Source organism: Tursiops truncatus, chromosome 19, assembly GCF_011762595.2.
Source record: "Tursiops truncatus isolate mTurTru1 chromosome 19, mTurTru1.mat.Y, whole genome shotgun sequence".
Lineage (NCBI taxonomy): Eukaryota > Metazoa > Chordata > Mammalia > Artiodactyla > Delphinidae > Tursiops > Tursiops truncatus.
Genome location: NC_047052.1, coordinates 57,881,285 through 57,944,157, shown reverse-complemented (window position 1 = coordinate 57,944,157; position 62,873 = coordinate 57,881,285). Strand labels below are relative to the sequence as shown.

At 43.6% G+C, this 62,873-nt stretch overlaps 1 protein-coding gene and 1 non-coding gene across 2 annotated transcripts; one reads left to right on the top strand and one right to left on the bottom strand.

Annotated features, from left to right (window-relative positions):
* The first annotated feature begins 8,288 nt into the window (after window positions 1–8,288).
* On the top strand, window positions 8,289–37,514 carry C19H19orf18 (chromosome 19 C19orf18 homolog). The gene is made up of 12 exons (XM_073795677.1): window positions 8,289–8,297; window positions 10,031–10,160; window positions 10,244–10,374; window positions 11,299–11,340; window positions 14,067–14,376; window positions 14,569–14,671; window positions 17,682–17,848; window positions 18,826–19,570; window positions 20,245–20,534; window positions 25,981–26,110; window positions 26,784–26,852; window positions 37,272–37,514. The coding sequence occupies exons 1-8, from the start codon at window positions 8,289–8,291 to the stop codon at window positions 18,942–18,944; spliced, it is 1,011 nt and encodes a 336-aa protein (XP_073651778.1). The 3' UTR covers window positions 18,945–19,570; window positions 20,245–20,534; window positions 25,981–26,110; window positions 26,784–26,852; window positions 37,272–37,514.
* TRNAC-GCA (transfer RNA cysteine (anticodon GCA)) lies at window positions 13,901–13,973 on the bottom strand. Its single transcript has one exon. It is a non-coding gene; the product is annotated as a tRNA-Cys (tRNA).
* Window positions 37,515–62,873: the final 25,359 nt, after the last annotated feature.

Sequence of the window (62,873 nt, the reverse complement as noted above, 5' to 3'; positions counted from 1 at the left end):
TCTTCTTCATTTGTTGCTTCTAGATTGTTTCCCCTCCCTTCTCTCTAAAACTGAGTTCTGACTCTTGGGACACCAAACTGTCATATCACTCCTGCTTCCCTCTGTTGCAGTCACCTTATGAATGGTTCACTCTTCCCATCCGTAAAGATTTCAGCTCTTGCTGTATTGCATCTAAAACCACCCCCATCGTAATACTTCCTGATTTTATTGTCCAGTAGATGATCTTCCTGTGTCCTGACCTCACAGTTCTTTGACCTGTCTGCTCACGGTTTTGTCACCCACCCTGCAACAGACAGTCACTCCCATTGTCATCCCTAGGACCATTCCATTACCAGTGACTGGAACCTCCCCACCATCGGTTTCAAGTGTCTTTTCTTAAGCTAGTTGGCTGTTTAGTACCAAGATTCCAACATTCCCTTCACTGAATCTTCCCTTACGCTTGTTCCCAGCAGAAGACTTCGCTTCCTGTTTCCCTGAGTGATAGAAGCCAGCAGAGGCCTTGCATGACATCTGTCCACCTTCTCTGCCCACTTTCCATAATTTCCGTGCCTTCCCACTTGTGCGTGTATATGAACTGACTGGGTTGGCACCAGAGCCTGTCCCATGTCCACTACTCCAAGACATCGCTCCAGCAAGTTTCCCGTATCTCTTGTATCCTCAGGTTTTCTGTATATACTGGATTATCCCCATGGACATGTAAACATACTTAAAAAAAACAAAACAAAAAATCCTCTGGCTCCTGAATCACTTTCTGCTTTGTTTCAGAAAGCAAAATATCTCAAAAGTTGTCTGTTCTTGCAGTCTTCACTTCCCTTCCATTCTTTCTTTCTTTTTTAAAAAAAAATTATTATTTTTGGTTGCATCGGGTCTTAGTTGGGGCACACGGGATCTTTTGTAGTGGCATATGGGCTTCTCTCTAGTTGTGGCACGCAGGCTTAGTTGCCTGGCAACATGTGGAATCTTAGTTCCCCGGCCAGGGATCGAACCTGCGTCCCCTGCATCGGAAGGTGGTTTCTTAACCACTGGACCACCAGGGAAGACTCCTTTCCATTCTTTCTTGGACCCACTCCAAAACCTGCGTTGCTGCAAGATGACCTCCACATTGCTAAATCCAGTGGTCAGTTCTGTTTTCTTCCTTGACGTTATCAGCAGCATCTTAGATTCTTAGATAATAGATCATTTCCTCCTTGAAACACGTTCACCTGGCCTTTGGGACTTGCCTCCCGCCTCTCTCATTTCAGGCCCCATTTGCTGTTCCTTCTCCACCTCCTTTACCTCTTACTGTCAGACTGCCCACTTCCCATCTGCTCACAGTGCCTAGATCTCATCCAGTCTGGAAGCCCTGTAAACACAACTGGTATGCTGATGACTCTCCCTTTAAGGCCACAGTTTGATGAGTTTTGAAAAATGTCAACACCCTTGCAACCACCACTACAACAAAAATAGAGAATATTTGCCCTTCTCCAAAAAGTTCCCTCATGTCTTTTCATAGTTAATCTCCACCCTACCCCAAGACCTGGGCAACCACATGTCTGCTTTGTCAGTACATATTAGAATTGTCTTTTAGGGTTTTATAAAGATAGAATCATACAGTATTCATATGCTACGTTTGTATGCAGATTCTTTTGCTCAGCATGTTTTGGAGGCTCATCCACGTTGTAGCATTTATCAGTGGTCTACTTTCTTTGCCGAGTAGCTTTCCATTATGCGGATGTGCCACAGGTAGTAGTCATCCTGTTCACCTAGATGGACATTGACTTGTTTCCAGTTCTGGGCTAGTGTAAATACAGCCGCTATGGGCATTCTTCTTCAGGGCTTTTTTGTGTATGCAGGTTTTCATTTACCTTGGGTAAAGACCTAGGAGTGGAACAGCTGAGTTGTATGGTAAGTAAATGTTTAACTTCATAAGACACTTCTATGGGCCTTTTAATCTGATGTCTTTATTACGTTTTACATTCTGGGAAATTTATCTCTTATTTTTTAATATTTCATTTTTGCCATTTAAAAAGTTTCTCTTTTTAGGACTCCTATTATTTAGATGTCAGCATATCTGTGTCGTTCATATCTGTTACCTGCTCTTTTATGTCCTCTAGTTCCTTCTCCTTTCTTCCTTTTGTCTGGACATTTCCTCAGCTTGCTAATTTGTTTCTCAGCTGTCCATTTTGCTGCTCATTTCCTCTATTGTGTCTTCATTTCAACCACTATTTTACATTTCTAATATTTCTACTTGGTTCTCTTTTATGTGTTCTTATTCTCATTTCCTATTGTTAGTATCATGCCATATCTCTTTAAATGTACTTAATTGACTAAGTTAAAATTTTGGTCCATCTGTTCTAATATACGTGCTTCTGGTGGAATCTGTAATCCAGTGTGGTGTTTTTCTTTTTGAAATAGTTATGCTCAGAAAATTGCTTACTGCCTGGCCAGTGAGCACATTTATTTCTCTTAGGGAAGCAGCTACTCCATCAGTTTTTATGCATACATGAGACAGGATCAGATCCTGGTCCCTGTAAACCCCACTGAATTCAGGGGTGGGAGGATGGATACTAGGATGGAGAGGTGAAGGCATCAGAAAGCCAATCACTGACTTCTTACCTCACAAGATAACTGAAATGTGATTCACCAGCCCAGGGCTCTGTGGAGGCAGGGTGGAGAAACATGTGCCTGATGTGATGTAGTCTCTGCCTGTCTCTCAGCTACTCCAAAGCCCTGCCTTGATTCCACTCCTCGGGAAGCCTGAACCAGAGGCTGTGTCACTGCAGCTGTGGGTGATGCCGGACCATCCAGTCAACGAATTCTCCTCACTTTCCACCTCACTGCCCTGTTTACTTGCTTCATCGCACACGTCACTACAGAACATCACCTGGTCTATTTTTTTCCTTCCTTACTGTCCACACCATCTCCCGAAACCACACATTAGGCTGTGATCTCCATGGGGGAGGGCACCTCGTTGGTCCTGGTCGTGCTGTGTCCCTAGTGTCCAGTGGTTCTGTGAGTGCTTGGAACACACCAGCAGGTTGTTGCTTGTGCTTCCCAGCAGCCCGACCTCATCAGGTGGGGTGGCCATGAGTTCTCATCATCCTGGGTCTCCTGACCAGGGAGAGGAGACTGGGGGTGACTGTGGAGTGGTGCCCACAGGGAGAAGGGCTTCGCAATCATAGACAGATGGTCAAGAACACCTGTATGTGGGAGAAGGACTAGTCAGAAGGCTTGGCCATAAAATGGGGGGTGGGGGTGGATATCAAAGACACCACAAATCAGACTCACCTTGTGGGCAGAGGAGAGAAGTGGCCAGGAATGTGGGCGGTCCTGCTCTCCAGCAACACAGAGTCTTCGAGTCACGAGGGTCAGGGCTCATCCCAGCCTTCCCTGCAGATGCTGTTCTGTCTGCACAGGCAACACCCTCCCTTGTGTCGTCACAGAGACAAAATCGCTCTGCAGATGGAGTGAGCAGCACTTATGGGCAGCAATGTTCTCAAGGTGGGTCCTCGTGGTGGGAGGAACTGCTGAAGAGTCTAGACAAGTATTTATGCCCTGAGGATGGAGGGTCCCCAGGTGGAGAACTGGGGGCCCGAATCACAGGGAACCCGATCAGATTTTCCAGCAGAAAGTCACTAAGTTTGGCCTTGCTCCCCAAACTCCTGATCCTAAAAGTCACTTGGGGGCTTATTAAAAATATAGACCTCCTGGCCCCAACCCCGATCCGCTAGACCCAGTGCTCTGGAGATTCTTGTCATGCTGGGAGCAGACATCCAATGGGACCTGATATGGAAGAAAGCCAGCTTGGATTGGGATCATTATGGGTCCACCTTGGGCAGAACCCAAGCAAGGTGTGAGGGACTCTAACCCGGCCCCATGCAATGATGACACCATAGGAAAAGTTGGTAGCCCAGGCTTCATGTGGCCTAGAGGGGCAACCCCAAGATCCTCTTCAAAGGGTTCTGGGATAAAGGAGGGGTGAAACCTGGAGGTGAGGGGTGACAATGTTGAACCTTTCCTCCAGGCTCCTGGAAAACAGACAGTTGGATCCCTCCAACCTTTTGTGTTCCAGGAAACGGCTTACTGTGAAGGACAGATGGGACTCTTTACCCCTCTTTCACATAGGACAAGGCTAGAGCCAGACTCTCCAAATTTCCATTCACTCTCATAAATGATTAGCTAGACTGATCAATCAGAACAAAAGTCTGTTGAGTTGACTTCACCAAACTTTAGTTCAGCTTCTTCACTCCCCAAAGACCCTTGAACTCTGACTTACTCCTAAGGTTAAATAAGTATTCGAATGCAGGAAAGTGGCCCCTCTCTAGAACCAGCTGACAGCAAGACATCTCCTGCTGCAGTCCGATCTTCCACTCCCCGCACCCGGTTCTTTCTAGCCTTGTTCACTCCTCCCTATGAAAGAAAGTTCCTTTCTGTGCAACCTTGGAGATGCTTGCAGATCTTACTGTCAAGAGTGTTCTCCCTACTGCAACAGTCCCCCTCTCCTTACTGGAATCGTCTTTCTGAACGTAGTCTCTCCTTGCCTAAGCTTGATTTTGTTTTCTGTTTGGCAGAAGTTGGCTCCAGGCCCTGCTTCTGGGTCTGGTCAGAACCCACAGCAGGAAGGATGACCTCCCACAAGGCCTTGGTGAGCTGCCCAGACACGCACGAAGGCTGGGTTTCTGTATGGGAACCACTGAGCAACTTTAACCAGGAAGGACAGAAAATGCTTTTGTTTTTAAAGAGGTCCTAGTGGCTGCTGTGTGGATAATGACCTGATGGAGGCAACCGTTACCAAGGAAGGCAAGCGCGGAGGCTACTGTGTTCGTTCCGGCAAGAGATGGAAACTTGGACCAACGTGGTGCTGCAGTGCGCAGAGAAGTGATGAAACGCTTCACCGTACAGATTCAAACCGCTCAGTGAACTTCAGAGCAAGATAAACACAAAGAAACCACATTATTAAAAAGTACTGAAGCCCAAGAGAAAAGGTCATGGTCATGGTGGAGAAGCTTGGATCGGATTTACCTTCTTTCCGGTAATAATTAAAAACTCCTAACCTTGAGCAAAAAGCTTAAGGCAACTGGAGAACAACCGTAGCAGGAAGAGACTGTGGTGGAGCCCATCCTCAGTTACCTAGGAGACGCGGCTGGGCTGCACAGCCTTCTGGGAATTGTGGTCCATAGGCCGGGTCCTGGCCTCCTCGGGCCTGTGAGGCTCAGACTACAACTCCCAGAGGGCACCGTGGCGTGCCTCCGACTAATGAGAGCACTCAGGCCGCTGAGAGACAGCGGCCTGTGCAGGCTTCTGGGAGTTGTAGTCCATGGGCTGCACTTAAGATCACCCAAAGTCGGGCTTCCCTGGTGGCGCAGTGGTTGAGAGTCCGCCTGCTGATGTAGGGCACGCGGGTTAGTGCCCCGGTCCGGGAGGATCCCACATGCCGCGGAGCGGCTGGGCCCGTGAGCCATGGCCGCTGAGCCTGCGCGTCCGGAGCCTGTGCTCCACAACGGGAGAGGTCACAGCCGTGGGAGGCCCGCGTACCGCAAAAAACAAACAAAAAAAACAAAGATCACCCAAACTCAAAGGCTTTTCTCATTTTTTAAAAATAATAGCTTTGACAGGGAGGGACAAGACAGGGGTAGGTGATTAAGAGGTACAAACTACCATGTATAAAATAAATGAGTTACAAGTATGTGTTGTACATAACAAGGGATATGCCAATATTTTATAGTAACTTTAAATGGAGTATAATCTATAAAAATTTTGAATCACTGTGTTGTACACCTGAAACTAATATTATGATCAACTACACCTTATTTTAAAAAGAGCTTTGAAGCTTTGAAAAGAAATGAGTTGCCAAGCCATGAAAAGACATGGAGAAACATACTACTAAAGAATATATTAAATAAGTATTAATAAGTGAAAGGAGCCAATTTGAGTATGTATTCAAGGCTACATACTGTATGAGTCCAACATATGACATTCTGGAAAAGGGAAAACTATGGGGATAGTGAAAATATCAGTGGTTGCCAGAGGGTTGGGGGAGGAGAGAGGGATGAATAGGTGGAGCATAGTGGATTTTTACAGCAGGGCAACTGTGCTGTATGACATTTTATAAGATTGGATACATGTCATGCTACCTTTGTCAGAACCCACAGAATGTGTAATGCCGGGAGTCAACCTCAACATAAACTAGGGACTTCGATTATGATGTGACAATGTAGGTTCATCAGCTGTAACAAATGTACCTCTCTGGTGTGGGATGTCAATCATGGAGAAGGCTGTGTGTGTGTGTGTGTGTGTGTGTGTGTGTGTGTGTATGAGGGGGCAGGGGGTACGTGGGAACTCTGTTGTGAACATAAAGCTACTCTAAAAAAGGAAGTCTTTTGAAAAAGCAATAGCTTTCTTGAGGTATTCACATACCATAACATTAACCTTTTTAAAGTGGTTTTTAGTATATTCACAATATTGTTCATTCCTCACAATTATCTAAATCCAGAACATTTCATCACTCCAAAAGGAAACCCCATTAGCAATTACTCTACTCCCTATTCATTCCTCCCCCCAGCCCTTGGCAACCAGTAATCTACATTCTGTCTGTATGGATTTTCCTATTTTGGACCTTTCATATAGATGGAATGATATAATGTGGCCTTTTGTTTCTGGATCCTTTCACTTAGCGTAATGTTTTCATAGTTAATCAGTGTTGTAGCATAAATCAGTACTTTTCCCCTTTTCTTGGATGAATAATATTCCATCATGTGGATATACCCTTTTTGTTTATCCATTCATCAGTTGATGGACATTTGGGTTTATAATAACTTTTTGGTTATTATAAATAATGTTATGAACACTGTTTTATGTTCTTTTAGGTGATGGTCAGTCAGGTGCAGCCATAAGAGGAGACACAGGAGAGTAGCAGGAAGAAACAAAGTTTATTATACTCACAGGTCCAAGAAAGACGGAGGTACGGCATGCCACGAAGGTCCACACATGCTGTAAGCCAGGGAGCGGGCTCAACCAAGCAGGTGGGGAGCAGAGAGTGAAGACTAGCCCACAGGCAAGTGCTTTTATTAAGGGTGTGGGTAGAATACACAGGGATAGGCATGAGGTATGTCATTGGTGCTTTTGAATGTTACTAGGTCATGTTCAGGGGAGAGCAAAGAGGAAGCCCCTTGTAGCAGGGGCCAGCCTTATCACTTGATAAGCCTGGTCACCTGGGAGGGGTGCTCACAGCCTGTTTGCGGGTATGTTGAGGCAGCAGGAAAATACAAAATTTAAAATTTTACAATACGATGAAATAGGTGAAAGGGGTAAAAAGGTACAAAGATCCATTTATAAAATAAGTCATGGGGATGTAATGTACAGCATCACAACTGTAGTTAATAATGCTGTATTGCATATTGAAAGTTATTAAGAAAGTAAATGTTTTTATTTGTCTTTATTTTTTATTGAAATATAGATAATTTACAATGTTGCGTTAATTACTGCTGTACAGCAAGGTAACTCAGTTATACATATATATACATTCGTTTTTTATATATTCTTTTCCATTATGATTTATCACAGGATATTGAATAGAGTTCCCTGTGCTATACAGTAGGACCTTGTTGTTTATCCAGTCTCTGTATAAAAGCTTACATCTGCGAGCCCCAACCTCCCATTCCATCCCTCCCCCAACCCCCTCGCCCTTGGCAACCACCAGTCTGTTAAGAGTAGATCTTTTTTTTAAAAAAAATATTTATTTACTTATTTATTTTTGGCTGTGTCTGGTCTTAGTTGCAGTGTGTGGGCTCTTCATTGTGGCGTGCGGGCTCTCTAGTTGTGATGCAAGAGCTTAGTTGCCCCTCGGCGTGTGGGATTTAGTTCCCCAACCAGGGGTCGAACCGGCGTCCCATACATTACAAGACATTCTTAACCACTGGACCACCAGGGAAGTCCCAAGAGAGTAGATCTTAAAAGTCCTAATCACAAGAAAAATTTTGTAATTATATATGTTGTAATATGTATATGTGACAGATGTTAACTAGACTTATGATCATTTCACAATACATACAAATATCGAATCATTATGTTGCACACCTGAAACTAATATAATGTTAATGTCAGTTACACAATTGAAGTTACACTTCAATAAAAAAAAACTACAATACAATCCACACTGTAGTGCTCCAACATCATTAACAATATTATTTGGGGTGAATAACACTTGCCACCTGGGTTGTGGAGATGCTAAACTGACTGGGACGGCTGGACATGGCCACTGACGGCAAATTTTGGTAAAGGTGACAATGAGGAATTGTCCTATAAGGCATATGACGAAGGTTGGGAACACAGTTTTGCAACCGGACACACTACTTTGGAAGAAAGCCAAGAGAACAGGTCAGGCACCTCTGGATTTAAGGGAATCTGTTGAAAGGTTTTGGTGACATTATGAAAGATCTTATCTCTTGGCCTAATCCTCATAGCTTGACCTTGTATTCGCTACACATCTGTCAGCATTATTAACTCACAGTGGTATTCTGATGCTTGTAGGATTCATCCAGCTGGGCTGGGTGCACAGACTGTAAGAACCAAGTCTAGGAAGAGCCAGGTGTTCACAGACCTATCGGAGAGGATTGGGCAAGGCAGTAGTGACCATTGGGAAGTTGATATCCCAGACCAGCCCCAAAGACAGCGGTGTCCATGGGGAGCTTGAGAGACCTAAATCCAGTCTAAAGGTCACAGTACCGAGAGGGAGCCCCAAACTAAGTTCAAAGAGACACAGCAGATGAACTCATCCAGACAGGCTTGATTGGGGGTGACTCTGAGACTGCAGGATTTAGAGAGAGAGCGTGGGGCGCTTGTTCTTACCTGGTTCATCCCCGGGCATGGCAGGAAGGGAGGAAGGCAGATTGGGTTGTTGTAAGAGCAGAGCAAGAAACTTCATGGTCCACAGAGGGCGTATATCTGGAGGCCTGCCTTGTCATCTCCTGACATTCAGGAAGGACAGCTGCCCTTTGGGGCACAGCACACGAGGAACCAGCTCCTAACCCCAGGGGACTTTACAAGCCTCGAACGGTCTCTGGTCTGTTCACTTATTCTAATTGGTAGGAGGAATGAAAACCTGTTTTCTGTATTGTGGGAACTACCAGATGGGCAAGGGGCACGTCCAGGGGACAACCTTCTTCCATGCCATCTAGTTTTCTATCCCATTTCCACATTTTCAGATGATTCATTTAATCTCCTTTAAAGAAACTTCTGGAGATGGCCACTTGGGTCTAGGTTTCTGAACAGCACCCCCAGAGGCTGGAGGAGTACTGAATTGCTTTATTGAAAATATTATACTCTCCTATTTTACAACCAGAACACTCTTTTTGAGCTTTGCATGGACTCTTTTATTGAGCCATCGCTGTAACCCTGTGAAGTAGGTTCCTGTTCTATTCTTCTGCTGAGGAAACTGAAGCTCAGAGGGGTAAGTAACTTGATCAAGCTCAAACATCTAGGAAGCCAGAGATGAGGGTTAGAATTCAGGCATTTGAACACAGAGCCCTGCTGTTTTCTCTGTTGGCTTCTTATGATGTGTCACATTGAATTATTATTATTTTTTAAATATTTATTTATTTATTTAGCTGTGTCGGGTCTTAGTTATGGCGTGCATGTGGGATCTAGCTCCACCACCAGGGATCGAACCCGGGCCCCCTGCACTGGAAGCATGGAGCCTTAGCCACTGGACTGCCAGGGAAGACCTCACATGGGATTATAATTGATTTCTATCTGCCTCCTCACTAATCTGACGTTCTCTGAGGGCAGGGACCTGTTCTTATTCACATCTGTACCCAAGAGCTTAGCATCCCTCCCAGCGCACTCACTCATTCTGTTAGGCTCACCACTGGCTGACCTGATTCCGTGAAAGAATTCCATGTGGCAACGTGAGCTGACTTCACACTGGTGGTTCCCAGTCAGAACGCAAACATTCTGTAGTGAGAAGAGCTCCTTAGTTCCTCAGAGAAATATAGGACAGATGCTAGCCTACAACTAAATACTTCCTTTCACCCATACGATAACAAACTAGCAGTTTTGGAACGATGGACAGGTTCAAAGTTCTTTCGCCATTTTATTTTTGTTTGTAATGGAATTCCCACTTCATTTGTGCTTGCCTTATGCAGATGAGTTCAAACCAGCTGGACAAACAACACGCTTAATGGGTAGCTTCAAGCATGATTTCACTTGTTTTAGAGGAAGTAAAAAGGAGTAATTATATTTCACTGCTACAACTTTTCTTTTCCAGGTTATATGCAGTCACAAAGACCCACAAATGTCACCCAAAAGCCCACACTGTACGCTAAGGAATTTCAATTATCTCACGTTCAAGGAGCTTTCTCAAAACACAGAGGTGAGTCATTGTTAGTATTCGTTCAGTGAAATGAGAATGTATTCTGGGGTCCTCTTATGTGCTATATCAATGTGTCTCTTCTTTTTTTTTTTAAGATTAAAAAATTTTTAAATTTAGTTTTGGTTACATGGGTCTTCTTTGCAGTGCGTGGGCTTCTCATTGCAGTGGCTTCTCTTGCTGCAGAGCACGGGCTCTAGGCACACGGGCTTCAGTAGTTGCAGCACGTGGGCTCAGTAGTTGTGGCTCATGGGCTCTAGAGTGCAGGCTCAGTAGTTGTGGTTTGCGGGCTCTAGAGTGCGGGCTCAGTAGCTATAGCGCACGGGCTTAGTTGCTCCACGGTATGTGAGATCTTCCAGGACCAGGGCTTGAACCTGTGTTCCCTGCATTGGCAGGCAGATTCTTAACCACTGCACCATCAGGGAAGCCCAATGTGTCTCTTCTTGTATATTTGTTAGTAGCATGGTCCATAAAATAATAAAACTAGATAAGCATTGCTTGGAAATTATATCCTATACTCTTCACTCTCCGTAAGCTGGGTGACAGAAGGGCTGTGACTATTGGGCCCTCCCTGGCCCCGGCTCTCTGACCTGATGAGAGCACAGCCCTCTTCAGCTCTGTGCTAAGTTTCTCCAGGTCCTCAGCTTGGGAGGAGGTTTCCCAGCTTGCGTGACTGCAAAAGCAGATCAGGACCCACATGCAATATGTTCTTAATGGTCCAGATTCATCAAAGGAAACACTAGATGCAAGCAGAGCAGCATGCTTTTGCAAATTAAGCCACGCATTTCTATCAATACTAGGCATTGGAATAAATTTATTGAGAACATTTACCATCTTAGCTATTTGGAAACTACGGTTTAGGCCCCCTCATCTAATACCAAGTTACATCTTAATTTTCCTAAGTGCATCTTAAACCTGTCTCTTCTTTCTGATCCCCTTCAACGTCCGTATAGCTCCAGCACGTACTACACCCATGCCATTCCCAGGGCGTGCTGGTAAGTCAAGGCATCTGGGAGGGTGGGTGGGATCCATGGACGTTCACACAGCTGCTGTGCTGTGTGGATCCAGAGGGCACCCCGCGCTGCTTGTCACTAACCTGTACAGCCCCTTTGTGCAAATTAGAAAAAGCCGTCCCCCGCCCCATGGTTGGATTAGTAATGATGTTGCTTGGGGCAGATTAGAAAATAGCACAGAGGTCAAAGCATCAGGAAATACAGGAAAAAAAAATCCACAATTAATCCATCCCTCCATCCATCCCAAAGACGCTATTACCCTCCCTAAAGCCCAGCTATAATATTTCACTTCCCAGTTCACCACCCCCCACCCCCTCGCCAGCACCAAAGCCCAGAAAAGAAGTTCAGGCCAAGGTATCAGAAGGCCCACATTCTAGTCCTTACTTTGACACTAACTTGTCTTGTGAGATGGCAATAGAGGTTCACTGAGACCTCTGCCACGCCTGAGCTTTGGGTCCCAAGTGTAGCTTCTGATACAGAGAGAGACAGAATTGTCTAGTCAGGTCACTGGAAGACTCCCATTTTCTCCTGTAACCTTCAGCTCTTGGTTATATAGAAAGATGTCTACCTCATAATAGGGAAAATACACATTGAAAATAAACTAGAATTCCAGTTTTCAGGTATCATGTTGAAAATAGGCAAAATACTTCACAACAAACTCTCCTGGCAAAAGAGTAGAGAAAGATAATCTCATATCTTGTTTGTAGGCTAGGAATGAGTACAACTTCTACAGAGCACAATTGGCAATTCTTATGAAAAGAATGCATTCACTTTTTGACCCAGAGTGTTGAAATATACCTGGGATTTGTTTTAATCAGGAATGGTAATACACGCAGACACAGAAATGGTTGTCATGAAGGAAGACCTTTATACACACGGAATCCTAGAAACAGAAGGCATGGCACAGCATGCCAGGCCATGTGGGAAAGGACCAGAGTGGGTTAGGAGGCAGGAGGAGGAGAGGGGAGAGAATGACCCAGAGCTTCTATTGGGGGTTTTGAGGGAAGAAATGGGTGAGGTGGGGTAGGTACATGGAGTAAGCTTAGTGTTGCATAGTTTGAATAATTTTGGTGGGCTCTGGGCTATACGAGTGGTTCTCAGGTGTCCAGTACCTGGCCCTGGGGTGATTCAGGGCAGAGGGAGTATTGGCCTGGTGTGTGAGGGTTTGATGGTTGGTTTGAATATCAAAGACACCACAGGGGAGTCGCTTGCTGTCTCTGGGAAGTAGCCAGCCCTGAGAGGTGGAGCCTTCCCAGGATGAAGGCCCCAAAGGGTAGACCATCAAGGATATAGAAAATAAGAAAATAGAGTCAATATACCCCGCAATTCCATTTCTGAGAATTTTATTTAAAATATGCTATTCCAGGGAATTCCCTGGCAGTCCAGTGGTTAGGACTTATTCACTGCCAGGGCCTGGGTTCAATCCCTCGTCAAGGAATTAAGATCCCACAAACCACGTGGTGTGGCAAAAAAAAAAAAAAAAAAAAGAAAGTAAGCTACTCCATTTCCTTAGTTCATTTACCCTCCCCTTTTTCTTGGTGACTTTCTCGTCTATTTTTCTCATCCCACAAATACTCCCAACATATCTACCCCAAGCTCGCTCTTAGGGGATGACCTTGTTTCCTCCATCACTGACAAAACACAAGCACTTGACAGAGTGTCTGCATCCCCTGATCCAGCACAGTTGTACTTTCTCATTTTTCCTCCTGTCTAGGCCAAGGCTGACCCCTCACCTATGCACCAGCTAACATCCTCTCAGACCAACTGGGGACACCCCAGGCAATTCTCTCTCCCTTTCCAGGAACATCACAGTATTTAAAAGTATCATCCCCGTTCTTATATGAACATGCTGTCGGTTTTCCCATATTAAAAAACAAAACTCATCTCTTGATCCCTCAGCCTCCTCTGGGAGCTGCCCCCATTTCTCTTCCCTCCATGACAGCAAAACTCTTCAGGAAGTTTCCAAAACTTGCTCTCTCCAATTCCTTTCCCCCTGTTCTCTCTCAGACCTGTTTCACTCATGCACATCGATAACATCTCCTTTGACTAGGTCTCCAATGACCTTCCCATTGCCAAGTCCAGCAACCAATTTTCAGGAGTCATTGTATTGAAACAGACTGTAACCCATACCCCCCCACCCCTAATATTTCATTAAGAAAATCTGAAAACACAGAAAATTTGAGAGAATCATAGAATGAACATCTATGTAAGCCACACCTAAGGTCTACAATTAAGCGTTTAATCTGCAAGCATTTTTACAGTCCAGGTTCTTTTTGTCATGTCAGGCTGACTTCACATTGAGGTATGAATCTCAAAATACTTCTCAGCTCAGTCGTTGAACCAGTGAAGGGACAGAAAGTGAGGGAAGGCCACGTTTGCAACAAGGAGTAGCACTTCAATTTGTCAGATTTTTACAAGTGGTATTTTTTTTTTGTTTTTTTTAAAAATATTTATTTATTTTGTCTGTGCTGTGTCTTAGTTGCGGAACGTGGGATCTTAGTTGCGGCATGCAAACTCTTTAGCTGCAGCATTTGGGATCTATTTCCCTGACCAGGGATTGAACCTGGGCCCCCTGCATTGCAAGCGTGGAGTCTTACCTACTGGACCACCAGGGAAGTCCCTACAAGTGGTTGAGTAATGTACTTAGTCAATTGCTCTTTTGTTCAGTTTGTACCAACAATAGCTCTGTTTATTTATTTTTATTTCAGATAATGGGAGAAGTGGTACACCTGGTCTACAAAAAGCATCCAAGGTTTTGTAGCACATTCAGTGGGCCTAAATACAAACCCCAATACAGTTTTGCGGAATTAGATTCTGAATTGCCCTACAATATTCCTTTTGAAACAGCACTACACAACCTAAGACCATCTGGGCAACACTTGGGTTGCAAAACTAAGGCCACTCTCCTTTCAGCTACATCAACGGCTGGTTCTGCTGTACTGAGTCAGGGATCCAGTCTCATAAGAGAGGGCTTTGACCAAAGACAGGAAGCAGATGGAAAAAGGAATCAGAGATTGGGTGAGAATTCAAATTATATTTGTTCACACAGGCTGTACAATCTAACCTCTGTGGTTTTTTTTTTTTAGTTAAGAATACTATTTTTAAGGTTATTTCTGATTTTGTCTGCCAAAACAATATGATTAACAAATATATTAACTGATAGTCACACCTAAAATGAGATTTTATGAGAACTTTTTTTTCCATTTTTAGCACTGATTCCTCATAGACCTGCTATTGTTCAAGTAATTACAATTGCGTGTATAGCCTTCAGTATTGCCCTGTTATGTGGGATCACTATTTCCTACATGATATAGTAAGTCTATGGTAAATAACTTTTACCATCCTTAAGTAAGACATAACAAGTTAACTAGGTTATTATTTTGTGATAGTAATGATGATGATGGTGATAATTCTTATAATCCTTAAATTATTATGGTCATTATACATTTTCAGACACTGTTTTTCAGAATATGGGCTATATTCATGTTGGGTCATGATATAAATGAAAAAATTTAAACTGGATAAAAAGAATTTTTAAAGTAAAAATAGAAATTAATTTTTAAAAAAGCAAGGAAACAAACAAAAAAGAAACAGGACAGAATACAATTTAGTAGAATAGAAAGTATTAAAGTAAATGTTGGGCTTCCCTGGTGGCTCACTGGTTAAGAATCCACCTGCCAGTGCAGGGGACACGAGTTCCAGCCCCGACCCGGGAAGATCCCACATGCCACAGAGCAACTAAACCCGTGCACCACAACTACTGAGCCCACGCACCACAACTACTGAAGCCTGTGCACCTAGAGCCCGTGCTCTGCAACAAGAGAAGCCACCACAATGAGAAAGCCCACGCACCGCAACAAAGAGTAGCCCCCCCACCCCAACTAGAGAAAGCCCACGCAGCAACGAAGAGCCAAAGTAGTCAACAACAACAACAACAAAAAGTAAATGCTGATTTTCAACCTTTTCAGACTCAAGATTGTGAGGTAAATCTTATCTCTTACTGTGGATCATGATCAAAAATGTTTGAAAGCCACAGTCAGAGATGCTGTCATCCTCCCAAAATGTGGCTTTCTAGAGTGAACTTGATACTTTGGAGGGAATCTTAATAGTGCAAAGCAGAAAAGAGTGACCACTCTCTCTTTCACTAGAAACTTATTATTAATGCAATAGTAGGGGTAATAGTAGCATTTAAGGAAGACACTTCATCTTGTTCGCACAAATAAAGCTTGTGGTCAAGCTCAGGTTATGTGATCATTTTGAAATTAGTGTCAGACGAAAGCGAGCCGCACCGTGACATCATGCTACTCTGATCAGGAAAAACACATTGATTCCTATTCTAGGATTTAGTTCCAGGACTCCATTATATCCCATCAGAAACAGCTTGAGGAAGTACTAAATTATTTACTCTATCAGAATTAAGTGTGTACATGGGAAATGTATTGCCATGTATGGGATATTTTTTAAGGTAGCCATTTTAGAACCACTTGGAATATGTCAAATGAAGGCAAAATTAAAGGTAAAATTGAAGAAATTTTGCTAAGGAGAGAGTGTCCCCAGTATGTTTGGTTCTGGGTTATCTATGACTCAATTTATGTAACTAGAATTTCAGTTTATTTCATTAGTCTAGACAAAGATGTTAACATATGAAGATTGCTAAAGTAACTCACTACAACGTATCCTCCTGGAATTTCAGTGTCCAATTAAATTACTGAGCTAATGTCAACATTTACAGCTTTTACATTTGTGTTACCCCCAGTGACATTTTAGAACCTGAGGCAAAAGGAAAAATATGTGCCCCAAAGTTCATGTTTTTACATAAATTTTAGTGGTTAATTTTTTCCAGAAGTACATTTTTGAAAATATATTGGTGAGTTTGATTTCACTTAAACCAGGAAAGTAAAGTTATAATAAATTTTGTTTCTGGTAAAGATAAAGTATTTAAACTTAAAATAATGCTGTGAGTTATGATACAGCACTTTTCAATTTTTAAAATATATTTCAACTACTTTAATGTTTTGGAAAAGAAGAACCGTAAAATAATACATAAAAACATGTATATAGGGACTCACATTTTCCCTTTTGACTCAGTCTCCCATATCGTTCATCACAGCACTAATGGATCCTGTCTTTAAAATTTTGATATTTTGTTTATTATGGATTTTTCCCATTCATTTCTTTTTCTCTTTTTTTTTGGCCATACCATAAGGTTTGCAGGATCTTAATTCCCCGACCAGGGATTGAACCTGGGCCCTAGGCAGTGGAAGCACTGAGTCCTAACCACTGGACCGCCAGGGAATCCCCTCATTTCAATTTTTTACAATATTAAGTCAAAATATTTATCCCCATTACTGAGTTTTTTGGCACCCCCTTAAACTGTGCACCTAAAGCGAGCACCTCACTCTCCTCACCCAAAATCTGGTCCTGTTCCAGCTTCCTGATTATCTGTAACAGTGTTTACAATCAGGCCATTTCTTCCTGCTACAGAGCATGATTCTGGAATGTTCCCCCTACACCCCTTCCTCCATCACAGTCCCTTAGAACACAAATAAGTTAACCCTAAAATGGTTTGTTATTACATGAGTCAAACACAATTAGGAAGGTAAGTATGTTAGGAGAAAGTAGAACACTCTATTACCCATTTTCACTTCACACAGAAATATCTGTTCAATGATCCACTTCCAAGTTTGGGCCTAGGGTGGGTGAGCGAGGCACTCACCTCAGGTGCAAAATTTAAGGGGGTGCAATCGTCAAGAAACTCAGTAGTCAAGAAAAATAATAATTTATTGCAATATTTTTAAGTCTAAATTAATGCCCTCAAAAATCCATGATGAACAAAATATCAACATTTTAAATACATGATCAGTGATGATGTCGGGCCAAAGCATATTGGAGACTAAGCAAAAGGAAAAATCAGCGGTACCTATGCTACCTTTATTTAAAATGTTGACATTGTGTTCCTCATGGATTTGTTGGCATTAATTTTTCTTTTGTAAAATATTGCATTAAGATGTTATTGAACTTGATCATGGAGGTTTGTGCCCAGCCCGAGTGCCCCATTCCTGTCACCTGGCTCCAAATCACTCGCCCCTTTTCTGCGTGTCAGCCCCAATCTGAGTTCTATAACTCTATAGAACTATAGAATTCTATAATTCTAATTATATTTCTATAATTAATTATAGTTCTATAATTATTTGGGTTCAAGTCTATTTCTGCTTCCTCCCCCATGTACTAGTGACCCCTTTGCTGTCAGAAAGTCACAAGATTAAGACAGGATGATTTAGTGGGAAAATTGTGCTTTTAAATGTACCTATTTTGTCCTCCAGTGGACTGGTACAGGCTGAGGAAAAACAACAACTTGCGTCACTCTATAAAAATGTCAAGATACCATTATTAGGAGATGAAGAGGAGGGCTCTGAGGATGAGGGCCAGGATGAGTCCACGCACCTCCTTCCAGAGAGTGAGAAGGAACCGGAAAAGTTCATTCATTCAGGTAGAGGGTCAACCAGCTTTTCTTGTCAGATCCAAAATCCAAGGGAAGCTGAGCTGACAATGATGGTTGGGTTTTCCACGGCAAAGCTAATGAATATTTACAGCCACATATGCAGGAATGAGCCATTCGTATCAAATTACACAGAGGGGCAAACAGCTGTGTTGTTGTTTGATTCCTTTTGCAAGGCAATTCCGAGGACTGAAAAGAGAGTTCAGGAAACAAGACTTTTCCTGGACTCAACATTTCCCTTAAACATACTTATCAATGTCGTGTTGTTGCCGAGTTTTGACCACAGACAGGCAGATGCCCTCCTGCGCTGTCTGCCTCAGTTTGATGTGGAAATGGGATGCAGGCCCACAAAAAGAGGTTACTACCCCCAGGTCAGAGACGCCCCAGTGAGAATTGCCCACTACCCCTGCAAATCCTTGTGAGGATAGAACAACATATACGCTCATAGAAACCTGATTTTGTAGAAGTTCTGAGATTCTTCAGTACTTGCTTAAAATTTCTAGAGCAAAACGACGTAGATTGCAGTGTCTGATTCAATACTATTAAGCATGCACTGCATGGATCTCCTCTCTAACCACCCCAGAGATAGTCAGAGAGAGGCTGAGAGGCCAAGAGTAGAAGAGATAATTGATGCTTACTGAGGCAGACCGCCCTTGTACTCTTAGAAAATATTTTTTAATGTCTTTTCATTGCATTGAGTTATAACTTTTCTAAATGTTTAAAAATTGAAGTATAGTTTATTTACAATATTATACATTTTAAAAACTGGATATTTATAAAGCTTGAATACAGAAAGTGGGAAAAGCATTTCGAAATGCAATTTTCACCATCCTTATCAGACAAATGACATTCATGAAAGCCTGAAAATTCCATTGTTTGTTCCTTTATTTTTCCATATATTTCCTCACTTCTTTTGTCTCTAATTCCTGATTTATTAGTATCTAAATAATGTTATGTCTACATTTTAGTCGTTAGATCAAAAAGAAGAAAACATATGGAAAAGAAGAGATTGAACACAGAGCAAAAGTTGGTAAAGGAAGTGGAAATAAAGGATGCTATGCATACCGCAAATCCGGGGTGTCTGTGAAAAGAAATGAAAGAGAGGCAGGACATGCTAGCCAGTGTGGGGAAACAGTGACAGATGACAGAGTGTGAGCATGACTTGCTCCTGGAGAACCTTGTGCAAGAGCACTCTAAAGGAAGAACACCAGACGTAAAAACAGGAAATAAATTCATATGATATAGCAATCTTGCTTCCTAGTTCTTAGAGTTTATGAATAAATACAACGTAATTGGAAAAGGAAAAAATCCAACTTCGTAAGTGTGAAAGAGAAATTGTCAGGATTTTCTTTTCTCACTCCTAACCAGTAGTTTCTTCGGGTAAGTCTCTCAGACCAGGTGAGGAAACCACTTTCATGAAACAAAGCTTCCCCAGTGACATTATCTGTTAATTCCAGTAGCTCGCTTCCATTTTACGTATAACAAGACTGAGAATGTCAAAATGAATATGACAGCAGACAGTAACCTTTGTTTTTAGGGATCTGGGACCTGGTGCAGGAAATAGGTCTGCAGGCAAAGAGCTATAAAGCATTGCCAGGTGTACTGAGTGCTGTAAACTGGGAGTCACCGAGAGCTGTGGAAACACAAAAGGGGCAGGATTTAATCTGAGCGGTGTTATTGGTGTGGAAAACAGTCTGATGGTTCCTCGAAAAGGTAAACATAGAGTCACTACCTGACCCAGCAATTCCAGTCCTGGGTATATATCCAAAAGAATTGAAAATATATGTACCTGCACACAAGAGAAACCCTCACACAAACGTTCATAGCAGCATTATTCATAAGAGCAAAAAGGTGGAAACACCGCATATGTCCATCAACCGATAAACAAATTAACAAGATGTGGTCTCTCCATAGAGTGGGATGTTATTAAGCAAGGAGAAAGATAGAAGTACTGATACATGGTACAACATAGATGATCCTTGAAAACATTATGCTAAGTAAAAGCGGTTAGAAACAAAAGGTCCACACATCGTATGATTCCATTTATACAAAATACCTACAATAGGCAAATCCATAGAGGGTCAAAGTAGATAAGTGGTTCTGGGTGCCGGAGGAGGGGAGAAAAGGGAAAGATGGTTGGTGGGTAGGAGGATTCTCTTGGGGGCAATGAAAATGTTGAAAAAAAAGATTAGTGTAACTTGAGGAGGCTGGTACCGAACCCAAGTTCAGCTGCTCACCACTCAAAAGACCAATACTCAAGAGACAAGTGTTATACTTGATGTACAACATTGTTTTAATTCCTGCTGTACAGCAAAGTGACTCAGTTATACATATATATATACACTCTTTTTCTCTCTTTCTTTTTTTTTTTTGGCCGCACCTTGCAGGATCTTAGTTTGCCGACCAGGGATTGAACCGGGGCTACCGCAGCAAAAGCGCTGAATCCTAACCACTGGACCGCCAGGGAAATCCCTGGACTGCTTTTATCAAGTATCAAGCACGTGAGAAGAGCATGAATCTTCTCAGGCAGATGTGTCTTAGCAAGAATCACTGAGGCAGGCAGAGTTCTAAGATGGCCCCAAGACTCCTGCCCTCTGGTGTACACAGCTGTGTAGTTCCCTTCTCTTGAGTGTGGGTCTTTGAATATGACGGATGTCACTCTTGTGATTATGAAAAGGTGATGGGATTGTCGCTCTCTTAATTGTTACATTAAGCCACCTGTCCAAGTCTTCAGGGACTGGCTCCATGCAGGGAAAGACATTTACTAATCAACCCAGTGTGAAGGCTTCAGGCTTTCTCAGTTTTTTTCCAGACATGCATCTTCCCTGGTGTGTGTGTGTGGTGTGTGTGTGTGTGTGTGTGTGTGTGTGTGTGTGTGTGTGTGTGTTTCACCAGTTCTATCATATACAGTATGCTGCATTTATTTTTATTTTTTTAAAGTAGGATTAAAAGCCTTGTAGTCTTTTTTTTTTTTAATTTGTGGCTGCATTGGGTCTTCGCTGCTGCGTGCGGGCCCTCTCCAGTTGAGGCTAGCCTGGGCCTTACACTGCGGTGGCCTCTCCCTGCTGCGGAGCATGGGTTCCAGGCACATGGGCCCAGCAGTTGTGGCTCACGGGCTCCAGAGCACAGGCTCAGTAGCTGTGACACTTGGGCCCAGCTGCTCTAAGGCATGTGGGATCCTCCCGGACCTGTGTCCCCTGCATTGGCAGGTGGACTCCCAACCCCTGTGCCACCAGGGAAGTCCCTATGCTGCATTTAAATGTCTTGATTTCCCTAATAGTCTCACTCCCCACCCTTGCTCCGATTTTTCTCAGGGCTTTAAACATTCTACTGCATTCCTCTGCCTTAGTCTTTTTGTTGCCCGGCACTGTAGGACTGCAATCTCCCTGCAGCTGCCACAAGGTTTGGAATCTACCAGTGCCCTTGCTGGCAACTAATATTTGTGTATAGTTTGAAGAGGAGGTCTAAATTCATATTTTACCATTTGTGTACTTCAGTGCTGCAGACCTTATTTATTTATTTATTTATTTGGTCACGCCACTCGGCATGTGGAATCTTAGTTCCCTAACCAGGGATCGAACCCGCACTCCCTGCATTGGAAGCATGGAGTCTTAACCACTGGACTGCCAGGGAAGTCCCCAGACCATATTTATTTATTTATTTAAATTAATTAATTTATTTATTTTTGGCTGCGTTGGGTCTTCGTTGCTGCACAAACTTTCTCTAGTTGCGGTGAGTGGGGGCTACTCTTTTTTTTTCTTTTTTGCTGTATGTGGGCCTCTCAGTGCCGTGGCCTCTCCCGCAGCTAAGCACAGGCTCCGGACGCGCAGGCCCAACGGCCATGGCTCACGGGCCCAGCCGTTCCGTGGCATGTGGGATCCTCCCGGACCGAGGCACGAACCCGTGTCCCCTGCATCGGCAGGCGGACTCTCAACCACTGCGCCACCAGGGAAGCCCGGGGGGGGGGGGTGCTACTCTTGGTTGAGGTGCGCAGGCTTCTCATTGCGGTGGCTTCTCTTGTTGCGGAGCATGGGCTCTAGGTGTGTGGGCTTCAGTAGTTGTGGCACGCAGGCTCAGTAGTTGTGGCTCACGGGCTCTAGAGCACAGGCTCAGTAGTTGTGGCGCACAGGCTTAGTTGCTCCGTGGCATGTGGGATCTTCGCGGACCAGGGCTCGTACCCATCTCCCCTGCATTGGCAGATGGATTCTTAACCACTGTGGCACCGGGGAAGTCCCTCTGTTTGTTTTTTACTGTATATTTATATCTCAATTTGTTTCAGAGCAATTACTTCAAACGTACATAGTTAATTTATTTTTGTCTATGATCATTGCCGTATGATTGTTAAAGATAATTTCTTGAATTCCTAAACATGGTTTAATTTTTATAATTTTGACGCTTGAATTGCTTATGATAATTTTTATGAGTTTCCTATACCCGGGGACACAACTTTTGTGACTCTATGGAATGACAGGTTCATTTATATCTGTAGCCTTTAGGGGCGTCTGAAAGAATTTGTTTAGCCTCTCAGAGCACGCTGAGCTTCCCGGGAGTACAAACTAATACGTCTCCAAACACCTGCGCCATCAGTTGCAGAAAGGGCTCCCCAGAAATCTGAGTATGGCCTTTTCAAGAAGGAGCGAAGTCCCTCCTCTGCCCGAGAACCCAGACGCACAATTTCCCAGCGCCCCTGGCAGCGGAGCTCTGCCTTTTTTTTTTTTTTTCTGCCTTCTTTACTAGAGGTCGGCGGGGAGTATCCTCACACGCGGCCTGTGGTTCTGCGGGAACTACATTACCCAGAATGCTCCACGACGGGCGGCAGCGCCACTCAGCCAATCAAAGTCTCATAAAAGGGGCGTTTCCGTATCAGGTGCAATTCATAAGGGAGAGACTTCTGGTTTCCTTCTCGTGGCGGCCATTTTAACTGCTCTGGGTCTGTTCTGGCTCCGGACTGCTGGGTCTGGACCGACGTGACGGCCAACAAGGTCCGAGAAGAGGCCTTGTTCCCCCAGGACAAAAGCGGGTCTGAGGCTCGGCGACGCCGCCCCGATGCCCCGCTCCAGGCCTGGGAGAGGGACTACCGATCTGGGTCCCGCTCTGCCCACAGACCCCAATGGCAGCGGTGGTGCTGAGGGACCCGCCTCAGGTAGATGCCTGTCCTCCGGACCCTCACCGCGCTCACTCCAGCAGACACTAAAGCCCCCAGTGCGGGGCGCCTGCTCTTGTGCTCGCAACCCTAACCCCAGCAGACAATAAAGCTCCCAGTGTGGGGCTTCTGCTCTCGTGCTCCCAGCCCAGGACCCTCTGTCCAGGATGGTGAGGCGGCCGTGGGTGTGATGCCAAAAGCTTGGCCTCTGTGCACAGGTGCCGAATCGAATCTCAGAGACAGTTTTCGGTGAAGAAGAAAATAATAGTTTTATTGCTTTGCCAGGCGAGGGGGGACACAGTGGGCTCGTGCCCCGAAAACCTGTTGTCCCAACACCGGGGGAATTTGGCGAGGAGTTTTACAGCAACAGTTGAAGAACGCGGTTGTTGATTAGGATCAGGGTGTGAGCAGGGTTTGCATTCCTTTAATCTGGCCTCAGGTGGTGTCCTGATCTCTGAAGAGTGCTTCATCAAGTAGTTAGCATCTTCTATTTGTTGGGGGTTTTAGTTCAGTAGAGCTCAAGGATATTGTTATGAATATCCCTTGACCTACAAACAAGAAAAGCAAGACACAGAAAGGCTTCCGTACCCAGGAGCCCCTCAGGGTCCTGCTAGGTTTCTGGTGGGGCCCTGTTTCTGACAGTGTGGTGGCAAGTGGGGGAGGGTGACAGGCACAGGGACACCTTGTAAAAGGGGAACTGATCACTGAGGCTCAGAGATTAAGTAGCTATCCCAGACTTCAGGGCCAGGCAGGGGTACATGGAAGCCTGAGCCCATCAAACCCCTCCATAGACTCATCACTTGTTCCACATTTCCATGGCTGCTTATGGAACCAACACAGTCAAGCGGAAGATGTCCCGTTCCCTCGCTGGGCCTGACACTGAATCACATGTCTGGATTGTGGTGTCTTGGGACCCTTAAGTGCTATTTCCCCAGTCCTTGAGTCCCACCTGGGGTGGTGGAAAAGGAATTGGGGAGGCTCTCAGAGACAGTGTTGTCTGGCAGGTGGCCAAGGCTCCCAAGAAAAGACGACATGAGATGGATGCACAGTCATAGTAGCAATTGAAGTGAGATGACAGTCAAGCCAGAACTGGTGCTTATTTACCACTCTGTACACACCAGGATTTTGTGAGGACTTTGGTGGAACTTGTTTCTCTCTTTTTTTAAAAAAATTAATTTATTTATGTGTTTATTGGCTGAGTAGGGTCTTTGTTGCTGCGCGCAGGCTTTCTCTAGTTGGGGCAAGCAGGCGCTGAGCGGGGGCTACTGTTCGTTGCAGTGCGCGGGCTTCTGATTACGGTGGCTTCTCTTGTTGCGGAGCATGGGCTCTAGGCGCGCGGGTTTCAGTAGTTGCAGCATGCGGGCTCAGTACTTGTGGCACACGGGCTTAGTTGCTCCGCGGCATGTGGGATCTTTCTGGACCAGGGATCGAACCCGTGTCCCCTGCTTTGGCAGGCAGATTCTTAACCACTGTGCCACCAGGGAAGCCCATGTAGCTTGTTTATCATTCAGCCTGGAGGATAAGGTCAAGAGCAAATGTAGTCATCTGTGAGAGTCACTAGGCTTGGGGTAGGCCACCTGTGGGCTGTTCTTTGAACGAGGGGTAGGTGGACAGAGGAAGGTTGTAGTGGTAGGGGGCAGCAAGTGAAGCACACAAGTAGAGGAGAGCCATGTGTGTCTGAGATACACGTGTGATTCTGTGTGACTAAGTCAGAGGCAAGGAACTGAGCCAGGCAGGGAGATCTTCATAGAAAGTTTTGGGGCTGTGACTGCTAGTGGAAGCCATGGGATGTCTGGCATCATACTGGATTGTGTTTAACTATGTCAAGCATAATCTTTATGTAATCTGTCAGATTGCAGCATAAGCCCGTTATGGGTAGCCTTAACATGGGTGGTAGAAAATGGGATGGCTCAAATGTCCTCAGTGCAAGTTGCCCTCCCCACTCTGCTCCTACCAGATACCCCCTTTTTAGCAAGGAGACCAGAGCAGTTCCTGTTCATCCCTTTGTAGCAGGTTTCAGTTCCTACCAATCCATGGAATTTTGCACAAAGCCAATCACACCCTCCCATGGGAACCAAGGAACACTTCTCCCTCTTGATACTACAAAGCTTATGTCCCACAGCCCCCAGTGTACAGCCTCTCTTCTGGAGTACAACCTCCATGTGGCCCTGTGTAGTGTGGTGTGTCCTCCTCTCTCAGGCTGTGAGTATATGTGATTTATAAACTGCTGTCTCATATGTTCAGTGTCAAATGTCACATGTTTGGCTGTCTCCATAACTATACACTGGGAATTCCACCCTCAACAGTGGGTTGAAGAGGTGTTGATTAAGACACGAGTAATGTAGGGAGACCAAAGACATGCCTATGGTGTGGGCCCTAAGGTGGTGGTGGCCATGGGCATGTGGCTGTGGAATCTAGGGATGTGAGGGATGTGCATTCTAAAGAGTGGTGTGAACTTAGGGAGTATACCTGAAGGTTCCAGGATCTGGTATTGAGACTTTGGTAATACCAGGGTAATATGAGCCTCTGGATCCTCTATGCCAGGCCCATGGCTTAGATATTGTTGACCCTTCAACAACAAGGGGTTAGGAGCACCAACCCTCTGCACACTCGAAAATCTGCATAAAAGTTTACAGGTAGGCCCTCTGTATCTGTAGTTCCACAACTGCTGATTCATCCTACCTATACACAGATCATGAGTACTGTAGTATTTATTTATTGAAAAAAATCCAAGTATGAGTGGACTCTTGTGGTTCAAACCTGTGTTGTTCAAGGGTCAACTGTATGTTTCTCCACCTGCCTCCTGGACCCAGGGATTAATGGGCACATGAAGACACAATGGCATCAGTGGTGCCAAGGCCTAGTTTCTCAAAACGCTGAGTTAAGGAGCTTGGGAGGAGGGTGGGCATGGAATAGATGTTGGGGGAAGGGATTGTGACTCAGAAGTGGACTGCTTTTGGTTCTTCTGTCATCATCTTAGCAGGGCAATGTGACCTTTGAGGATGTGGCCATGTACTTCTCTTTGGAGGAACGGAATCTCCTTGACGAGCCTCACAGATGCCTGTACCAAGATGTGATACTGGAGAATTTGGCACTTGTAACCTCCCTGGGTAAGACCCTCAAACCTACCCCTGTGCCCAGAGATAGCCTCTGCCCTTTCTCTTTCCCCAGGACCAGCTATGTCATTCTCAAATCAGGACTGTGGGCACTGCTTCCTCAGTTTCCTGAATAGGTGCTGTGGTTGGTAGGACTGCCCTCTCCTCTCTTTGAGCAGGTCCTACACCTGCTTTCCTGCAGACTCCCAGGGAAGGATGCAGGGTCCAGAGTCTTGTACTTATCCTGCATCCTACCTTACTTGCCTTCTCCCGGGCCAGGTGACTTTGTCCAGATCCAAGGAACGTGTGTGACCCAGGTCTAACTTACTTCCTCTAGTTGACATTTCCTCATGCCTGCCTGTGCCAGCAATTACCATCACTGACATAGTCACTACTTATGTGGATCATGTTCTGTTCTTGTAAGAGCCTCCCCCAAAGTTCTCTTTGTAATAGTTTTCTTTCCTGTGGGCTATCAGTATTCTGGGCCAATCCTGAATGCCTTCTGTCCTGTCTTTCCCTTAACACTTCCATCACCCAGGTCCCATGTAGTTGCTCATCTTGGGGGTGGGGTGGAGAGCCCTGGGTGGTTCACAGAATGGAAATAAATTGTCGTAGTCAGTTCATGCTGCTATAACAAACTAACATGGTTGGGTGTTTAAACAAACATTTATTTCTCACTCTTCTGCAGTCTGGGAAGTTGAAGATTAAGGCACTGGCCTTGTGGAAAGAGCCTTCTCTTTTTCTACGAAAAGAATAGGTATGTACTGTCTACTGCCCTAGGATGGTTTGCCTCTCTTTGACAACTTATCAGGATTTGGACAACATTCCATGAGGACATAAAACAAAAAAGTCCTCTCCTGGAGCCTCTGGTGAACAGTTGGGTCTTGCTTTACAGTGTGGTTCCATTCACAGCCTCCATCCTCCACACAATCCTACTTCTAAACATGGCCTCTCTCAGCAAAGAAGCCAAGCATAGATTATGGGAAAAATTGTTAATAACCAGGAAACTGGGTCTCACTGAGGAGAAGCAGCTTGTCCAAGGAACTATGGCCTCAACACCCACAAATCCCATTAGGGACTTCAGGGTTCCAAATCCTGCCTTAGCACTTGCAACTTGGAGTGCTTAAATGAGTAACAAACCTCATTCTCCTTTAGATCTGTAGGGCACAGTGATTTTCACATTCTAGGAACTATATCCTGACACTGTAAATTTTTAAACCTGCAGTTTAGGAGACAGTTTAAAAGGTAGAAAGGGAGCTAAAGGGCAGAAATTATGATTGCATAATACATTACATTACTGTGTTGCTCAGTAGCTTACCAAACCCTTTTACCCACATGTTTATCCCTGTCTGTCTTAGTACATTCAGGCTGCTGTAACAAAATACCACAGACTGGGTAGCTTATAAACAACAGAAATTGATTTCTCACAGTTCTGTGGGCTGGAAAGTCCAAGATCAAGGCACCAGCATGAGGTTCTGGTGAGGGCCCTATTACTTGTTCATAGCTGCCACCTTCTCTTTATGTCCTTATATGTTGGAAGGGGCTAGAGAGCATTCTGGGGTCTCATTTATAAGGGCACTAATCCCATTTATTATGGCCCCACCTTCATGACCTAATCACCTGCCAAAGACCCCCACTTCCTAATACCATCACATTGAGGATTAGGATTTCAACATATGAATTTTGCGGGGACACAAGCATTCAATCTATAGCATTCTACCCTTGGCTCCCAAAATTCATGTTCTCTCACATACAAAATAAATTTATCCATTCCAACAGCCCCCAAAATCTTTTTTTTAAACATCTTTATTGAAGTATAATTGCTTTACAATGTTGTGTTAGTTTCTACTGTACAACAAAGTGAATCGGCTATATGTATACATATATCCCCATATGCCCTCCTTCTTGCATCTCCCTCCCACCCTCCATATCCCACCCCTCTAGGTGGTCACAAAGCACCAAGTTGATCTCCCTGTGCTATGCGGCTGCATCCCACTAGCTATCTGTTTTACGTTTGGTAGTGTATATATGTCAAAACCACTCTCTCACATTGTCCCAGCTTACCCTACCCCATCCATGTGTCCTCAAGTCCATTCTCTACGTTTGTATCTTTATTCCTGTCCTGCCCCTAGGTTCTTCAGAAACTTTTTTGTTTTTTGTTTTTAGATTTCATATATATGTGTTAGCATATGGTATTTGTTTCTCTCTTTCTAACTTATTTCCCTCTGTGTGACAGACTCTAGGTCCATCCACCTCACTACAAATAACTCAATTTCGTTTCTTTTTATGACTGAGTAATATTCCATTGTATATATGTGCCACATCTTCTTTATCCATTCATCTGTTGATGGACATTTAGGTTGCATCTATGTCCTGGCTATTGTAAATAGAGCTGCAATGAACATTGTGGTACATGACTCTTTTTGAATTATGGTTTTCTCAGGGTATATGCCCAGTAGTGGGATTGCTGGGTCATATGGTAGTTCTATTTTTAGTTTTTTAAGGAACCTCCATACTATTCCCCATAATGGCTGTATCAGTTTACATTCCCACCAACAGTTCAGGAGGGTTCCCTTTTCTCCACACCCTCTCCAGCATTTATTGTTTGTAGATTTTTTGATGATGGCCATTCTGACCAGTGTGCAGTGATACCTCATTGTAGTTTTGATTTGCATTTCTCTAATGATTAGTGATGTTGAGCATCCTTTCATGTATTTGTTGGCAATCTGTATATCTCCTTTGGAGAAATGTCTATTTAGCTCTTCTGCCCATTTTTGGGTTGGGTTGTTTGTTTTTTTGCTATGAGCTGCATGAGCTGCTTGTATATTTTGGAGATTAATCCTTTGTCAATTGCTTCATTTGCAAATATTTTCTCCTATTCTGAGGGTTGTCTTTTCACCTTGTATATGGTTTCCTTTGCTGTGCAAAAGCTTTTAAGTTTCATTAGGTCCCATTTTTTTATTTTTGTTTTTATTTCCATTTCTCTAGGAGGTGGGTCCAAAAGGATCTTGCTGTGATTTATGTCATAGAGTGTTCTGCCTATGATTTCTCTAAGAGTTTTATAGTGTCTGGCCTTACATTTAGGTCTTTAATCCATTTTGAGTTTATTTTTGTGTATGGTGTTAGGAAGTGTTCTGATTTTATTCTTTTACATGTAACTGTCCAGTTTTCCTAGTACCACTTATTGAAGAGGTTGTCTTTTCTCTATTGTATATTCTTGCCTCCTTTATCAAAGATAAGGTGTCCATATGTGTGTGGGTTTATCTCTGGGCTTTCTATCCTGTTCCACTGATCTATATTTCTGTTTTTGTGCCAGTACCATACTGTCTTGATTACTGTAGCTTTGTAGTATAGTCTGAAGTCAGGGAACCTGTTTCCTCCAGCTCCGTTTTTCTTCCTCAAGATTGCTTTGGCTATTCAGGGTCTTTTGTGTTTCCATACAAATTGTGAAATTTTTTGTCCTAGTTCTGTGAAAAATGCCATTGGTAGTTTCATAGGGATTGCACTGAATCTGTATATTGCTTTGGATAGTATAGTCATTTTCACAATGTTGATTCTTCTAATCCAAGAACATGGTGTATCTCTCCATCTGTTTGTATCATCTTTAATTTCTTTCATCAGTGTCTTAATAGTTTTCTGCATACAGTTCTTTTGTCTCCTTAGGTAGGTTTATTTCTTGGTATTTTATTCTTTTTGTTGCAGTGGTAAATGGGAGTGTTTCCTTAATTTCTCTTTCAGATTTTTCATCATTAGTGTATAGGAATGCAAGAGATTTCTGTGCATTAATTTTGTATCCTGCTACTCTACCAATTTCATTGATTAGCTCTAGTAGTTTTCTGGTAGCATCTTTAGGATTCTCTATGTATAGTATCATGTCATTTGCAGACAGTGACAGCTTTACTTCTTCATTTCCGATTTGGATTCCTTTTATTTCTTTTTCCTTCTCTGATTGCTGTGGCTAAAACTTCCAAAACTACCTTGAATAGTAGTGGTGAGAGTGGGCAACCTTGTCTTGTTCCTGATCTTAGTGGAAATGCTTTCAGTTTTTCACCATTGAGAACTGGCTGTGGGTTTGTCATATATGGCCTTTATAATGTTGAGGCAGTTTCCCTCTATGCCTAATTTCTGGAGAGTTTTTATCTTAAATGGGTGTTGAATGTTGTCGAAAGCTTTTTCTGCATCTACTGAGATAATCATATGGTTTTTATTTTTCAATTTGTTAATATGGTGTATCACATTGATTGACGTGAATATTGAAGAATCCTTGCATTCCTGGGATAAACCCCACTCGATCACGGTGTATGATCCTTTTAATGTGCTGTTGGATTCTGTTTGCTAGTATTTTGTTGAAGATTTTTGCATCTATGTTCGTCAGTGATATTGGCCTGTAGTTTTCTTTTTTTGTGACATCTTTGTCTGGTTTTGGTATCAGGGGGATGGTGGCCTCATAGAATGAGTTTGGGAGTGTTCCTCCCTCTGCTATATTTTGGAAGAGTTTGAGAAGAATAGGTGTTAGCTTTTCTCTAAATGTTTGATAGAATTTGCCTGTGAAGCCGTCTGGTCCTGGGCTCTTGTTTGTTTTCCGGACTGGGGCACGAACCCGTGTCCCCTGCATCAGCAGGCGGACTCTCAACCACTGCGCCACCAGGGAAACCCCCTGGGCTCTTGTTTGTTGGAAGATCTTTAATCACAGTTTCAATTTCAGTGCTTGTGATTGGTCTGTTTATATTTTTTTCTATTTCTTCCTGGTTCAGTCTTGGAAGGTTGTGCTTTTCTAAGAGTTTGTCCATTTCTTCCAGGTTGTTCATTTTATTGGCATAGAGTTGCTTATAGTAATATCTCATGATCCTTTGTTTTTCTGCAGTGTCAGTTGTTACTTCTCCTTTTTCATTTCTAATTCTGTTGATTTCAGTCTTCTCCCTTTTTTTCTTGATGAGTCTGGCTAATGGTTTATTAATTTTGTTTATCTTCTCAAAGAACCAGCTTTTAGTTTTATTGGTCTTTGCTATTGTTTCCTTCATTTCTTTTTCATTTATTTCTGATCTGATCTTTATGATGTCTTTCCTTCTGCTAACTTTATGTTTTTTTGTTCTACTTTCTCTGTTTGCTTTAGGTGTAAGGTTAGGTTGTTTATTTGAGATTTTTCTAGTTTCTGATGTAGAATTTGTATAAACTTCTCTCTTAGAACTGCTTTTGCTGCATCCCATGGATTTTGGGTCATTGTGTTTTTTCTGTTTTTATTATTATTTTTTTTTTGAGGTACGTGGGCCTCTCACTGCTGCGGCCTCTCCCGTTGCGGAGCACAGGCTCTGGACGCACAGGCTCAGCGGCCATGGCTCACGGGCCCAGCTGCTCCACGGCATGTGGGATCCTTCTGGACTGGGGCACAAACCCGTGTCCCCTGCATCGGCAGGCAGACTCGCAACCATTGCGCCACCAGGGAAGCCCGGTCATTGTGTTTTCATTGTCATTTGTTTCTAAGTATTTTTTGATTTCCTATTTGATATCTTCAGTGATCTCTTGGTCATTTAGTAGCGTATTGTTTAGCCTCCATGCGTTTGTGTTTTTTAACAGTTGTTTTCCTGTAATTGATATCTTGTCTCATAGCATTGTGGTTGGAAAAAATACTTGATAAGATTTCAATTTTCTTAAATTTACCAAGGCTTGATTTGTGACTGAAAATATTGTCTCTCCTGGAGAATGTTCCATGGACACTTGAGAAGAAAGTGTATTCTTTTGGTTTTAGATGGAATGTCCTATAAATATCAATTAAATCTATCTTGTTTAATGTGTCATTTAAAGCTTGTGTTACCTTATTTATTTTCATTTTGGATGATCTGTCCATTGGTGAAAGTGGGGTGTTAAAGTCCCCTACTATTATTGTGTTAACTTTCAATTTCCCCTTTTATGGCCCTTAGCAGTTGCCTTATGTATTGAGGTTCTCCTGTGTTGGGTGCATAAATATTTACAATTGTTATATCTTCTTCTTGGATTGATCCCTTGATCATTATGTAGTGTCCTTCTTTTGTCTCTTGTAATAGTCTTTATTTTAAAGTCTATTTTGTCTGATATGAGAATTGCTACTCCAGCTTTCTTTTGATTTCCATTTGCATGGAATATCTTTTTCCATCCCCTCGCTTTCAGTCTGTATGTTTCCCTAGGTCTGAAGTGGGTCTCTTGTAGACAGCATATATACAGGTCTTGTTTTTGTATCCATTCAGCCAGTCTATGTCTTTTGGTTAGAGCATTTAATCCATTTACATTTAATGTAATTATCAATATGTATGTTCCTATTACTATTTTCTTAATTGTTTTGGGTTTGTTTTTGTAGGTCTTTTCCTTCTCTTGTGTTTCCTGCCTAGAGACATTCCTTTAGCATTTGTTGTAAAGCTGGTTTGGTGGTGCTGAATTCTCTTAACTTTTGCTTGTCTGTAAAGGTTTTAATTTCTCCATCAAATCTGAATGAGATCCTTGCTGGGTAGAGTGGTCTGAGTTGTAGATTTTTCCCTTTCATCACTTTAAATATGTCCTGCCACTCCCTTCTGGCTTGCAGAATTTCAGCTGAAAGATCAGCTGTTAACCTTATGGGGATTCCCTTGTAAGTTATTTGTTGTTTTTCCCTTGATGCTTTTAATATTTTTTCTTTGTATTTAATTTTTGATCGTTTGATTAATATATGTCTCGGAGTGTTTCTCCTGTATGGGAATCTCTGCGCTTCCTAGACTTGATTGATTATTTCCTTTCCCATGTTAGGGAAGTTTTCAACTATAGTCTCCTCAAATATTTTCTCAGACCCTTTCTTTATTTTCTCTTTTTTTTGTGGTATGTGGGCCTCTCACTGTTGTGGTCTCTCCCATTGTGGAGCACAGGCTCTGGACGCATAGGCTCAGCGGCCATGGCTCACGGGCCTAGCTGCTCCGTGGCATGTGGGAACTTCCCGGACCGGGGCATGAACCCGTGTCCCCTGCATCGGCAGGTGGACTCTCAACCACTGAGCCACCAGGGAAGCCCCAGACCCTTTCTTTTTCTCTTCTTCTGAGACCCCTATAATTTGAATGTTGGTGCATTTAATGTTGTCTCAGAGGTCTTTGAGACTGTTCTCAATTCTTTTCATTCTTTTTTCTTTATTCTGCTCTGCAGTAGTTATTTCCACTATTTTATCTTCCAGATCACCTATCCGTTCTTCTGCCTCAGTTATTCTGCTAATGATTCCTTCTAGAGAATTTTTAATTTCAATTATCGTGTTGTTCATCATTTGCTTACTCTTTAGTTCTTCTAGGTCCTTATTAAACGTTTCTTGTATTTTCTCCATTCTATTTCCAAGATTTTGGATCATCTTTACTATCATTACTCTGATTACCCTTTTTCAGGTAGACTGCTTATTTCCTCTTCATTTGTTTGGGCTGGTGGATTTTTACCTTGCTCCTCATCTGCTGCATGTTTCTCTGATTTCTCATTTTATTTAACTTACTATGTTTGGGGTCTCCTTTTTGCAGGCTGCAGGTTTGTAGTTTCCATTGTTTTTGGTGTCTGCCCCCAGTGGGTGAGATTGGTTCAGTGGTTTGTGTAGGCTTCCTGGTGGAGGAGGCTGGTGCCTGTGATCTGGTGAGTGAGGCTGGATCTTGTCTTTCTGATGGGCAGAACCACGTCTGGTGGTGTGTTTTGGGGTGTCTGTGAACTTAGTATGATTTTAGGCAGCCTCTCTGCTAATGGGTGGGGTTGTGTTCCTGTCTTGCTAGTTGTTTGGCATGGGGCATCTAGCACTGGAGTTTGCTGGCCACTGGGTGGAGCTGGGTCTTAGTGTTGAGACAGAGATCTCTGGGAGAGCTCTCGCCAATTGATATTACGTGGGACCAGGAAGTCTCTGGTGGTCCAATGTCCTGAACTCGGCTCTCCCACCTCAGAGGCTCAGGCCAGAGCACCAAGACCCTGTCTGCCACATGGCTTTCCTGGGCTTTGATTTGCTCATTTTAGTTTTTGGTCGAGCTCCAGTTGACATTTGGTTTGGCACACCATCAAGATTCTGAATGTTTCCAGTTTTATTTCTCCAATTTCCTTCCTTCTGATGATTTTTCTAAAAGCTTACTCTTCAGGTTTTTAGAAATCTCATTTTTTTCTTCTCAGTAATTCTGTGAGGTTGGTCCTGTTGGTCAAATTTTATAAAAGAATTCCTAAAGAGAATAAGTTGCTTGACTAGGATCACACAGCAAATAAGAATGCTAGGATCTCTTGATTCTTCTCAGTAACTTCTCTCTTCCCCCATATTTCTCTTTGTATCCTGGCCCAGCCCCACTTCCACAACCTCTCCAGTGTAAATCTCAGCAAGGGTCTATTGCATCATAGACTGTTCAGCTGGTTAATGGGCTTGGGCTCCTTTTAGCCCTATTGAAGACAGATACCACATATACCGTTAATTTTCCACATAGATTTCCAGAAACCTGACTCTCAGCCAGAAACCCAAACCCTGTAGGTGGAAAGGAAAAAACAAAAAAAAACCCCAAAAACCTACTACACCACCACTTCCACCTTGCAGGGCCAGCAAACGTGCCCCCCAAATCTTAACTAGTTCTAGCATCAACTCTAAATTCCAAAGTCTCATCTAAATATCATTTATATCAGATATTGGTGAGACTTGAAATACCGTTTACCCTGCAACAGATCTCTCTCCAGCTGAGAACCTATATAACCAAACAAGTTATGTGTTTCCAAAATATAGTGGTGGAACAGGCATGAGGTAGACATTCCCATCCCAGAATGAAACAATTCCCATTCTTAAGGGAAGGGAGAAAGGAGTGATAGGTACCGAGTAAGTCCAAAGCTTACTGGGGCAAATGTCTTTGGACCTTAAGCCTCAAGTATAATCCTCTGTGGTTCAGTGCTCTGCCCTCCAGGCCCACTGGGGAGCAGTCTTGTCTCTGCTGCTCTCCTGGATTGGGATCTCATGACGGTGGTTCTCAGACTGGCAGTGTTAGCTGGTGGCTCTGTTGGTGTTGTGTCCAGGTGCTATGGCTCTGGGAATCCCTGGCCCCATGTGTCTGCCGAGCACAACACAGCTCTCTGCCGGGGCCCCGCCGTGAGGCATGGAGTGGGAACATCGTGGTGTGCCTGACCCAGATAGGTGGCCCCACCCATTGGAGTCATGTTGCTCTCCCTTGGCCCTTGCTCTCTGGGCCTGTGGTGGAGGTGGCAGCCATGAGGGCCCCTGATCACCTTAAGGGGGATCATTTTTGAGATGGCAGATGAGGTTTCTGGGTCATATGCATGCTAATCTTATCAAAGTCTTAGTGTTCCCTTCTGAAAACACCTCATTCTTTTCAAAATGGATAGGCTGAGAATTTTTCAGATCTTTAAGTTCTGGTTCCTTTTTGCTTAACAATCCCGTCCTCAAGTCATCTCTCTAATTGTATCTTACTCTAAGCAGTTAGGAGGAACCAAGCTGCTCTGCAGCATGGTTTAGAATTTTCTCAGCTAAATATCAAATTTCATTGCTCACACATTTTACCTTCTATAAAACACTAGAACATGAACAAAATTCAGCCAAGTTCTTTTCCACTTTATAAAAAGGATCTTCAGTGTTCCTTGTCTAATAACATGTTCCTCATTTCTTTCTCAGACTTCATCAGAATAGAATAGCATTTACCGTCCATATTTCTATGCACATTTTGTTCATGATTCATTATCATCTAAGAAGATGGAAGCTTTCTCTATAACTCCCCTCTTTTGTTCCTAAGCTCTTACCAGAATTACTTAGCATTCTTGACAATATTGGCTTTTGCAAATATGCACCTCAAAACTCTTGGTAGCCTCTGACCATTACCCAGATCCAAAGCCACTTCTAATTTTTCAGGTTTTTCTTGCAAGCAGCATCCCACTTCTCAAACCAATTTCTGTTTTAGTCCAGTCAGGTTTCTATAACAAACTACCATAGGCTGGTACTTACACAACAAACATTTATGTCACAGGTCTGGAGGCTGGGCAGTCCTCGATCAAGGCACTGGCAGTTTCAGTGTCTGGTGAGGCCCACTTCCTTGTTCATAAATGGTCTCCTTGTTGCTGTGTCCTCACATGGCAGAAGGGGAATGAGAAGGCTTTCTGGGGTCACTTGTACAAGGGCACTAATCCCATTGGTGAGGGCTTCACCCTCATGATCTAATCACCTGCCAGAGTCCCCCACCTCTTACTACCATCACATTGAGGGTTAAGATTTCAACATATGGTGTTTGCAGGAACATAAACATTTGAGTTTGCAACATAAATCCAGCTACAGCAGTATGGATTCCATGGGAGCCTAGGCCTGGGGGAGGCACGATGTCTGATCTGTGCTCAGATCATACAGAAACCTATTCTGTTTGTGTAGTATTTTGGTGCTGTTGACAAAGGCAGCCTAATGCCTTTCCTTTCCCATTCTTGACACTGCCAACTTGTCAGGTCTGCTATTTGTCACTTCTGCTCTTCCAGCTCAGGGCTGTTCACCACATCTGTGGGCTACACATCTCACTCGCTGTTCTCATTGCTCCACCTGTAGTACTCTCTGACATTGGCCTCTCCTCTACATGTGCATTGTAACATGCACACATATTCTTTCTTTCTTTATTTTTTTTTAAGACTTTTTTGATGTGGACCATTTTCAGAGTCTTTATTGAATTTGCTACAGTATTGCTTCTGTTTTATGTTCTGGCCCTGTGGCCCCAAGGCATGTGGGATCCCAGCTCCTCGATCAAGGATCGACCCCACATCCCCCGCACTGGAATGCAGAGTCCCAACCACTGGACCGCCAGGGAAGTCCCACACACATATTCTTAAACAGTCATTGAACACCAGCTACTCTGTTGTAGTTGCATTTTCTTGGGCCTGAACACACTCTTCTACGTAACACACCAATGTCAGCAGAAGACCAGATCTCCAGAGAGAGTTGTTTCCAAAGGAGGGAGTTGTAGACCCTTTCCTCCCTGTGCTGCACTCAGTGGTGCTGTATTTAACCTCGTGAGTCCTCCCCTGTTCTGTGGTCTTTAGAGGCCCAGTTCTGCTAATCAACCCATTCTCAACCTGTACCCAACTCTTTGGTCCCCAGAACAATCCCACTGATTGTTCCTGGGTTTGTCCCACACACACTTTTCTACAGGTTACCCTTCTCACCGGAATCAACATGCACTTCACCAGCATTTCTTTCTTTCAGGTTGTTGGTGTGGAGTGGAGAATAAGGAGGCATCTTCTGAGCACAGCATTTCTGCAAAGTAATGCCACAGGATAGGACTCTTAAAGCAGGTCTGTCTCCCCAGAAGGCCCACCTCTGTGAGATGTGTGGACCCATGTTGAGAGAGGGTTTGCACTTGGTTGAACACAGAATCCATGAAAAATGAGGATTGACTGATTGTCTTGCCATAAATTGTGCATAATTAAAGATATACTCAGGCTGAAACTTGTGCTTTTTTACCATTTTATAGACTAACCAAGATTTTGTGAGGACTTTGGTGGAGTCTGGGATGTTTCATTCAGCCAGGTGCATATGATCAGGGGCAAATTCAGTCATCTGTGAGTCACAAGATCTGGGGTGGGTTATCAGTGGGGCTGGGCTTTGAATGATGGTTGGATGGACAGAGGAAGGGTGTGATTTCTGAGGGCACAGCAAGTGCAGGAAAAGCAGATAGGACCATGGGTAGCTGAGATCCACACATGGTTCTCTGTGACTGCGTCTGAGCCAAGGAGTTGAATGAGACCTGCATGGAGTGATTTGGGGCTGTGGTTGCTAACAGGAACCATGGGAAGTCTGTAGTCATACTGGATCCTCTCTGAATTTGTCAAGGATATTCTGTCTGCCAAGTTGTGTTGTAAGTTCTAAAATTAAGGCCAATAGGTATGCTGCCTTGACATCTGGTGAAACAAGTATGCCCTCAAATGGCCATGGTGCAAGTTTCCCTTCACATGCTTCTCACAGGTAATGTCTCCTAACCTTACAACCCTTTTTATCAAAGGGAGCAGGCACAGTTCCTGCTTATCCCTTTGTAGTTAGTTTCAGTTCCCTACCAGCCTGCAGAGTCATTTAAACAAGCCAGTCATGTCCTCTTGCGGGAAGCAGGGCACCGTACCCTCTCGATCCCACAGAGACTGCATCCCACAGCCCTTTGTTGTTCACTCCGCCAGTGTGTGGCCTTCCCATGGCCTTGTGTGTTGTCTCCCACATGTTAATATGTAGTTAATAAATGGCTGTTGATTGCGTCTGGCCAGTGTCAGGGGTCGTGTGTTTGGCCACACCCTTAGGGTGGGAATTATACCCTCACCAGTGGGGTTATGAGGAGGTGACTGAAACACGAGTAACAAGACGCCTACAGTAAGGGGCACTGATGCTGGTGGCCGTGGGTATGGGGCTCTGACAGATGTGCATTCAGACAGGGGGCACATCTGATGGTCTAGGGCACTGCACTGGAAACCACATGACTGTGGCCACACCCGGGTAATAGCCTGTGGAGGTGGTACATCCTTCTGTGCTTGTCCCAGAGCTTAGCTGTTGATTGTCCATGTGCCTCCTGCCACTGATGGCTTTGCCCAGTGATCAATGGACCCCTGAGGAGACAGAGGCACCAATGGCCCCAGGGCCTGGTTTCTTCTCTGAGTTGGGGAGGTTGGGAGGAGGATGGGCATATGGTAGATGTGGGGGTGGGTGGGTTGGTGGAGAATGGATTGTGGCTCCTTGAGAGTGGGGCTGTTTGTGGTTTCATCTGTCCCCATCATAGCAGGATGGCGTGACCTTTGAAGATGTGGCTGTGACATTTTCCGGGGAGGAATGGGGTCTCCTTGATGAGTCTTGGAGATGCCTGTATTGTGATGTGAAGCTGGAGAACTTGGCACTTACAGCCTCCCTGGGTAAGAACCTCAGATCCACCCCTGTGTCCTTCCTCTTTCCCCAGTGACAGCTCTGTCCTCTCATCAGGACCACAGATACTGCTTCCTTTTCCATTTCCCTCGGTTGGTGCTGTGGTTGGTTGAGATGATGTGTGAGCACTGCCTTCTGCTCTCCTTGAGCAACCCCAACACCTGCTTCCTGTGGTGTCACGTGGAAGGTGTCAGAGGCAGAGGTTTTTCAGTCACCTTAGTGGACCCCCCTTTGTTTGGCCTTGCCCTGGCCAGATAACTGTCCAGATGCAAGGCACCTGTGTACACCAGGTTCTAATTTTTTCCTCTAGCTGACATTTCCTCATGCCTGCCTGTGCCAGGAATTGTCATCGCTGACATGGTCACTACTCATGTGGACCGTGGTCTGTTCTTGAAGACCCGCCTCTGAAATTCTCTTTTTATTTTATTTTATTTTATTTTATTAATTTATTTATTTGGTTGCGTTGGGTCTTCGTTGCTGTGCGCAGGCCTCCTCTAGTTGTGGCGAGCGGGGGCTACTCTTTGTTGCTGTGTGTGGGCTTCTCATTGCGGTGGCTTCTCTTCTTGCAGAGCACAGGCTCTAGGCGTGCAGGCTTCAGTAGTTGTTGCTTGCATGCTCTAGAGCACAGGCTCAGTAGCTGTGGCACAAGGGCTTAGTTGCTCCATGGCATATGGGATCTTCCCGGGCCAGGGCTTGAACCCATGTCCCCTGCATTGGCAGGCAGATTCTTAACCACTGTGCCACAGGGAAGTCCCTCTTTTTTAAATTTTAAATGTAATGTTAATTTTATCGAAGTGTAGTTGATTTACAATATTGTGTTAGTTTTAGGTGTACAGCAAAGTGATTTATTTATATATATATTTTTTGTTTGTTTTTCTCAGATTATTTTCCATTGTAGGTTATTACAAGATATTGAATATAGTTCCCTGTGCTCTACAGTAGGTCCTGTTGCTTATCTATTTTATATATAGTGTTGTGTATCTGTTAATCCCATACTTCTAGTTCACCCTTCCCCCACTTCCCATTTGTCAACCATAAGTTATTTTTTCTAAGTCTGTGAGTCTCTTTCTGATTCATTTTTATTATTTGTTAGATTCCACATGTAAGTGATACATAATATTTGTCCTTCTCTGATTTCATTTAGTATGATATTCTCTAGGTCCATCCATTTTGCTGCAAATGGCATTATTTCATTTTTTTATGGCTGAGTAATATTCTATAGTGAGTATGTGTTGTGGATATGTGTGTGTGTGCATCACATCTCCTTTATCCATTCATCTGCTAATGGACACTTAAGTTACTTCCATGTCCTGGCTATTGTAAATAGTGCTGCTATGAACACTGGGGTATATGTGTCTTTTTGAATTATGTTGTTCTCCAGATATATGCCCAGATATATGATCTAGTGGGATTGCTAGATCATATGGTAGCTCAATTTTTAGGTTTTTTGAGGAACCTCCATACGGTTTTCCATGGTGGCTACACCAATTTACATTCCCACCAGCAGTGTAGGAGGGCTCCCTTTTATCTGCACCCTCTCCAGCATTTGTTATTTGTGGACTTTTAAAAAATATTTTATTTTATTTATTTATTTATTCTTGGCTGCTTTGGGTCTTCGTTGCTGCGCGTGGGCTTTCTCTAGTTGTGGTGAGTGGGGGCTACTCTTCGTTGCGGTGCACAGGCTTCTCATTGCCGTGGCTTCTCTTGTTGCAGAGCATGGGCTGTAGGCGTGCAGGCTTCAGTAGTTGTAGCGCACGGGCTTCAGTAGTTGTGGCCTGCGGGGTCTAGAGTGCAGGCTCAGTAGTTGTGGTGCACGGGCTTAGTTGCTCCGCGGCATGTGGGATCTTCCCAGACCAGGGCTCGAACCCGTGTCCCGTGCATTGGCAGGCGGATTCTTTACCACTGTGCCACCAGAGAAGTCCCTAAAAATTTCCAGTTCTTAAGGATACACTCCAGAGGTGTTTCTTCTGGTTTAGAAGGGGATCCTCCCATGTTGAGCAACCTACAACCAAGCATTCCTAGAAATGGAATCCGGCTTCCCGGAAACATTTGCCAGGAGGCTTTAACTTGAAGGGGTCAGAGCATCCTCCGAATTCCTTTTGAACCTAATGGGGTTTTCAGTGTCTTCTGCTCTCCCATCGCCCAACCAGATGCCTGTGGCCAGCTCAGTCCCTTTCATGAGGGTCCCCAGGGGTTGGGGGTGGGGACGTTTGAACCAGTGCCAGTGTGTTGCCAGGACTCTCCCTGAGGGGCATCTGTTGTGTATAAAGCCTATGTCCTATAACAAGTTTCCCTACACTGGGGTGTATTCCTCATGCTTGAACATCTACAGAGTTTATAATATGGGCTTCTGGGCAGCGGCCACCCCGATAGGCTGTCCATAGCAGTGCATGGGCTGCCAAGGCCTGGAGTGAAGGGGGTCCGATAGATTCAAAGAGGAATCCTTGGAGAAAGTGGAGCTGGGCAAGGGGTTCAAGACCTGAGGCCGGGAAACAGAAATTCTTTAGATTTTTGTAAGTTGGGTGAGGTGAGAGACTAGAGAGCAGAAGAACCCCAAATCCTTTCCCCTGTCTGTTTTTGCCTGTCTGCCACAGGCAACAGCGAGCTTGGACAATGTTTTCCATGTAATTTAACACAGCAAGTAAACCCAACTAGTTTAGGATGCTCCAGGGGCCCTTTGAAGCACCCCAAAGTTAGCTGGAGTTCAAAGAATCTGATATTTGGAAAGTTTGTTCAAAGTTTTCAAAAGTTTTAAAACACCTCATCAGAGAGGATTATACCCAAAAGATTAAAAGCAGGACCTGGGACAGAAATGGGTACACCCACATTCCAAGCAGCGTGAATCACAATACCAAGAGGCAGATGCCACCCAAGTGTCCATCGACGGATGAATGGGTAAACTACATGTGATATCCACACAAAGGAATGTCATTCAGCCTTAACAACAAAGGAAATTCTGACAATTCCTACAGCATATATGAACCTCAAAGGCATTATGATCAGTGAAATAGCCCTGTCACTTTAAAAGGACACACATGATGAGTTACTACATATAGGAGGTATCCAGAGAAGTACAATTCAAAGGCAGAAAGTAGAATGTGGGTGCCAGGGACTGAGGGGAATTAGTGTTCAATCAAAGTACAGTGTTTCACTGGTGAAATTGGAAAAGATCTGGACGTGGACGGTGAGGTTATTTGTACAACAACGTGCCTGTGGTTAATGCCATAGGACTGTGTACTTTAAATGGTTCAGATGCTAAATGTGATGCCCATTTAGTCACAACAAACAATGAATGAAGTACTGATCTGTGTAACCACACAGAAAAGGCCACCCAGATCATACTTGTGTTGTGTGCTCTCAATCCATCAAGGTTGTGAAAAGGAGGGAAAGGATCTGTTAGTGTTTCAGAAAAAGAAACCTGGATCAGAATGGAAAAAGACATTTCCCTAGCGTTGGGGCACCTGGTGAAAGTGGACGTGGGCCTGTGGATTGGATTATAATGTGGAAACCATAAAAATGTCCTCACTTGGAGGTCACATGCTGCTTCCCTGGAAGAGGATTTCTGCTTTGCATAAAACACAATATAGAATTCTGTGTGAAATGGCAAATGTGAGTCTTTTCTACTGCTAGGGACAATTTTCTAGACTTTGGAAATGACTGCAGAGTCAATTACTTTTCAAAACAAGCATGTCAGTGAAGGGACAGGAAAGCAAAGAAGATGTCATAGTTTGTTATGGAGGCCAAGCCCTACCCAGCTCCTGCTCCCCAAAGTGATGGTTCAGTTCACCGCTGTAGGATGGCAGAGATTTGAGGGGCACGGCGGGAAGATTATGTCAGTAGCCACCATGTCTTGGTGTTCTGGATGACCTGGATGTTTTAGAAACAGTGGTATTTCTAATTGCAGCTTTCCACATCCAAACACCAAAACACGGTTAGCAGTAGTGCATGAATTCAGGGAAGTTGCATGTTACAAAATCACAAATACACAAAAGTCAGCTGTGTTCCTATACACTAATAATGAAACATCAGAGAGAGAAAAGAAGAAAACCATCCCATTTATAATAGCATCAGAAGGACATAACTCCTAGGAATAAATGTAACCCAAGAAGTGAAAGACCCGCAAACCTGCCCACAGAGAGGCCAGGCCTCTGTTCCTGGCTCCGGGTTGTCACCTTGCATCAGATGGGTGTGTCCGTGCTCCGTGGTCTTCACACTGGGCTGGTCTGTGCTGACGGCGTGACGCATGGTGGGGTTTCCTGAGCCCCTCACAGGCGCTGGAGTGAAACTCCAGCCACACGGGGTTCCCCACGTCAACGTGGTGGACCTCAGTGACACCCTGCACCCCAGGGCTCAGGTCGCTTCCCTAGGTGGTCATACCTGATGGACCCCCCAACTCTCCTCCTGACCTCTGCTCTCAGCTGATGTTATCTGATTTCTTTTAGCATAACAAATCCTGAGCCTGAGTATAAATCTTCAGTGAGTCCTGGGAACCTCTAAGAAAAAACCTGGGGTGGTCTAGGGGCTCCCAGTCTTGCAGTTGGGGTCAGAAGTGGGGTGGTCTCAGAGCCCTAGAACATGCAGGGCCCCTCTACCAGGCACGGTGTAGAAGACACCTGAGTCTAGTGCCCTCGGCATATGGGGCATCCTAGGCCCGTGGATCAGGAAGGGGCCCGCTGCCTCTCCTCCTCGGCTGAGTCTCTGGCTTTTGTAAAATGCCCTGGGGGCCGAGGGGGTGGGGGAGAGTTGGAAAATCACCCCGCCCTTATCTAAACTTCCCTCCCCTTAGGGACACCCCCCTGCGCCTACACTGTTTGCACAAACCATGTGGTTCGCGCTGAACAAGGCTCCCCTTCTGGGCCCAGGCATTTGGGAGGGTGAGGGTGGAAATCACGTGACCAGCCCCAGCTGAGTGCCAAGTCTATAATGAGCTTCCCTGGGGGAAATGTCATGGTTTCATCCTTCGTCACTGGGGTAAGAGACGTTCTCGAGACCCTTGAGGAGAGGAAGGGTCACGAAGATGCTGGCGCAGGGATCCCCCTTTTCATCCCTACTGCACATCCTGACCCATCTTAGCCTTGAGCACACAATGTACTGAGCCCCGTGACCTCCCAGCAAGTCCCCGAAGGTGAGGGAGGCCCTGCAGACCCCACCCCTTTCCTTCACGTCTAGTAGGTGGAAGACCCACTTCTTGCCATTCTGGGATCAGTTCTAGAGCTGATCTGGGAGCTGTTCTGGGGTTTTGCGGGCTGAGCCCCTGTTGCTATACCCCCACTTCCCCACAAGAGCCTCCAGAGAAAGCTGTTTGCCCTGTTGCCTGAATGCCCCCCTCCACCAATATTCTCAGGAAAGAATCGGGTTTCTGGGGGCTTCCCTGGTGGCGCAGTGGTTGAGAGTCCGCCTGCCGATGCAGGGGACACAGGTTCGTGCCCCGGTCTGTGAATATCCCACATGCCGCGGAGCGGCTAGGCCCGTGAGCCATGGTCGCTGAGCCTGCGCGTCCGGAGCCTGTGCTCCGCAACGGGAGAGGCCACAACAGTGAGAGGCCCGCGTACCACAAAATAAAAAAGAGAAAAAATCAGGGGTTTCTGTAGCAGCGTCTGCAGGCAGCTCTGCAACTCCGGTTGTCCCACCCCCCGAGCAGGAAGCATCCCACCACATTTTCTTCACCTTTCCCTCCCAGGGTGGAACCTCCCGGCAGTTCTTGGGGAAACCGAGCTACCCTTCATGTGGATGCAGGTCTGCATTTTCCAAAGCCAAAGCCCTGGCGGGTCCTGCGGAGACCTAACCCCAGTCAGCTGTGCACAGGGCCAAGCCTGTGGGCAGAAGAGGCAGGTCCCGCATTGGTGAGAGATGCCGGCTTGTCGGCCTCCGCTGGCCACCTGGGAAAATGCAAGCAGCACCCACTCCCACTTCAGGGGAGGCTGAGTTCCCTGTGGGCAGCCCCGCTCAATGCACTACACTCTGCAGGTTCCAAGGGACAGAGGCCAACATCCCAGGACTTCTGGAAGCTAATTACAGGAGAATTAGGAAACACGTGCCACGAAACGAATGTAGGCACAGACTTTACAACTCGCACCAAAAGTTACTCCAAATTGTCCACAGGCAAATTTAAAATATAAAACTTTAAAAATTATAGAAGATCATATAGAAGAAAATTGACATGGCCATGGGTTTGGTCACATAGATCACGAGCTTTGATTTCTAACACCACGTGAAAAGCCCTCACACAAAAGGGAAAAACTTAATAAAACTGAAAATTGTACTTGGTTAAATACCTTATTCTGAAAGCCAAGAGACAAGCCAGAAACTGGGAGAAAAATATTTGCAAAATACATATGTGATAAATAATTTATATTCACATAATATGAAGTGCTATAAAAGAAATAGCTACATTCAAAGCGAGTCTGCAGCACAGCAGCCAGCGCCCACCTGCTGACCTCCTTGCTCTACGTGAACCCGCGCAGGGTTTCAAGAGCCCACAGTGTCTCCTGCTTCTCATCTCACCCCAGCATTGTCCAAGGGTGAGGAAGCAACTTTGTGCTGGTGGCAAAGAGGATGCTTGTTCCACAGCCCCTCCCACTGCAAGGGCTCTTTTACACAGGCCCTTCCCAGGATATGGAGCTCACCTGAGCAGGCACCCAGCAGCCCACGGGGCTAAGGTGGGCAGGCACCTTCCAGAACATGGGACTCACCTGGGCAGCCCATGGGGCTTATCTCGTCTCCCTCCACCGGGTCTTCCAGAGACTTACACTGCAGCCGGGGCACCAGGCCTCTGTCTCCACCCACCACCCCTCCTCTCCCTGACTCCTGGGTTCCTCTGATTAGGAGAGGGTCTTCTTGAAGTTGTCTCCCACTCATGGACCAGATAAAATGATTAGAAAACAAGCCAGGGCTGCAGCCCCTTGTCTATCCTGACCCTCAGGACCCCACACCAGTTCCTTGGACCTGGCCCGTGCAGCAAGGCCCAATTTGTGCAACTCTGAGCCCCTGATGGGCGAGGAATGGCTGACCTGGGCAGCCTGACCCAGCCGGCCAGCCCTCCCCAGGTGTGCCTGGGTTGAGGTCAATATAAATACCCCTTCCAGGCAAGGGTACCTGCAGCTGTGCCTGACGCCATATTCTCTGCCCCGTCAGCAGTCTCGGGTTGGGCTGGTGGGAGGGAGTAGGGCCCACGGCTTTGTGGGTGTCCTGGTGTTAGTGGGGCTCTGCTGGACTTTCTGCAGGAGTTGTTGGGCTGCCACCTGCTAACGAAGAGGATGTGTCACCCATACCTGCCGCTGGAATTTCTCCCTGGGCAGAGGTGAGGAAGAAAAAAAGCACTGGGGGCCGGGACAGGAGGGGTATCTCAGGCAGGGAAATGGAAAGCTTCCAGAAGAGCGCCCGCGGCCAGGACCATCCTGGCTGGCCTGCAGGCACCAAGTCGGCCTGCGTGCTGTCGCTGGTGTGGCTCCACGGCCCTTCCTGTAGGCTTTCAATTCCTTGTACACATTCAGGTGTTATACCTGGGAAGGGTGGGAACAGTTCAGCAGCAGCTGGCCTGGGGCTCAGCTCACGTTTACTCACAGACGCCTCCGCACGGTCCCCCAGCTTTGCAATGAGGACGCTCCTTGCCGGGGTGGGGGGTGGGGGCTGCTGGCTGCATGGGAGACGATTCCCCACCTTGACCAACTTCAGAATTGTTTACCACTGGAGCAAGTGTTCTGACAGGGTTTTCATCTGTATAACTGGTGGGTTCTTTTTTTTTTTTTTTTTTTTTTTGGTACGCGGGCCTCTCACTGTTGTGGCCTCTCCCGCTGCGGAGTACAGGCTCCGGACGCGCAGGCTCAGCGGCCATGGCTCACTGGCCCAGCCGCTCCGCGGCATGTGGGATCTTCCCGGACCGGGGCACGAACCCGTGTGGCCTGCATCGGCAGGCGGACTCTCAACCACTGTGCCAACAGGGGAGCCCCAACTGGTGGGTTCTTAATTAACAACGTGAACGGTGACATCAGAGGTCCTGAATCAGGATGGAAATACTTATCCCCAGCATGTACATGCGTAAAAACCTGGGGAGGCCGTATGCAGCCGGCACCCTTAGGGATGGGCTTCCAAGTTGACTCCTCAACGTTCCGGTGTCCAGCCACTGCTTTAGGATTTCTGGGGCCCAATGCTGACTCTAAGGGTTCTGTAATCCAACCTCTATCTGTCTTTAGTGAGACCCGCACTTCCAGGATCCTACAGAGCAGGGTCTGTGTGACTGTTCTGTGGCTTCTGTAACAAATGACCACAAGCTGTGTGGGGTGGTTTAAAACAACAGTAATTCATCCTCCCCCAGTCCTGGAGACCAGATGTATGAATCAAAGTGTGGGCCGGGCCATGTTACCTCTGGAGGCTCCAGGGGAGTGTTCTTCCTGCTTCTACTGGATTCTGGGGGCTCCAGGCGTCCCTGGGTTTGTGGCCACCTCTCTCCCATCTCTGCCTCTGTGTTCACGTGGCTTCCCTGTGCCTTTCCTCTTCCGTCTCATATAAAGACACTGTTATTGGATTTAGAGCCACCCTCATCTATGATGTCCTCATCTCAGATCCTTCACTAATCCTGCAAAGACCTTTTTCCCAGACAGGGTCCCTTCACACGTTCTGAGGGACACATCTTTTGGGGTCACCATTCAACCCATTATCTTTGTGTAAAATAACCCTCTTGTTTTAGGAGGTGACTGAGGTCCCATATAGACTGGCACTGGCAGCAGCCATGTGGGTGGGGGTCTGAGGAGAATGAGGACCCTGGAAACACCCTGGATGGGGTAGGGTGAGTGGCCAGGCTACCTCCCAGCTTGCCTTTCGGGTTTTCACTTCGATGTTGGGGCAGCGTTGGCCTCACCACTGGATTTTGTTTGTTTTGAAGCAGTCAGATAATCGGACTTTCTACGTGGCTTCTCCACTTATGACATATTTGGAAAGACCTTCCCTATTCTGATAATATAAAAATTATTATCACTCGAGTTCTTCCACTACTGTCCTTCTGTTTTTTGGTTTCTGGTTTCACATCTTTGATCCAGCTGGAGTGTGTGTGTATGTGTGTGTGTCTATCAGGTGTGAAATAGGAGGCTTTTTTCCTAAATGACTACCTAATTTTCTCAATACCAGTCAATGAAAGGCCCCTCTTTTCCCAACTATCTGCAATATTTATCTTCTACTAAAGTCACGTATGATTTTGGGTCTATGTCTGGCATTTTTATTGTTTTGTTCATCTGAGAATCCATGCCTCAATGCCATTCCAAGGCAGATATCTTTTCACACTTGTGAGATCTTTGAATCAGGAGGCATCTAGCAAGTCATAGCCTAATAGCCAGAGTTTTTCTTAGTGGCACACGAACCAGTGATGCACCTTTTAATACAGTGTACTCGATTCAACAAGACGGTAATAATTGTGGCTGTAAAATATGTTTTACCTCCTGGTAGGCCTTATCACACCTCACTACTTGGGCCCACTTTTTTCCCCCTCAGCGTTTTCCTAGGTATTCTTGCTCATTTTTCTGTATGAAATTTAGAATCAGATTATTCTGAAAATAAATCTGAATGGTTTTCAATTAGGATTATATTAGATGATAAACTAATAAGTGACATTTATATGACATTCAGCCTGACCACTAAGAACATTATGTGTCTTCACAATGACCCAAGTACTTGTATGTGTGTATATCCCTCCAGAGAGTGTGGAAGTTTCCTTTACGTTCATTCTGTAAATACTGGGCGTTTACATTGGAGATGCAGCATTAGACATCGCAGACACAAATTCCTGCCCTCAGATTTTTGCCTACATGAGATCATGAAGACATTCTCCTACGTCATCTTCTGGTTTTTCTTACCTTTCCCATTTAGATCCACTATTCACTTGGAATTGACTCTTTTTTTTTTTTTTTTTTTTTTTGCGGTACGCAGGCCTCTCACTGTTGTGGCCTCTCCCGCTGCGGAGTACAGGCTCCGGACGCGCAGGCTCAGCGGTCATGGCTCACGGGCCCAGCCGCTCCGCGGCATGTGCGATCTTCCCGGACCGGGGCACGAACCCGTGTTTGAACCCATCGGCAGGCGGACTCTCAACCACTGTGCCACCAGGGAAGCCCCTGGAATTGACTCTTGATGAATTTTATTCTATCTAGATGGTCAGTTGATGAAGCACTATTTACTGAGAATCTGCTTCACTGCTCACCAGTACTCATATCGTAATAAAGCAAGTGCTCATATATGGGTAGATATAGATGTATTTCAAAATCAGAATCAGCTTTATTTTTCAATTCAGAACTGGAGTTTGTGGAAGAGGAAGGAGCCAAGAATGACCCGGTTGGTTGGGCCTGAGAAACAAGAAGAGGTGTCAGATATGGGGGAGGCACCTGGAGGAACAGAGTGGGGATGGAAAGTCATAGCTTTGGATGTGGGTGAGGTTGAGGCAGTTCTTAGACATTAAAGTGAAGATGTAGGATAGGCAGGTGGAGATGAAACTATCAAATTACATCTCTGAGAACCATTACCTTTATAAAATTTAAATCTTAATACTTTTTTTAAAAGATTTTTTTGATGTGGACCATTTTTAAAGTTTTTATTAAATTTGTTACAGTATTGTTTCCTTTTTATGTTTTGTTTTTTGGCCGTGAGGCATGTGGGTTCTTAGCTCCCTGACCAGGGATCGAACCCTCACCCCCTGCATTGGAAGGCGAAGTTTTAACCATTGGTCTGTGAGGGAAGTCCCAATCTTTATGCTTTTTTGCTTTCAATTCTTTTGCTGAAATTAAAAACTGCCATTACTGTTTCTTTTTATTTCTTTGAGAATTGGTAATTTAAGTGTATAATTTTACACTTTTTAAAGTGTATAATTTTAAGTGTATAATTCTGTGGCATTAATTACATTCAGAATGTTTGCAGCCATCACCCCATTTCCAAAATTTTTTCATCACCCCAAACAAAACTCTGTACCCAATCATTCCATTTCTTCCCTCCTCCTAGTTCCTTGTAACCACAATCCTTTCTGTCTCTCAGAATTAGTCTTTTCTAGATATTTGTCCTTTTACATCCAACTTCTTTCAATGAGCATAATGTTTCTAAGGTTTATGCATGTTGTAGCATGTATCATAACTTCATTACATTTTATGGCTGAAAGACATTCCACTGTATGTACTGTTGACCTTTGAACAATACAGGGGTGAGAAGTGCTGACCGTCCATGCAGTCAGAAATCTGTGTACACTTTACAGTCAGCTCTCTGTATCCTCAGTTTCACATCCGTGGATGCAACAACCATGGATAGTGTAGTAATATATATTTATTGGAAAAAATCTGAGTATAAGTGGACCCCTGCTGTTCAAACCCGTGATGTTTGAGGGTCAACTGTCTAACACGATCATGTATCCATTCATCTGCCGATGAACAGTTGGGCTGTTTCTACCTTTTGGCTGTTGTGAATAACGCTGCTGTGAACATTCATGTACAAGTATCTGTTGAAATCCCTGTTTACAGTTCTTTTGGGTATAGACCTAGGAGTAGATTTGTCAGGTCATACAGTAATTTTTTTAAAACTTATTTATTTTTGGCTGTGTTGGGTCTTCGTTGCTTCGTTGCATGTATCAAAAAGATACATGGATCCCTTTGTTCATTGCAGCTCTATTTACAATAGCCAACACATGGAAGCAACCTAGGTGTTCATTGACAGATGAATGGATAAAGAAGATGTGGCACATATATACAATGGAATATTACTCAGCCATAAAAGTAAATGAAATTGAGTTATTTGTAGTGAGGTGGATGGACCTAGAGTCTGTCATACAGAGTGAAGTATCAGAAAGAGGAAAACAAATACCGTATGCTAACACATATATATTGAATCTAAAAAAAACCAAATGGTTTTGATGAACCTAGGGGCAGGACAGGAATAAAGATGCAGACGTAGAGAATGGACTTGAGGACACAGGGAGGGGGAAGGGTAAGCTAGGACGAAGAGAGTAGCATTGAGATATATACACTACCAAATGTAAAATAGATAGCTAGTGGAAAGCAGCTGCATCACACAGGGAGATCAGTTCGGTGCTTTCTGACCACCTAGAGGGGTAGGATAGGGAGGGTGGGAGGGAGACACCAGATGGTGGGGATATATGTATCCATATAGCTGATTCACTTTGTTATAGAGCAGAAACTAACACACCATTGTAAAGCAAATATACTCCAATAAAGATGTTAAAATCTTTTCATATTAAGCTTTATCTGTGTGATATTATTATTATTATTATTTTTGCAGTACACGGGCCTCTCACTGTTTCAGCCTCTCCCGTTGTGGAGCACAGGCTCCGGATGCACAGGCCCAGTGGCCATTGCTCACGGGTCCAGCTTCTCCACAGCATGTGGGATCTTCCCGGACCAGGGCACGAACCTGTGTCCCCTGCATCAGCAGGTGGACTCTCAACCACTGTGCCACCAGGGAAGCCCTTTGTGATATTATTAAAGGTCCTAATTGAATGGAAAATGCAAAAAAAAAAAAAAAAAAAAAGAAGAAAAATGAAACAAATGTCTGTACCTTGTGTATCCCACTGCAAACACTACTTCCACTTTCCCCCCAAGAGGTATGTACTAACATGAGTTTCTAGTTCAGTCTTTCCTGACTTTTCTATATGGTTTCATATGTATGAATCCCTACCTAATATAATTTCTAGACTGTATATTTTTGAACATGAAATCAATAGTATATTTGTTTTAAGTGTATTTATTTATTTTTGGCTGTGTTGGGTCTTTGTTTCTGTGCACAAGCTTTCTTTAGTTGCAGTGAACGGGGGCTACTCTTCGCTGTGGTGCATGGACTTCTCATTGCTGTGGCTTCTTGTGTAGTATGGACTCTAGGCGCACAGGCTTCAGTAGTTTTGGCTCGCAGGCTCTAGGGCACAGGCTCAGTAGTTGTGGCTCATGGTCTTAGTTGTCCCACAGGATGTGGGATCTTCCCGGGTGAAGGCTTGAACCCGTGTCCCGTGTATTGGCAGGTGGATTCTTAACCACTGAGCCACCAGGGAAGTCCCCAATAGTATCTTACAGTATAAATTCTTCTGTTGCTTGTTTTCAACTCACAATATTGTTTTCAGGATTCATCCATGTTGTTACATGTGGATGGAATTCATTCTTTCTCACCATTGTGTAAAATAACTTTGTATGAATGAACCATAGTTTATTTATCTGTTCTACTGTCAATGAACATTTGGACTTTTCCCTGTCTATGCTATTATGAATGTTGCTATCATAAGTATTATTTACGTTTCTAAGTCTATTTTTATATAAAATTCTTTTCTACAATATAAATCTGGAAGCAGAATTGCTGCTTACTAGATTATATAAATATTCAGGTTTCCTAGAAAATGCCAAAATGTTTACCCAGTGCTTGTTTGAATACATATTCCTAAAAAAACACATAATTCTTTTTTTCCATATTACTACCAGGAATACATCAGACTGATCTGCCAGTATCATTGTGGTTTAAATTTGTATTCTCTGATTACTAATAAGGTTGAATATCTTTTCACATGTTTGTCATTTGTATATATTTATCAAATTCCTTGTATATTTTTTTCTTTTAAAAGATAAAAATAAATGTCTGTAGAGAAGTGTATTGGCCATGCCAATAACAATGATAATAAAAAGAATTAGAAAACAGTCTGCCTCAATATATACCTCCCAAAATTCCAAAGTTTAATATCATTTTCAAATAAGTGATACATATTTAAACCAAAATTTGAGAATTTAAAAAAGTTTTCATAGTTTATGCAGCAGTGTATATAAATATATCTCAGTTGTCACTAGATAAAAGTTTACTCTTGTGTATTTAAATCTTATGAAGCACACAAGGTTAAAACCTTGGTGTTATTCAAACTGTGGATGATAATATGTATGTAGTGGATTTTAAGGAGCATTTTTATTTTACTATTTTTCAAAATAAATTTATTTATTTATTTTTGGCTGTGTTGGGTCTTCGTTGCTGCGCATGGGCTTTCTTCTTAGTTGTGGCAAGTGGGAGCTACTCTTCATGGTGGTGCGCAGGCCCCCCATTAAGGTGGTTTCCCTTGTTGTGAAGCATGGGACCTAGGTGTGTGGGTTTCAGTAGTTGAAACACATGGGCTCAGTAGTTGTGGCTCGTGGGATCTAGATCACAGGCTCAGTAGTTGTGGTACACAGGCTTAGTTGCTCTGTGGCATGTGGGATCTTCCCGGACCAGGGCTTGAACCCATATCCCCTGAATTGGCTGACAGGCATTGCCTGTCTCAGAAAGGATAGAGTCTCCAGTCCATGAACAGAGTCTTGCCCTGGGCTTTGTGGGTAACTTGGCAACTTGAGGAAATCATGACTCACGCTGTGTTTAGAGAATAATTTCTCCCCAGGAGTCCTGTGACTGTCCTATTTATAGCCAAGTCTCTAGTGATTTAAGAAACAACTGAAGGACTGTTGTTATGTCAATTAGTACTTCAAACACACCAACGACAGCAGCAGTTTATTCTAAAGCCCAGAGCCTGAATGAACAGCAGGTAGAGTGGTGACAACAATGACGACTGGCTCACTTCAGTATTTGCTATGTTCTTTACATCCTTTGGGTGTTGTCGGTGTCACTTTTACATGTGGTCTCTTCTGTCTCCCCCTGCATCAGTCTGTTTCTTTGAAAATGCCTCATTTTAATCAATCTTCTTCCCCAGATTCCATATCGAATTTTTTTCCATAGAGGAATGTATGATTTTTTAATTTTTGGTTGCGTTGGGTCTTCATTGCTGCGTGCAGGCTTTCTCTAGTTGCAGCAAGCAGGTGCTACTCTTCGTTGCAATATGTGGGCTCTAGGCATACAGGCTTCCATAGTTGTGGCATGTGGGCTCAGTAGTTGTCGCTCGCAGGCTCTAGTGTGCAGGCTCAGTAGTTGTGGCACACGGGCTTAGTTGCTCCGCGGCATGTGGGATCTTCCCAGACCAGGGCTCGAACCCATGTCCCCTGCATTGGCAGGTGGATTCTTAACCACTGTGCCACCAGGGAAATCTGCATATTAATTTTTTAATAGTGCTTTTGTCATACATTGTGACACCTCTTTTTCTAACTTCTCTTGGGCATTTTTCCTTTTATATAAGCTTTGAGCTTTTAAATGTAAAACAGCATATGAGGTATGATATAAAATTGAATTATATATTATTAGGAGAGAAATGATTTTCTCTTTATGGTATTATGCCTTCCCGCCTAGAGAACATGCTTATCTATATTTTCTATTTCTGCAGGTCTTATTCTATGCCCATCAGTGAAATTGTGCAGTTTTCTCATTAAGGTCATATGCTTTTCTTGTTAAATTTACTACTGAGTATTTTCTAGTTCTTGATCATTACTGTGAATAATTTTCCCCCAGAAACTCATTGTAGATTTATCAGTGCAATGTACCAAATCTGTTTTTAAACAAATTGCCTAAATTTTCCAGTTATATAATCACCTACCCAACAAAAAAATTCATCTCCTTTCCCAGGTTTTTAAAAATTATTCATTATTTTGTTTTCTACATCTGTCTAAAACACACAAAAAAATTTAAAAGGGCCTATTACCTCTCAATGTAACTGGTTTTAATAATTCTTATAGTTTAAGTGGTTTTATAATATTTTATATATTAAATTTGCCTGTGGAGAACTTGGAGTGACTTTTGGTGTGAGTTGTAAAGTCTGTGGCCACACTCATTTTGGGGCATGTGTTTCCTCATTGTCCTGAAACAACTAGCGTTCCAGAAGTCTTGGGATATTTACCTCCATGAGTTTGAGTTTCCACAGTGTTGTGAATTCAGCAGGACTGCCCCCATGGAACTCAGCCTCCACTGAAGTGTGAGTGGGTTCAAACTGTATTTTCCCAGGTGACCAGCAGAGGGCGATCAACCTGACTCTCATGCCAGTGCAGACCCTGTCTCTTCTGCCCACAGGCTTGGCCCTGTGCACAGCTGACAGGCATTAGGTCTACACAGGACCAGCCAGATCTGGCTTCGTGAATATGTGGAGCTGCATCCACACTAGAGGAGCAGTTTTCCTCAAGACTTCTTGGGAGGTTCCACCCTCGGAGAGACAGGTGAGGAAGATGTGTGGGGATGCTTCCTGCTGGGGGCTGAGGGCTGAGGGCTGAGGATGGGGGGGTCCGTTTTGAGAAGACCCATCAGAGGAAAATCTTGGGGAAGAATATTTTACTTAGTCATTTGTGTGGTGCAGGAGGAGTCCTGCATCCTTTTAGGGGGTCCTGATCAGTTTTCCAGGTCACTGATTCATCTGATTGTGCTTGCACTGATGTAGGGTCCTGGCAGCTTTGTCTCACACTAACAAACCTCATATGTGTGTGTCTCTTCATAAGCTCTCTTGACTCTTCCTCACAGACTGATGAGTTTATTTCTGAGATCTCCATTCAATTCCAGTCATCTCATTGTATATCTTCAAGCCAGTATCACAGTGTTTCCCTCGTTGTGGCTGTGTAAGTACATATGCAACTGGGAAGTGTGAGCCTTCAAATTAGATTTTTCTTGTGAAAAATTTTTTAGACCTGTGGGGGTGTCTGAATATTATATATTTTTTGCAGGTTCCATTTCTGTTTCCCCATTACCTGAATGTACCCCCTCCCTCTTTGCTTATGACCTCATGTCCTTATGACCTCCTGATTGTTTTAAGGTGTCAACAGTATGAACAGAGCTTCCATGCAAAAAAGGATCCTTGCTTTTGTCTAGATACAGTTTCTGAAAACAATTCCATGACTCCTTGGAAGCTTGAAAGATGGTCTTCAGTGTTGGATTTGATTGGCTTTGGAATATATTTCCAAAGGATGTCTCGAGGGGGCGTCAATGTGTTCCATCAGCAAGGAAGGAGATTCTAGGTCCATCTACCTCACTACAAATAATTCAATTTCATTCCTTTTTATGGACGAGTAATATTCCATTGTATTGCCACATTTTCTTTATCCATTCATTTGTTGATGGACATTTAGATTGCTTCCATGTCCTGGCTATTGTAAGTAGTGCTGCAATGAACATTGGAGTGCATGACTCTTTTTGAATTATGGTTTTCTCAGGGTATATGCCCAGTATTGGGATTGCTGGGTCATATGGTAATTCTATTTTTAGTTTTTTAAGGAATCTCCACACTGTTTTCCACAGTGGCTGTATCAATTACATTCCCACCAACTGTACAGGATGGTTCCCTTTCCTCCACACCCTCTCCAGCATTTATTGTTTGTAGAGTTTTTGATGATGGCGATTCTGACCAGTGTGAGGTGATATCTCATTGTGGTTTTGATTTGCATTTTTCTAATGATTAGTGATGTTGAGCATCTTTTCATGTATTTGTTGGCCATCTGTATGTCCTCTTTGGAGAAATGTCTTTTTAGGTCTTCCGCCCATTTTTGGATTGGATTGTTTTTGAGATATTGAGCTGAATGAGCTGCTTGTATATTTTAGAGATGAATCCTTTGTCAGTTCCTTCATTTGCAAATATTTTCTCCCATTCTGAGCATTGTCTTTTCATCGTCTATGGTTTCCTTTGTTGTGCAAAACCTTTTAAGTTTCATTAGGTCCCATTTGTTTGTTTTTATTTCCCTTACTCTAGGAGGTGGGTGAAAAAGGATATTGCTATGATTTATGTTAAAGAGTGTTCTTCTTCTGTTTTCCTCTAAGAGTTTTATAGTGTCTGGCCTTACATTTAGGTCTTTAATCCATTTTGAGTTTATTTTTGTGTATGGTGTTAGGAAGTGTTCTAATTTCATTCTTTTACATGTAGCTGTCCAGTTTTCCCAGCACCAATTATTGAAGAGGTTGTCTTTTCTCTATTATATATTCTTGCCTCCTTTGTCAAAGATAAGTTGACCATATGTACATGGGTTTAACTCTGGGCTTTCTATACCGTTCCATTGATCTATATTTCTGTTTTTGTGCCAGTACCATACTGTGTTGATTACTATAGGTTTGTAGTATAGTCTGAAGTCCAGAAGCCTGATTCCTCCAGCTCCGTTTTTCTTTCTCAAGATTGCTTTGGCTATTTGGGGTCTTCCATGGTTCCATACAAACTGTGAAATTTTTTGTTCTAGTTCTGTGAAAAATGCCATTGGTAATTTGATAGGGATTGCATTGAACCTGTAGATTGCTTTCAGCAGTACAGTCACTTTCAAAATATTGATTCTTCCAATCCAGGAGCACGGTATATCTCTCCATCTGTTTATGTTATCTTTTTTTTTTTTCATTTTAACATCTTTATTGGAGTATAATTGCTTTACAATGGTATGTTCGTTTCAGCTTCACAACAAAATGAATCAGTTATATATATACATATGTTCCCATATCTCTTCCCGCTTGCGTCTCCCTCCCTCCCACCCTCCCTATCCCACCCCTCCAGGCGGTCACAAAGCACCGAGCTGATCTCCCTGTGCTATGCGGCTGCTTCCCACTAGCTATCTACCTTACGTTTGGTGGTGTATATATGTCCATGCCTCTCTCTCGCTTTGTCACCGTTTACCCTTCCCCCTCCCCATAGCCTCAAGTCCATTCTCTAGTAAGTCTGTGTCTTTATTCCTGTTTCATCACTAGGTTTTTCATGACATTTTTTTCCTTAAATTCCATATATATGTGTTAGCATACGGTATTTGTCTCTCTCTTTCTGACTTACTTCACTCTGTATGACAGACTCTAGGTCTATCCACCTCATTACAAATAGCTCAATTTCGTTTCTTTTTATGGCTGAGTAATATTCCATTGTATATATGTGCCACATCTTCTTTATCCATTCATCCGATGATGGACACTTAGGTTGTTTCCATCTCTGGGCTATTGTAAATAGAGCTGCAATGAACATTTTGGTACATGACTCTTTTAGAATTATGGTTTTCTCAGGGTATATGCCCAGTAGTGGGATTGCTGGGTCATATGGTAGTTCTATTTGTAGTTTTTAAAGAACCTCCATACTATTCTCCACAGTGGCTGTATCAATTTACATTCCCACCAACAGTGTAAGAGGGTTCCCTTTTCTCCACACCCTCTCCAGCATTTATTGTTTCTAGATTTTTTGATGATGGTCATTCTGACTGGTGTGAGATGATATCTCATTGTAGTTTTGATTTGCATTTCTCTAATGATTAGTGATGTTGAGCATTCTTTCATGTGTTTGTTGGCACTCTGTATATCTTCTTTGGAGAAATGTCTATTTAGGTCTTCTGCCCATTTTGGGATTGGGTTGTTTGTTTTTTTGTTATTAAGCTGCATGAGCTGCTTATAAATTTTGGAGATTAATCCTTTGTCAGTTGCTTCATTTGCAAATACTTTCTCCCATTCTGAGGGTTGTCTTTTGGTCTCCTTTATGGTTTCCTTTGCTGTGCAAAAGCTTTTAAGTTTCATTAGGTCCCATTTGTTTACTTTTGTTTTTATTTCCATTTCTCTAGGAGGTGGGTCAAAAAGGACCTTGCTGTGATTTATGTCATAGAGTGTCCTGCCTATGTTTTCCTCTAAGAGTTTGATAGTTTCTGGCCTTACATTTAGGTCTTTAAGCCATTTTGAGCTTACTTTTGTGTATGGTGTTAGGGAGTGATCTAATCTCATACTTTTACATGTAGCTGTCCAGTTTTCCCAGCACCACTTATTGAAGAGGCTGTCCTTTCTCCACTGTACATTCCTGCCTCCTTTGTCAAAGATAAGGTGACCATATGTGCGTGCGATTATCTCTGGGCTTTCGATCCTGTTCCATTGATCTATATTTCTGTTTTTGTGCCAGTACCATACTGTCTTGATTACTGTAGCTTTGTAGTATAGTCTGTAGTCAGGAAGCCTGATTCCTCCAGCTCCGTTTTTCGTTCTCAAGATTGCTTTGGCTATTCGGGGTCTTTTGTGTTTCCATACAAATTGTGAAATTTTTTGTTCTAGTTCTGTGAAAAATGCCAGTGGTAGCTTGATAGGGATTGCATTGAATCTGTAGATTGCTTTGGGTAGTAGAGTCATTTTCACAATGTTGATTCTTCCAATCCAAGAACATGGTATATCTCTCCATCTATTTGTATCATCTTTAATTTCTTTCATCAGTGTCTTATAATTTTCTGCATACAGGTCTTTTGTCTCCTTAGGTAGGTTTATTCCTAGATATTTTATTCTTTTTGTTGCAATGGTAAATGGGAGTGTTTTCTTGATTTCACTTTCAGATTTTTCATCCTTAGTGTATACGAATGCCAGAGATTTCTGTGCATTAATTTTGTATCCTGCTACTTTACCAAATTCATTGATTAGCTCTCGTAGTTTTCTGGTAGCATCTTTAGGATTCTCTATGTATAGTATCATGTCATCTGCAAAGAGTGACAGCTTTACTTCTTCTTTTCCGATTTGGATTCCTTTTATTTCCTTTTCTTCTCTGATTGCTGTGGCTAAAACTTCCAAAACTATGTTGAATAAGAGTGGTGAGAGTGGGCAACCTTGTCTTGTTCCTGATCTTAGTGGAAATGCTTTCAGTTTTTCACCATTGAGGATGATGTTGGCTGTGGGTTTGTCATATATGGCCTTTATTATGTTGAGGAAAGTTCCCTCTATGCCTACTTTCTGCAGGGTTTTTATCATAAATGGGTGTTCAATCTTGTCAAAAGCTTTCTCTGCATCTATTGAGATGATCATATGGTTTTTCTCCTTCAATTTGTTAATATGGTGTATCATATTGATTGATTTGCGTATATTGAAGAATCCTTGCATTCCTGGAATAAACCTCACTTGATCATGGTGTATGATCCGTTTAATGTGCTGTCGGATTCTGTTTGCTAGTATTTTGTTGAGGATTTTTGCATCTATGTTCATCAGTGATATTGGCCTGTAGTTTTCTTTCTTTGTGACATCCTTGTCTGGTTTTGGTATCAGGGTGATGGTGGCCTCGTAGAATGAGTTGAGGAGTGTTCCTCCCTCTGCTATATTTTGGAAGAGTTTGAGAAGGATAGGTGATAGCTCTTCTCTAAATGTTTGATAGAATTCGCCTGTGAAGCCATCTGGTCCTGGGGTTTTGCTTGTTGGAAGATTTTTAATCACAGTTTCAATTTCTGTGCTTGTGATTGGTCTGTTCATATTTTCTATTTCTTCCTGATTCAGTCTTGGCAGGTTGTGCCTTTCTAAGAATTTGTCCATTTCTTCCAGGTTGTCCATTTTATTGGCATAGAGTTGCTTGTAGTAATCTCTCACGATCTTTTCTATTTCTGCAGTGTCAGTTGTTACTTCTCCTTTTTCATTTCTAATTCTATTGAGTCTTCTCCCTTTTTTTTCTTGATAAGTCTGGCTAATGGTTTATCAATTTTGTTTATCCTTTCAAAGAACCAGCTTTTAGTTTTATTGATCTTTGCTATCGTTTCCTTCATTTCTTTTTCATTTATTTCTGATCTGATTTTTATGATTTCTTTCCTTCTGCTAACTTTGGCGTTTTTTTGTTCTTCTTTCTCTAATTGCTTTAGGTGCAAGGTTAGGTTCTTTATTCGAGATGTTTCCTGTTTCTTAAGGTAGGATTGTATTGCTATAAGCTTCCCTCTTAGAACTGCTTTTGCTGCATCCCATAGATTTTGAGTCATCGTGTCTCCATTGTCATTTGTTTCTAGGTATTTTTTGATTTCCTCTTTGATTTCTTCAGTGATCACTTCGTTATTAAGTAGTGTATTGTTTAGCCTCCATGTGTTTGTATTTTTTACAGATCTTTTCCTGTAATTGATATCTAGTCTCATAGCGTTGTGGTTGGAAAAGATACTTGATACAATTTCAATTTTCTTAAATTTACCAAGGCTTGATTTGTGACCCAAGATATGATCTATCCTGGAGAATGTTCCATGAGCACTTGAGAAAAATGTGTATTCTCTTGTTTTTGGATGGAATGTCCTATAAATATCAATTAACTCCGTCTCGTTTAATGTATCATTTAAAGCTTGTGTTTTCTTATTTATTTTCATTTTAGATGATCTGTCCATTGGTGAAAGTGGGGTGTTAAAGTCCCCTACTATGAATGTGTTACTGTCGATTTCCCCTTTTATGGCTGTCAGTATTTGCCTTATGTATTGAGGTGCTCCTATGTTGGGTGCATAAATATTTACAATTGTTATATCTTCTTCTTGGATCGATCCCTTGATCATTATGTAGTGTCCTTCTTTGTCTCTTCTAATAGTCTTTGTTTTAAAGTCTATTTTGTCTGATATGAGAATTGCTACTCCAGCTTTCTTTTGGTTTCCATTTGCATGAAATACCTTTTTCCATCCCCTTACTTTCAGTCTGTATGTGTCTCTAGGTCTGAAGTGGGTCTCTTGTAGACAGCAAATATATGCGTCTTGTTTTTGTATCCATTCAGCCAATCTGTGTCTTTTGGTGGGAGCATTTAATCCATTTACATTTAGGGTAATTATCGATATGTGTGTTCCCATTCCCATTTTCTTAATTGTTTTGGGTTCATTATTGTAGGTCTTTGCCTTCTTTTGTGTTTCTTGCCTAGAGAAGTTCCTTTAGCAGTTGTTGTAGAGCTGGTTTGGTGGTGCTGAACTCTCTCAGCTTTTGCTTGTCTGTAAAGGTTTTAATTTCTCCATCAAATCTGAATGAGATCCTTGCTGGGTAGAGTAATCTTGGTTGCAGGTTTTTCTCCTTCAACGCTTTCAATATGTCCTGCCACTCCCTTCTGGCTTGCAGAGTTTCTGCTGAAAGATCAGCTGTTAACCTTATGGGGATTCCCTTGTGTGTTATTTGTTTTTCCCTTGCTGCTTTTAATATGTTTTCTTTGTATTTAATTTTTGACAGTTTGATTAATATGTGTCTTGGCGTATTTCTCCTTGGATTTATCCTGTATGGGACTCTCTGTGCTTCCTGGACTTGATTAACTATTTCCTTTCCCATATTAGGGAAGTTTTCAACTATAATCTCTTCAAATATTTTCTCAGTCCCTTTCTTTTTCTCTTCTTCTGGAACCCCTATAATTCGAATGTTGGTGCGTTTAATGTTGTCCCAGAGGTCTCTGAGACTGTCCTCAGTTCTTTTCATTGTTTTTTCTTTATTCTGCCCCGCAGTAGTTATTTCCACTATTTTATCTTCCAGGTCACTTATCCGTTCTTCTGCCTCAGTTATTCTGCTATTGATCCCATCTAGAGTATTTTTCATTTCATTTATTGTGTTGTTCATCGTTGTTTGTTTCATCTTTAGTTCTTCTAGGTCCTTGTTAACTGATTCTCGCATTTTGTCTATTCTATTTCCAAGATTTTGGATCATCTTTACTATCATTATTCTGAATTCTTTTTCAGGCAGACTGCCTATTTCCTCTTCATTTGTTAGGTCTGGTGGGTTTTTATCTTGCTCCTTCATCTGCTGTGTGTTTTTCTGTCTTTTCATTTTGCTTATCTTACTGTGTTTGGGGTCTCCTTTTTGCAGGCTGAAGGTTCGTAGTTCCTGTTGTTTTTTGTGTCTGTCCCCAGTGGCTAAGGTTGGTTCAGTGGGTTGTGTAGGCTTCCTGGTGGAAGATACTAGTGCCTGTGTTCTGGTGGATGAGGCTGGATCTTGTCTTTCTGGTGGGCGGGTCCACGTCTGGTGGTGTGTTTTGGGGTGTCTGTAGACTTATTATGATTTTGGGCAGCCTCTCTGCTAATGGGTGGGGTTGTGTTCCTGTCTTACTAGTTGTTTGGCATAGGATGTCCAGCACTGTAGCTTGTTGGTCGTTGAGTGAAGCTGGGTGTTGGTGTTGAGATGGAGATCTCTGGGAGATTTTCACCATTTGATATTACGTGAAGCTGGGAGGTCTCTTGTGGACCAGTGTCCTGAAGTTGGCTCTCCCACCTCAGAGGCACAGCACTAGCTCCTGGCTGCAGCACCAAGAGCCTTTCATCCACAGGGCTCCTTAATTTGGGATGATTCGTTGTCTATTCATGTATTCCACAGATGCAGGGTACATCA

Coding starts and splice junctions, on each gene's coding strand:
- C19H19orf18 (XM_073795677.1), top strand. Junction 10,161..10,243: donor ACAAACAACACGCTTAATGG/GTAGCTTCAAGC, acceptor TTTCTTTTCCAG/GTTATATGCAGTCACAAAGA. Junction 17,849..18,825: donor GGAAAAGTTCATTCATTCAG/GTAGAGGGTCAA, acceptor TCTACATTTTAG/TCGTTAGATCAAAAAGAAGA.